The sequence below is a fragment of the Mastacembelus armatus genome, chromosome 12 (genome assembly GCF_900324485.2).
Source record: "Mastacembelus armatus chromosome 12, fMasArm1.2, whole genome shotgun sequence".
In the NCBI taxonomy this organism is placed as follows: domain Eukaryota; kingdom Metazoa; phylum Chordata; class Actinopteri; order Synbranchiformes; family Mastacembelidae; genus Mastacembelus; species Mastacembelus armatus.
Window position 1 is genome coordinate 589,162 of NC_046644.1, and position 72,089 is coordinate 661,250.

The 72,089-nt window shown below is 41.7% G+C and overlaps 2 protein-coding genes across 4 annotated transcripts; both read left to right on the plus strand.

Moving 5' to 3' along the window:
- The first annotated feature begins 3,628 nt into the window (after positions 1–3,628).
- LOC113124179 (golgin subfamily A member 6-like protein 22) lies at positions 3,629–13,310 on the plus strand. Of its 2 annotated transcripts, none has more exons than XM_026296677.1 (6): positions 3,629–3,857; positions 6,255–6,383; positions 7,140–7,572; positions 9,236–9,478; positions 9,647–9,846; positions 10,886–13,310. In XM_026296677.1, exons 2-6 carry the CDS (start codon positions 6,256–6,258, stop codon positions 12,330–12,332), a joined length of 2,451 nt encoding a protein of 816 aa, XP_026152462.1. In that variant the 5' UTR covers positions 3,629–3,857; position 6,255; the 3' UTR covers positions 12,333–13,310. The 2 variants fall into 2 exon arrangements, with proteins under 2 accessions (XP_026152462.1, XP_026152463.1); XM_026296678.1 differs by having other exon boundaries at positions 9,743–9,846.
- A 3,982-nt stretch (positions 13,311–17,292) lies between these two features.
- LOC113124704 (teratocarcinoma-derived growth factor 1-like) lies at positions 17,293–23,623 on the plus strand. Of its 2 annotated transcripts, none has more exons than XM_026297772.1 (6): positions 17,293–18,163; positions 18,283–18,338; positions 18,930–19,124; positions 19,997–20,111; positions 21,059–21,168; positions 22,674–23,623. In XM_026297772.1, the coding sequence occupies exons 1-6, from the start codon at positions 18,141–18,143 to the stop codon at positions 22,784–22,786; spliced, it is 612 nt and encodes a 203-aa protein (XP_026153557.1). In that variant the 5' UTR covers positions 17,293–18,140; the 3' UTR covers positions 22,787–23,623. The 2 variants fall into 2 exon arrangements, with proteins under 2 accessions (XP_026153557.1, XP_026153558.1); XM_026297773.1 differs by having other exon boundaries at positions 22,855–23,623.
- The last annotated feature ends 48,466 nt before the right edge of the window (positions 23,624–72,089 follow it).

Genomic DNA, 72,089 nt, shown 5'->3' on the forward strand with positions numbered 1-72,089 from the left:
GAAAAATGTGGCAAATAATGTTGGGCCGAACAAGTTTTTATTAGGTGACTCAGAAAGTGTGTTGTTATAGTTTTGCGGTATGAATACTGTGAAAGTTAGCTTGTCAGCTGATGTTAGCTCTCTGAGCTAGTCTGCCAACACACAGGCAAGGAGCTAACAATGCACTGATTTTATATAGGAAACTAGCAATAGCATACAATATGACAAAGCATTGTAATTATATACATTCTTCTTAGTTAACATATGAATTTGTCTTATGACTTTGAGATAGCTCAATTATATATAATTATATGAATATCAGATGTGGCTGTAGTGCCACATGGTGTCTAGGTTTAAAATGAAACAAACCACTCATATTGTGGTTTATCTCTGCTTTAAAGTAGTTACATTTTTTTTATTGTAACTTTGAATTTGGCTCTATGGTATATTTACATTAGTGTAAATTTATGGACTGTGCCGTGGAACAAAACCTTCACTCATCTTTGCAATAGAAAAAACATCTTTTTTTCCATAGATGGACACGTGAGAAAGGACAGCCAGGGTCTGGTGAGAATATAACGTCAAAATGCTGTTACTTGACTGCACTGTTCACTGCAACCTTGCATTCAACTAGAAAAATGTGAAAATAAGGATTAAGGAAGAAAGCAGAGAGAGACTGCAGAAAGAGAGAGAGACAGAGCAAGCCAGAATCAGGTGAGAAAAGTAGACTGTTCACCCTACAGTGATAATGCTAATGCAACTTCTGTTTCACTCATTCATTGCAGTGGCATCCACACTAATTATATTGTGTGTATGTGTGTCTAAACACTATGTACCTTATTCAGGTGAGCTTAACTAAGGTGAAAATGGGTGAATACTTTTTTACAACAGCGTATTCCATTCATTGTTTTTCTTATAAATGTGTTTGCTTAAATGCATGTTACTTATTTCAATTAATTAAAGGTATTATACTTGTAAATTAAAATATCATATATATATGAAAAATGTATTTATTTAGTGTGGGGGTTGAAAGCTTTTGCAAGTCACTGTATGCATGATCTCAGGATAGATTTCTGCACTTTGATTCAGTGTGCTTGGTGTAAAAATAGTAGTGAAACCTGCCTGAGATCTGCTGGTCACAGCCTGAGTGGACCTGCTGCAGTTCTCTGTCATCAGCAGCAGGTCGACTCAGGATCCTGTTACTGGTGAAGGAGTCTGACCTGCCAGAAAAATAATTCACAAACAGCAGTAGCAACATTTCTCCTGGTTTAGTATATATTTAGAAAGTTCAGTAAATCACATTTACCTGTGTATATACATCTGTTTGGTTCACTTCTCCAGTTGATCTATTGGTTAGGCTGTTCAGGGTTCACAAATGAGCAAGAGCATTCACATGGATGAGGCAGGGAACCCATTAATTGGGTTGTTTATTCTGCTGAGTCATGCTGCACTACCCTGAGCCATGTGGCTTTATTTATTATCCCTGTGTAAGGTGAAGGAATAGTTGTTTACTAGCATACTCTAGCTGGGTTTCATTTGCTGTAAATAATGATGAGCAACTTGAAACAAGACCCGAAATGAAGCATACCGTGGTGTATTATAAGGTGAAAAACCAGTAGTCTAAAGTCTTAAAAGAGTTACAGTTTATTGTTTTGTATATAACTTCTTTAAGTAATCATACCATTATACTCAAGTTGTCTCAGAAAACCCATCATCTATGACATCATTACAAAGAAATTAAATGGAGCAAGAAATACAAGCATCTAGATGATCAGCTAAGTTGTAAACAAACAGACAAATCACTTTATTTAAAACTGAAATTGAGGTGGATGGATTCACATACAGCCCTATCAGCAGGGTCATTTTTAGGCATAGATAGGTTGTTGCATAGGGTGCCACCATCTGGAGGGGGGCAAAGAGGATGAAGAAATATTTGTGATTAATTCCAGATGCCCAGTATACTTTTGAAATGCTTAGAAATAGTGCTTAGCTTCAGGTTTAGCAGTGCAATTCTTGTTGCAGTTTGTGATATGAAAGAAAAGCAGACCAACTGGATGACTTTGATAGCAGATAAGATTTTAGCATAGATTCAAAAGATAAAGCCGCAGCCAGAGTCCTGACAGGAACTAGCAAGAGAGATCATATTTCTCCTATATTGGCTTCTCTTCATTGGCTCCCTGTAAAATATAGAATAGAATTTAAAATCCTTCTTCTCACATACAAATCCCTTCATAATCAAGCTCCTTCATACCTTAAAGACCTCATAGTACCATATTATCCCAATAGACCACTTCGCTCTCAGAGTGCAGGCCTACTTGTGGTTCCCAGAGTTCTCAAAAGCAGAATGGGAGGCAGAGCCTTTAGCTATCAAGCTCCTCTCCTGTGGAACCAGCTCTCAGCCTGGGTTCAGGAGGCAGACACTCTCTGTACTTTTAAGGCTAGACTTAAAACCTTCCTCTTTGACAAAGCATATAGTTAGGGCTGGCTTCAGGCAACCCTGAACCATCCCTTAGTTAGTTATGCTGCTATAGGCCTAGACTGCCCGAGGACCATTGGTGCACTGAGCTCCCCCCCCCCCCCCCCCTTCTCTCCCACCTCATGTATATTCCACCATTGAATGTTACTAACCTTGTGCTCTCTCTCTCCCCTAGTTTGTGCTCTCTCCCTCCCTCTCTCTCTCTCTCTCTCTGTACCTTCTGCAGGTGTCCCTGGTCCTGGAGCTGTTTATCGCTGATGTGCAGTTACTGGCCCCACCAACTTGCAGTGTCTATTTGTTGTTTATTGTTGCTGTTCTTTTCTCTCTGCTCTATCCACTCACCCCAACCGGTCGAGGCAGATGGCCGCCCAAACTGAGCCCGGTTCTGCTGGAGGTTTTTTTTCTTCCGTTAAAGGGAGTTTTTTCCTCTCCACTGTCGCCAAGTGCTTGCTCATAAGGGAATTGTTGGGTTTTTAGTTTTAGTTTTTGTAAAGTGCCTTGAGATGATTTGTATTGTGATTTGGCGCTATACAAATAAAATTGAATTGAATTGAATTGAATTGAATTAAAGTGCTCATTCCATCCTTCTCTAATCCAGCTACACTAACATGTTCTTTTATGTGCATCATTTTGTGCAAAAGGTTCAGGCAGTCAATATGTTTAGATTCAGTTTCAATTTCATTTAGTTAATCATTCCACAGTACTAATGTAGTAATGAAGGGGATTTCACTGCATTTTTTTCCCTAGGAAGCAAAGATAAAAGCAGGTACATCTCAAAAGCCACCACATGGACACTTATTGTTCTTGTGTCAGCAGGCATTTTTTGCTGTTCTTTCAGTGAGCAGATTGCCAGTTATTGCCAGTTATTACATATCAATTTTTGGATAGACTGTAAGAGGACCTCTCTTCTCCAAAAATATAGTTTACAGTCTTTAAATATCGTTCCTGTAAAATTGGCTCCACATTCTTGTTCTTTCTCAACTGATAAGTCACGCTTACCCACTCCCCTGTAATTTGAATTTGAGTAATTTCCCTGCTACTCTCACTGTGTGTGGCACTGCCTCACCCAGACACTAACACTAAATTTAGAGCTGCAGCTCTGTATCTGTTAACATATAATGTAAAAATAGCAAGGAGGGTAACCTGCTCTCCACTGAGCCGATATACAGGACAGACTGGGCGTAAGCTGAAACACACTATGGACAGTCACACACAGAGAGAAAGAGACAGGCTGAGAGACAGACAGGTACTAGTGTAACTGTTAAGGTTAAAGATAGACAGGTCCGGTGAAAGACAGACAGATATTGGACTTTAATTGTAGTTCACTTTAACATATACTGTTATAGTACAGATACAGCAGGGGAAATAAACACAGACTGTGAGAAAGACAGAAAGACATCAGGTAAGGACTGATTTACTATTTTTTATTGCAATTTACTGTACATGAATTTGTAAACGGTGGTTTAAATATAATATTTTAAAACTGTTTTTTAATCATGTAGAAACTAGATTAGCAGTCCTTGTACCGAGGGCAAGGCTACTAGTCTAGAGCAACTACTACAATGTGCAAGACACATGGCTGAGCTGCTCAAAGCCCTTTTAACGGCCCCAGGCACAGTGGCATATAATGTGTGTCAAAACACTTTCACCTGTGGTGTCTTAACACAATTTTTGGTTGCCATGTGACAGTGCTTGAGCTCTCCAGAGAATGTAACAGTTCATGTAATGATATTTCAGTACACAAGAAAAACAAAAGAGAACAAAAATAATAGAACAAGAAGTTCTGTGATATAAAGTTTAGTCAAGCCTACCAAGCCAATGGGCTACAAATGAGCAACAAGTGAGCAAGTTAAACTGAGCTGAACAATGATGAATCTCTCAGCTGGACATATGATAAACATACTTACTTTAATATTGCTGCTTTTATGATAGGATTTCTTCAATTTTGGAAAATAAACTTGCTAGCTGACTTCCTACCCTCGGACATCCTAGTTTAGCACAAAGACTGGAAGGAGGGGGAACTGTCACAATTGAAAAAAAATCCACTGAAAGATGTAGAATTACCTTGCTGAATCATCTATATATTTTAAAACATTTTTTCCCAGGAGATGAGACTACATTTGTTTTAGCCCATTCCCAGGCTTTATTCAACCCTAATTTCCCACAGATGATTTTTCTGAATTTAGGGGGTAGATGGTGGGTGTACAAAGGGCAAGGTTCCCATTCAGACTCCTGTGGTCAGGTTGTGGTTTGTAGACCACCTCCAGAATCTATGGACAGACCCTGAGACTGCCAAGCTTTCTCAGGAGATACATCCGCTGAGAGCATTTTTTGACTCAGTGTTGCTCTGCAAGTTGAGTTGAGAGTCTAGTAAGATACTTACCAAGATACCAAGATACTTAAAGCGACTGACAATCTCTACACTCAAACCAGTGTGACAGGCTGTAGGTTTGTACCGTTGGAACAAATAACTAATTCCTTTGTTTTGGCTACATTTATTTGAAGCTGGCTTGTGTTACACCTGCTTTGGAGAGCCTTTGTGTGGTCTAAATAGACCCCCTCGACTGAAGGATTGTTTTGATGCAAGAGACCAACTAGAGCCATATCGTCAGCATATTTAAATAATTTGAAATATGTATAAATTAACTTAGTGAAGAGAATAAACAGAACAGGCGATAGAACACATCCCTGTGGTTAGGGAAATATTGTAGTTTTACTTTGATGTAGATAAAATGAAAGTGGATATTGCACTGCAAGTAATTTCTGTCAGATAAAGTTCATATCTACAGCTGTAAACACTTGAGGTCACTGTTATTTGATTCTCAGCAGTTTTCACTTGGGGCTTTCCTAATAACATAATGTGCAGGGAGGTGGTGAAGGAGGCCTGATCTCATTTCCTAATTTTAAACTCAATTTCATTTGTCCAAGTCAACTTCATTTATCAACACAGACACTGCTAAGTACCAGTGTCCACTGTCTATATTAGAGTCTGTGACCAAAATTAAAATCTGATTTCACACAGAGTCCCAGAGACTTTTCACCTGTCTAATATGGACACTGACTAAAACAACTATATAACGGTAATAGTAATAATTAACAATAACAATAATAGATGTCTTTTCCATATCCTCCATAAACTTTAGATCAGTTTCTATTAGTTTCACATTATCTCTCTGACAGTTACCTTACTTGGACTTAAAACCTACTGCCTATAGACACAGTCATATTTATCATGATAATGAGATACAGCATCTTATCAGGAACAAGTTTGTTGATGTATTGAAGGATGGTCTGACATTTCTTCATTAAAAATTTGGGTTTTCAGTCTTCTAACGAGACTTAGATTTCTATTATCACTAACATCTTTCAAATGATACCTGACACTTAGCAAAATTTGCGTCTCACATATACGCATGTACCAAACACTTATCCATATCTTAAAATAGTTGCAGTAGTAGCATCATACTCATATTTCTAGAATTAACCCTGAGATGGACCTGTGACTTATGTAAACATGCCCCTGCATGTCCCACTGTATACTGTATAAGTCGATAACGAGTGTTAGTAGAACAAGAATGAACCTGTGCATGGGCCTTGTCTCAAAGCTCTTCTGATATAGTGTAAGTCTTTAGCCCAGGGTTCACATAGAGGATCTGAGGAGACAGAGGCAGTAAATGTCTGGAGATTCTTCACCAACTCTTGAACACATCACATACAGACAGGAGAAATGTAATTTACACTGGAGAAATATTGTTAGTGAAATGTTTGTTGCTATTTGCTATTTGTTTGTGTACCTCAGGATGCTGTCAAACAAACAGGAGAGGACGTTCAGCAATGCACCGCTGAGAGACCAGTGGGAGAAGAGAGCTCAGAACATTGCAGCCCAGTGCAAACAGGAGGCTGAATGGAAAGAAAAGAGTGTCAAACTGTGAGAAAACATTATGTTTTAATTGTTTTTGGATTACAATTGTTATGCAAAACTTCAACATTATTATAAAAATACAGAAAATAATGCCAACCTGTGGCTGCAGGCATCCAGAGAGTGGAGCAGAAGTGGGTGTAAGGTTTTTATTTATTTATTTTTTTCTTCTTCTCACACATATCACAATTTAGCATGTGATGGCGAAAATAACAACAAATCAAGCTAATGACTTAATCCCCAACCACAGTTTACAGAGAAGTGGACAAATAACACAACCTTGCACAAATAACCCAAACCTGACCTCAAAAACAGCAAAACAGTTTCTGTAACAATTATGTTATTGTCAAATGTGTCTTCTGCTCCCTCATTTGATCTCAGAAAGTTTGAACTTTCTTCCTAATCTCAACTGGCACAGTATTGAAACAGTATATGGAGCCAGCTGAGTGAAAGCACTGCCTAGGGGGATGATTTCAGAACAACAAGCAATAACTAGCCAACAGTGGAGAATGCATGAAGATATAAGTATAGGTATATATATAAGTATATTTTAAGTATATGTGAAATTCCAGGGGCACAGGTGGATGAATACAGAAAGGCAGGAGACCAGGAGAAAAGCTAAAATAAACAGGGCTGAGGCAGAAATCATGACACATCAGGAAATGTGATGGTGCTGCATACTGCATACTTGCCAGTGTTACGTTTTACTATATTCATTCATTCTAACAATATATGGACTGATTTTATATGTTTTTGTATCTGCAGACTTTTCTCAAAGTGGACTTATCATTTGATTATTTCCCATGGAGACAAGTTGTCAGACTTGAAGAAGCTCACCAACAGCACAAATGAAGAAGAAACCAAGCCAAAAATTAAATTCAAAATTGTCCCTCCTCCTCCCAGAATCAAACATGAGCCTGCTCTTCCTCCGCCCTCTCCCAGGAGAAAAGCTTCTTCTGGACCTCGCAGGCCAAAGCGCAAAGTGAACGTGGATATGTTTAAGCTGCATTGGAGAGAGTCCTGGATGAGCCTGAAGCCTCCAAAGTATCTTTACCTGAAGACGAAAGAGATGAAAACCAGAATTCCAGGATTTACAACCATAAAGTTGACTAATAACAGAAGATACAAACGAACGTGGTCTGGATCACTGGCTGAATTGATGTGTCTTCATGAGAAATGGACTCATTCCTGGAAACAGGTACTGAGACTGACATAGCTTCTTATTAAATACTTAACCCACAACATTGGTCTGTTTTCAGAGGGATCCAGCATATTCACCCATATTCACCCAACTCTTCATAGCCTCTTCCCCCAATGAGGACATCTGGACACATAGAAACTCTAATGCTCACATCAGTTAATTTGGCACAATAACAGACTTGGTGGGGTCAAGAACAAGCATGATAGCTCATTTTGCTTTTAAGCACCAAAGAAACAGTAAGGCAATGGATATGATGGTTGATACAATTGCTGGATACAAGCTTCACTTAAACAGTACGTGGCATGATGGCATTCCACTGGTACTAACAAGCTAAAAGTGTTATTCCCACCTTATAAAATAAGATAAAGTTTTTTTCAGAGCAGTGCTGCATCTACAGAACATTACAGGGGTGGCAAAGTGATGCCAGGAGTTGTAGCACGGTGGCATGGAATGGAACAATCAGGGGATTTGCACATATTTAGATCAGCGATACAGCAGGCAAATATAGTTTCCTGAATGAAATGTTACGTTGCTACACTGGAATTTATATGGTCAGTGAATAAAAACAACATGAGGTCCAGCTGGGCTTGTCTCCCTTTGTCTCTGCATTTCTTCCTGCTTCTGTTCTGATCATTTTTGTTCTCATTTTCATCCCTCACAATCATTTCATCCTCATTTTCTCCCTCTATGGTTTTGTTGTTTTAAGTCTTTCTTGCATACTCTCTTCTTTTCCTTTTCACTTCATATCGTTCTGCTCTCTTCTGCATCCTCTCACTGGCAAAGCCGGAAAATCATCACTTCTGATGTTATGATAAAACTACAATAAACATTTAATCCAATGCAGGTCAAGTGCCAGTTCTCCAGCTGTTACAAGTACAGAAAGATGTAAACACACCCTGACGTCCATTAATGAGATACACCAGCCTGAAACACAATCAGTCTAATCCAAAAGTTTTGCAAGAACTCCTCCTTCTTGGAGTTGGAGTTCAGTTTATTTCGGAAAGGGGTTGATTCAACTGTATGATCTTTTTAGAGGATTAATGAGATACACCAGCCTGAAACACAATCAGTCTAATCCAAAAGTTTTGAAAGAACTCCTCCTTCTTGGAGTTGGAGTTCAGTTTATTTCGGAAAGGGGTTGATTCAACTGTATGATCTTTTTAGAGGATGAATTTTGTGCTTCTGTTGAACTGTACTGTATTATACCAAGAGCAGTTTTAAAGGGTTGCTATTCTGTACAAATCATCTCTCCTTTCCAAATCATCACCTTTTCATGAGTCAAGAAAAACAGCTTATTAGGCAACAACCTTATTAGTTTATCAATGGTGTATTTAGCTTGAGAAGTAGAAAACCACAAAGGAAAAGGAAAATTGCCAAATTTGGGGATGCATTTCAACAACCCAAACAACAATCAAGGCTTACAGACATCTAGAGTTCAACTGGGACATAGATATAGAGTTTGCAGAGTCATATTTCAGTATGAAAATCAGGAATGAAAACCCATAACCACAGGTTAAGGGTGATTAAGGTTAAGGTGATTAAGTCAGGAGTATCCATGTTGATATTTGAGCCAATGGATGAAATCCTGATAAACCAGACCTCATGAGAAGAAAGACAACAGTGGGATAAGTGACTGAATAACCCATCTTTTGTCTTCCAGGTAAAGAGTCCTGCTCAGCTGGAGCGCTCAGAGGAGAAACAGTTCCAGTGGGAGATTTTGTTTGAAAGCCACCTGCCTTGCAAACCTGAAATAGAAGAATATTTTCTTCCTGTTTGGGCCCGTACCTGGAAGTTTATGAACTTTGCCTTCAGACAGCAGAAACAGAACTGGGACTGTATTTGGCTTGATTACCAGCAAATCCTCAGCAACAAATTTGACAAAGTACAGCAACTAGAGGAGCAGGTGGGGGATCAACATACTTGTTACTGTTACTGTTCTCTATTTTATTTGCCTTATAAAAACAAATTCCAACAGGACAGGCCAAGACAAGCTACACATCAGATCAGAGGCCAAATGCTACACCCCTTGTTATTACAGTTAACAGTTATCTATGTTGTGATTGGTATACAGGAGGAGCCTTCAGACTGGGAAGATTCTTGGCAATTGTCTGAATCACAGAAGACCACCAACACCGCAGTGATGCTAACACTAAATAATGTGTTCCAGCCCGGTTGGACCAACTCCTGGCTGCTCACTGTTGCTCCTCTACAGGAAGATGAAGAATATCAGAAGAACTGGAGCTCCTGCTGGGGATTCAGGCAGCAGATCAGGTGGGTTGGTGTTGTACTTCCCATGCCTAACCATGCACAAAAAATATTCTCATCACATATTTGCGAAGGTATGAACCATGCACACAACACCATGGACACTTAATCAATCAGGCTGTTGATGTTCAATATTTGTTGCACAAATTCCATGAAAAGACCAAAACAAACATTATGCTACTCTGCCCCTCCTTCCCTACTCTTTTAACTCCAATCCCAGTGGAGTAAATCATGCATGTTCGGGGCACTCTCAGTGGCAATACACAACACAATCCACATTTGGTGTGAGTATTGGTGGCAACAGGATGGTGTATGTGGGGTTGAGACACAATAAATATTGTGTGTGAGTATTGATGGTAATAAGGAACAGGTCATACAGGACAACAGTGTAGCTCAGTAATTGTTTTTTGTAGTTTTTGGATGACAATGAAGCTCTATAGACCAGGGGAATAAGATCCATCAGAGCTTAGTAGCAATATTGTATAATGTTGACGTACATTGCCCCATATATCAGAATTACTGCAATTAAACCAAACATGTTGTCATGGTAACATTTTATAATTGTAAAAAATGTTTAACTGTTTTCTTAACTGTGATACACAATTCTGTGCATGAAAGGGAAGTGAGCACCAGATATTGATGCTGCTTTCATCATGCTTAATACTCCAAAGTAATGTCATGCATCAATAATTATTCAGTGGACACTTTGCTTCACTATCCCAAAATAAGTAGCTGTAAATCCCCTTACCTTAAAAACACAAACCAGTCAGTTGTCACAGGTTTGCTTTATTTTATTGCTAATTCTAATCCTTTCTCTGCATATAATAAAATTATGGGATTGAAGGAAAAAGAGGAAAATAAATATTTTCAGTTGACGAATTCAAGCTCCCCCTGCTTCTCATGATCTTTCTTGGTGAATGGACTTTCTGACTTACTTACCATAGCACTGATGAAGATGATGACGTACATCTGATAGTGTCAGAAATTAGCTTTCCTCCTCAAATTTAAACTGTTCATCAAAGTAAAAGCTAAACTATATCCACAGGTGGTGCAAGGCTTCACAGCAGTCCCAGTATCAGCACAGCAACATGTTAATGAGGAGGCGTAAAATCATGAACCTGCTCCTCACATCACGGCTGGAGAACAAGATCACAAATAGCACAGAGTGGTCAGAGGCGTGGAGGATGCCTAAACAATCAGGCCGACTGGAGGAGGATGAACCAGAGGACGAAGAAGAGATGGACATAGAGGAAACGATGGACACAGAGGGGGAGGAGGAGGACGAACGAGTGGACCATGAGGAGGATGTAAATGTAGATGATGAAGAGGAGAGGGATGAAGGAGTTGATGAGGAGGAGGAGGATGTGGGGAAAGAGGACGAGGAAGATATTGGTAAAAATGAGCAGTACGAACAAATACACAAGGAGTGTCCCAAAGAAATATATAAGAAAGAAGACAAAGAAATTTACAAGAAGAATGAGCAAGTTGAAGACAATAATGGGGAGAAGGATGAAGGAGTAGATGAGGAGGAGGAAGAAGATAAAAAAGTCAACAAGGAGAACAAAAAAGAAGTTGAAGAGGAAGATAAAATATCAAATGAAAAGGACAAGGAAAGCGAGGTAGATGAGGAAAAGGAAGAAGAAGACGCAGACAAGGAGGGGGAGGTCAGTGACTCAGATGAAGAGGAGGAGATTGATGAAGAAACAGACAAAGAACGAAAAGAGGAGCCCAAAGTAGACAAGCCAGTGAAAAATGAAGTAAATGAAAAGGATGAGGACAATGATAATGTTGAAGAGGAGGGGACTGAGATAGAAGAGGATGGGGGAGAAAAGGAAAAAGAGGATGATGTGGAGAAAGAACAGGACAGAGAAGAGGAAACTGAAGTGGAGGAAGAGGATGAAGAAGTCAATGAAAAGGCCAAAGTACACAAAAAGGATGATAAAACCAAAGAGGAGGAGGAAGAAGAGACAGATGAGAAGGAGGAGACTGATGAAGAAGATGAGGTAACAGCCATTTCAGAAGAAAATGGCAGCCATGAGGAAATGGATAAAAAAGAGGAGGACAATGTTGTAGAAAAAGAAAAGGAGAAAAAGAAGCTGAGGAAAGGAGTCAAACGCAAACCGGATGTCCCGCTTCATCTGCAGTTCCATAAACTGAACATGTCCTTCTCCTCTTGGAACCAGTCGTGGATGGTGGTGGTAGCTCACCGAGGAGGAGATGGAAATGAAGAGGAGGAAGATGAGGCAGAGGAAAAGGAGGAGTGGTGGCCTTGGAAAGAGTCATGGAGGATTTGCCGCTGGAGGAAGCTAGACGAGGACGAGGAGGTGTGTTTTTCCATGGAGCACCGGACTCAGAGACACCTGGGACTAATGCACGAAGAAGACGGTATGCCAAGGAGCAAATGGACTCTCAGCTGGAAGATGACTAATGCTGCAGCAGAGGAAGAAGACACTGAAGAAGAAGATGAAGAAGAGGAGGAGGAGGAAACTTGAATTTTTCTGATAGCTCAAAGATTTTTTTGTGAAGTATGCTAATGTTTTTAACAATGTTGAAGCCCAAGAAAGGTAGGACGGCCTTTTAAATCTCAATACTGTCCATATCAACAAGAATTACTGTGAAAAACTGAGTAATAAATTAAACAACAGTGCTAAAGAGTGAAGTTCAGCTCCTCTTTGCACAGGTGGCCAGTCACTGTGCAAAGTGGGTCTGAAATTTGTATCAGCGCTTCTGGAAAGTTGCAGCAATGGTCAGGCATCCAAAAATCAGTTTAGAAAGAGTATAATGTGCACATACGAACAATGTAAACCAAAGAAGGCTGTAGTGCACACTATGAGAATTTAGACAATTTGCTGTCCCAGAGAAATGTCTGAGATCTGAGCAGAGATTGTGGGAGGTGGACATATGAATCTTGACTCACTAGGCTAAAGAGGAAAATGCAGTAAAATGCTTAATGTCCATATGAAGTTTTATTTAATGTCAGCTTGTTTAAAGCACTCTGAGGTCTCAGCAGTAATGTGAGTACAGTACCTGAGGATAATCCATGAAAACAAAGCCAGAGCTGTATAAGACTGTGTTTAATATTCAACAACTTGGACTTCTTTTGTAAAGTATAAAGAAGAATTAGAGATATTTCTTAAAGTAAAAAAGCACAGTTTGGTATAGATGCAGACACCAAGGAATCTAGGCACCATGAATATGGAAATTTTCAAATAAGACCTTTGTCATCTTGGTCTTTGTCATCTGCTGTCCTTCCTTAGCATCATACTGTTGAAAATCAAATCTCATGGGTTGCACTTGAAGTTGCTAACACAGTACAAAATGAGCTAGCTATCTAGATATGTGAAAGGAAAGACTATTACAGTGGGTACGGAAAGTATTCAGACCCCTTTAAATTTTTCACTCTTTGTGTCATTGCAGCCGTTTGCCAAAATCAAAAAAGTTCATTTTATTTCTCATTAATGTACACTCAGCACCCCATCTTGACAGAAAAAAACAGAAATGTAGAAATTTTTGCAAATGTATTAAAAAAGAAAAACTGAAATATCACATGGTCATAAGTATTCAGACCCTTTGCAGTGACACTCATATTTAACTCGCATGCTGTCCATTTCTTCTGATCCTCCTTGAGATGGTTCTGCTCCTTCATTGGAGTCCAGCTGTGTTTAATTAAACGGATTGGACTTGATTAGGAAAGGCACACACCTGTCTATATAAGACCTTACAGCTCACAGTGCATGTCAGAGCAAATGAGAATCATGAGGTCGAAGGAACTGCCCAAGGAGCTCAGAGACAGAAGGCACAGATCTGGCCAAGGTTACAAAAGAATTTCTGCAGCACTCAAGGTTTCCTAAGAGTGCAGTGGCTTCCATAATCCTCAAATGGAAAAAGTTTGGGATGACCAGAACTCTTCCTAGACCTGGCCGTCCAGCCAAACTGAGCAATCGTGGGAGAAGAGCTGAGCTCCAGAGATGCAGTAGGGAGATGGGAGAAAGTTCCACAAAGTCAACTATCACTGCAGCCCTCCACCAGTCGGCACTTTATGGCAGAGTGGCCCGACGGAAGCCTCTCCTCTGTGCAAGACACATGAAAGCCCACATAGAGTTTGCCAAAAAACACATGAAGGACTCCCAGACTGAGAAATAAGATTCTCTGATCTGATGAGACCAAGATTGAACTTTTTGGCATTAATTCTAAGCGGTATGTGTGGAGAAAACCTGGCACTGCTCATCACCTGCCCAATACAATCCCTACAGTGAAACATGGTGGTGGGAGCATCATGTTGTGGGGGTGTTTTTCAGCTGCAGGGACAGGACAACTGGTTGCAATTGAAGGAAAGATGAATGCGGCCAAGTACAGAGATATCCTGGAAGAAAACCTCTTCCAGAGTGCTCAGGACCTCAGACTGCGTCGAAGGCTCACCTTTCAACAGGACAGTGAACCTAAGCACACAGCTAAAATAACAAAGGAGTGGCATCGGAACAACTCTGTGACCGTTCTTGTCTGGTCCAGCCAGAGTCCTGACCTAAACCCAATTGAGCATCTCTGGAGAGACCTGAAAATGGCTGTCCACCAATGTTCACCATCCAACCTGACAGAACTGGAGAGGATCTGCAAGGAAGAATAGCAGAGGATCCCCAAATCCAGGTGTGAAAAACTTGTTGCATCATTCCCAAGAAGTCTCATGGCTGTACTAGCTCAAAAGGGTGCTTCTACTCAATACTGAGCACAGGGTCTGAATACTTATGACCATGTGATATTTCAGTTTTTCTTTTTTAATAAATTTGCAAAAATTTCTATTTCTGTTTTTTTTCTGTCAAGATGGGGTGCTGAGTGTACATAAATGAGAAATAAAATGAACTTTTTTGATTTTGGCAAATGGCTGCAATGACACAAAGAGTGAAAAATTTAAAGGGGTCTGAATACTTTCTGTACCCACTGTATAACACAAAATGCAAAACCATTAACTACACAAAGCAGGTCAGTGATTATATATAGCAAATGCAAGATGACAGACACTAAGGCAAGAATGTGTCAAAATCTGTAGAAAGTGTAAAATGAGAAAATGTCATGTTTGTTGTTCTAGATGGAGATTGCAGACATCAGCCTTAATGGTTTGGTTAATGATGTGCAACTTTACTTTATTATTTTAAAGATGATCATGGATCTATATAAAACATAATAATATAATAATGTTAATTTATTAAATCAAATAAATGGTTGACGATGTCTTTACGGAACATACATCATGTAAAAACTTTGAATTTATCAGGAGTTGCATTTTGTGTTAGCATTCACAGAAAGGCGGTATCATAAATCACCCCTTACATTTTATTTTCTGTTCATCTGACTTAACATTAGCACTTTGCACTGCAGCGGTCCGTTTTGTTTTGCCTCACGTCAAATCAAACACATATAATCACATCTCTGCTTGTGTGCAGAAGAAAGACAGTGCAACACTCTCATCGTATTGAAGCTGTCTATTATTCATCTACGCTGAATTATATTTAGAAGTAATGGCAAAATAAAGTCCAGCCTGGAAACATTAAACTGAACCTTTAGCTTCCTTGCAGTCAGTTTTATGCTGAATGTGTTTTGTTAATTGGCCAACAGAGGGAGACGTGTCACTGACTCCCTGTTTCACATCTTCAGGGCACTAATCTTTTCAGCTTTGCTTTCTCATTTGAATTTCCCCCAAATACACATATGTCTATGTAGAACTTGCTTTGGTAAATGTGTGTAAAATACCAAATCAATAAAATCATACACATATATTTTCAATTTGTTTGTCCTACAAAAGAATTCTCAGATTCAAATGTCAGAAAATGGATCATCTTTAGATAAAGGCCAAGTGTAAAAAATGGAGAAATGTAAAAAATAAGGAATGTGGTCGAATGTTTATTCGACCACAGTTTCTGAACACATAAAATTAAGATGTTCAAATGTTTCTATAGTGGATTCAAGACATTGTAATTAATTCAATCTTGGAGTCTAATGCATTAATGGAAAGACATATTTCACTTCAGTTTTTAAAATATTGTGGAAAATTAGGAATGTTTGGTTTTTGGCTTCTTCTTCTTTCTTCTGAAACTGCATTTTGTAAAAATCTTGATATATATGCTTAAACCAGTTAAAGTGTATTTAAAAAAATTGTAAAGTGACCCCCTTGAGTCCTGTAGCAGTCTGTGAGCTTTCACTTGTAGATTTCCTGGTGTGTTCAGATCAGGTTTTGCCTCCTGCTGCTGACTCTCCTGCTGTGTATTACCATGAGACCAGACTGCATTGTCATGCTGCACAAATTACAAAATACCCATTTCCACCTCTTATTGTCCCACTGTGGTCAAAGCAGAGACAGATTACGAGATCTGGATGGGGGCAGGGAGGCATTTAGTCCAGATTCCAAGACACAAAAAAACACCAAGAAGAAGAAGAAATAGAAAAATAGAAGAAATAGTTTTGCACTTCCCTGTGTCACAAAACTCACCCTCCTCCCTCTCACCATGTACAATTACATAACACTCACAGCAGATGAACCAACATATTCTACAAACCTGTGCACATTTACTCACTTTTGTGTGACAATCTCAATAAAATGGAAAAAATAGAGAAAACTTTGAAAAATAAGGAAATAGAAGATGGATAAAATTCTTGCAGATATAAAAATATACTTGCAGATCAGTTTTCTCTACCATTTAGAACAGGGTCATGTTTAAATATACTCTGATGGAAGAGATGATGAAATGCTCTGGCAGTTTTAAAAGTCTGTTTATTATTTGGACTTTTCATTTCATTTTGAGTTATTCATTTCAATTCAATTTTATTTGTATAGTGCCAAATCACAATACAAATCATCTAAAGGCACTTTACAAAAACAAAAAACCCAACAAATCCCCTATGAGCAGCACTTGGGGACAGTGGAGAAGAAAAACTCCCTTTAACGGAAGAAAAAACCTCCAACAGAACCTGGCTCAGTTTGGGCAGCCATCTGTCTCAACTGGTTGGGGTGAGTGGATAGAGGAGAGAGAAAAGGACAACAACAATAAACAACAAATAGACACTGAAGGTTGGTGGGGCCAGTAACTGCACATCAGCGATATACAGCTCCAGGACCAGGGATACCTGCAGAAGGTACAGAGAGAGAACAGAGAGAGGGAGAGAGCACAAACTAGGGGAGAGAGGGAGCGCAAGGTTAGTGACATTCAATGGTGGAATACACATGTGAGGGGGGAGGAGAGGAAGAGAGGGGAAGGGAAGGGAGGGGAGGGGTAGGGGAGCTCACTGCACCGAAGGTCCTTGGGCAATCTAATCCTATAGCAGCATAACGAAGGGATGGTTCAGGGTTACCTGAAGCCAGCCCTAACTATACACTTTGTCAAAGAAGGTTTTAAGTCTAGCCTTAAAAGTACAGAGAGTGTCTGCCTCCTGAACCTGGACTGGGAGCTGGTTCCACAGGAGAGGAGCTTGATAGCTAAAGGCTCTGCCTCCCAGTCTGCTTTTGGAAACTCTGGGAACCACAAGTAGATCTGCACTCTTCAAACAGTCTTTTAGCAAATTTCATATCCTACAAAATCGGAAGGACTGTCAGATCTCACTGTTCAGGGCTGGGAGATGGGATGAATGTAGAAACCTGGACAAGTCGCTGCTGTTGTTTCCTCAGCAGCAGGTTCGTTAGCATGTGAAGGTGGGCTAGGTTGGGTGAGAGAGCTTCATCTACATGTGTATGAAGACAGACAGAGGGCTGGGGATGAGATGGAGAACATAAGAGAGAAGAATAGAAAATTATGAATGAATGAGTTCTTCTATTGTGTATTATGTCTTTGTATTCACTGTTTTAGAAATACCATTAATCCAGTGAAATCACAGAGACTTGAAAAGGGCAGCTTTCACAGTAAACGACATTATTTATTTTATTTATTTTTTTGCTTTGTTTTGCGGCCCGTGCCTGTTGATTGGACAGGCCGCGGAGCCCCTCCCCCCGACTGAGAGTCACCTGGAGAGCACAGGCCGCCGAGTCCCTCAGAGCTGCTGCTTAACCTGCCCGGAGCTCTTTTTTAAATCTCGTTAACGAAGAAGCTGGATTTTTCTAACCTTCAGGCCAGAGTGGATTTATGGACGAGTTGACTTTCCTCTGACATTTGGGAATACCAGGCAGAGAGTTTTGGAAATATTTGTTGGAGCATTGTTTGTCTGGGGATCGTTTTGGCGTTTATTTCTCTAGAGCATTTACATTTAAAAAATTGTTTATTTTCTTTTTCTTAATTTTTTTCCCACTGTGAAGTTTTTTTCCCCAGTCTCTCTGGGAAATGAGTTGGGCACAGCTGCTCAGGTGAGTGAAGACGGAAAGTAACCGAGAAAAAGGACGTTTTCGTTCACAACGTGTTGCACATAGTTTGAATTAACAGCTTGATCACTTACGACTTTTCTTGATTGTTTGCATGTTTGCAGGATTTTGCTCTGTGCTGTGGTTGGTCTCCACTTTGCTGCCCCTTTGCCTGCTTCAGGTCAGTTCATCACACTCCAAACAAACATTCATGCAACTAGAAACAGTGTGTCTGTAGCACATCCTCCAGTTTAAACATAATCCAAATCTTATCACAGTTATGTATGCTACACTGGGTTTACGTCTGATTTTTGCTTTAAGTGTGAGATGATTAACATGTACAGGAAATTGCAGAAATTCAGTTTACAGAACCATGCTAATATGTTTTAGCTCCTTGTCATGTAGCCTATAATACACATTTTTGCTGCAGGTGGTGTATATATATTTAAATATGCATTAAAGTATAAAATCTGAATAGAAAAGGTATCCACTCATCACTGTTGGACCAGGCAAAATAAGCAGAAATCTGCACAACTGTTGGGCCAGGAAAACAGAAAGGGGTGGAACACGCACGTGAGGCTGGGAGAGGGGCGAGGAGAAGAGCTGCTTTTTTTTCACTGACATCAGGTTTCTCCTGTCCATAATGTTAGTGGGTGGAGTTTTCATACTCCACCTCTTCTCCTCCACCCAGTTTCTTCCTCACAGTCCATTTTGGTGATGAGCATGTGTCATCACACGATGCAAATCTGATTTTGCTGCTTTTACTTTTCAGGGTGTGAGGGAGATGAGTGCAACAGAGGCCAGACCTCTTCTTCCTACTCCTCTTCTCCTCCTCCTTCAGTGGTGAAATCCCAGCAGCCTTCCCAGGACTTCCTGGGTCAGTTTACCCAGCTGACCTCCCCAAACAGTGGGGACCGTAAACACCGTGATGCCAGCGCTGTCCTGCCCTTCATCGGCCTTACTGGCAGTAAGTCCACATAGAATGCTTCAAATAAGACAAAACATTTTGCTACAAGTGCTTAAAAATGTTACAAAAAATGTTAAATTGGTAATTTTTTTACTTTCTTCAAGAGCTTACACTTCCTAAAATAAAAGATTTGTGACAGACAGATGTAAAAAATGTTTTGAGGCCGTTGTCAGTTTAGTTTTAGTGTTTTTCTGTTATAGTCCAATGTTTGTTCCTACTCTCAGCGTTTGTCTGCTGATGCGAAGCAGTGAATGACAAGAATGTGTTGCCAGATGGAGACTCTGGTTTATCTCACAGATACAGATTCAGGGAGGGAGAGGCTGCAACCTGAAGGGCCCTGCTGCAACTTGAAAACCTCTCAACAAGATAAAACCCCTGTAGATCATATAAAAAACATCCAACCTAAATGACATCGAGAGTAAAGCAATGAAAAATCAAAAGGCAACTGGAATACACAGAGAGAAACACACGGAAAATAACTTGGAACTGAGTGAATCAAACAACTCAAATAGAAGCAGAAAAACAAAATGTGATAGGAAATGTGAACCTGCAAGAGGATGTCACAGCTGAGAAGGGAGGTATCTGTATATATATCTGCTGCTGTTGGTTCAATGTAAAATCTAGGAAATGGAGTTCATTCAATAAAATCAGAGCTTGTTTCTGAATTGTGGAAGAAATGGAAAAGCCAATATGCTTTGAAATTTCAAGTTTAGACCCTGCAGCCACTGAGAAGCAGATTACGGGAAATTCTTTAAACTGTGAAATAGTGATTCATATTTCAGCTGTTTGTCTAAGTGCCATGGTCTGTTTGGAAGAAATTGATGCAGACTGTTGGAGGACTGTTGCAAATCTAATGTATGTTTTTCTCGTAGGTGCTGAGCAGAGTCGTAGCTGTTGTAAAAACGGAGGAACGTGCATCCTGGGTAGCTTCTGTGCTTGTCCTCCGTTCTTCACAGGAAGGAGCTGCGAGTATGACCAACGCATCAGGTAAAACGCAAGAAAGCAACACAATAACGCTGCATCGTTTAGTTCAACCATTAACTCCATGACTGTTCACAATAACTCAGAAATGAAAAGACATCAGGGGGCTTTTTATTCGAGTTGAGTTTTAGTGGGAATAAACAAAACGCTTTTCTTCTCAAAGCCAAACCACAGATGTTGCACACACACAGCTGGAATCAGTGCAGCTTACTGTCTATGGCAGTCAAAAGTATGCCAACTGGTTGTTACTTGTTTTCATGGAACAATGGGAACTGTCTGTAGCAATTTTCCAAATCATAAGAAATCCAGGCAAAAACAAACAAACAAACAAAAAAAAAAAAACAGGGCTAATCTAATTTACACCACTCAATGCATGATGGGAACCTGGAGCTGCATACATCTCAAAGGCTGCCTTTGGTCTTTAGCAACTTTTGCATGACTTGCAGTTCTATTGCTCCACACAGTAGCTGTAACATTCAGAACACAGTAAAATTTCCCTTTTCCACAAAACGCTAAACACAATATTATATTAATATTAAACCTTTAAAACAACCTTTTCCCATTCAGTTTTGTAGATTATATGAGATCCATATTTTTCAGCCTACTCATATTCTATATGTGCAATATGAAGCTTTACTGGTTCAGTTAACTTACACAATAAAAAACTGAGAAAAGCAAATAGCTTGAAAAATAAATAATCCTCAGCATAGTCTGCTGTGGTCTACGTAGAATTCCATAAAAGGTTGTGCTGTCCCTTTGTGGAGTGGATGAATTGGAGATTTGGACAGGTCTCAGTAGGAACACAGGGCTGTGTGAGTGGTGGAGTCTAAATATATTGCACAGGGTGAATAAAATTTCAAACCTCAAAATGAACAGTCTGTTCAGTAAATAACTTTTCATGATTTTCCTGGGTTTTCATGTTTGTAAATCACATCCTGTCCTTCTCTCTGTAGGAGCTGTGGTTTGATTCCACATGGTGAGTGGGTTCAGAAAGGATGCTCCTACTGTCGCTGTGGCTATGGCACGCTCCACTGCTTCTCCCACGTCTTCCATAAAGACTGTGGTAAGACACACCTGGCACATGACACGTACATTTTGCAATGATTTGAAACTTTATGCATCACGGTCAGTTAGATAATTGTTATCATCTGGTAATAGGGTTTGGCACAGGATCCTCTGGACATCAAAGTGTCAGTATTTTCCCAGGCTGCCCCTTCAGCAGTTCAGGTGTGGCTCTGAGCTCTGTGCTTTCACTGAGGGCGTGGTGGGGCAGTCGACACCCAGCAGTCAGATGTTTGTTCATAAACTGCGTCGTTCACACATTTTACCCAGACATTCACAGTAAACTCCCCACTGTGCATGAACACTTTCAACACAAAGCCTTGCCTATTCATTTGCACTTTTATTCAGGCATTTCTTTCACAATGCAAAACATTCCCACGACCATTAACTCCAAGACAAAGTCTCCCCAACAATGATGTAGAGTGCCTTTACATTAAACTATTTCAATGTAAATGTTTGCATTTTCTCCCTGTGCTTGTGTGGGTTTTCTCCAGGTACTCTGGTTTCCTTCCACAGTCCAAAAACATGTATGTCAGGTTGATTAGTGACTCTAAATTGCCCACTGGTGTGAGTGTGAGTGTGTGAGGTTGTTTGTCTCTATGTGGCCCTGTGATGGACTGGTGACCTGTCCAGGATGTACCCCTGCCTTTCACCCAAAGAGAGCTGGGATAGGCTCCAGCAGATCCATGTGACCCTGGTTAAGGAATAAGTGGGTATAGATAATGGATGGCTGGATGAAAGCACAAGAACAGATGCACAGTGTGTCCAAGAAAGCACATGAGCATCTGCCAGTATACAAAATGATGCATGTAAACCCAAAGTATTAGGCAAGGCAAGTTTATTTGTATAACATAATTCATATACAAAGTAATTCAAAGTGCTGTACAGAAATAAAAGACAAATTAAAAGTATATAGGCCAAAAAAAAACAAAACAGTAAAACAGAATAGAAATTAACTTAAAATGACATTAAAAGAGAATGAGTGTAGATAAAACACTTTCAGTTGTCACATGCTGCACTAAAAATATATGTTTTTAGCTTGGACTTAAACATTGTGAGAGATGAGGCTTGTCTAACATCATCAGGAAGACTATTGCATTTACTACTACTGCATAAAACTGAAACGCTGCTTCTCCCTCTTTATTCCTGACTCTGGGCACGAGCAGAAGGCCTGTTCCTGATGTTCTCAGAGTCCAAGATGGTTCATATGACACCAGCATGTCAGAGATGTACTGTGGCGCTGAGCCATGAAGAGACTTATACACAAGCAGTGCTGTTTTAAAGTCTATTCTCTGAGTGACAGGAAGCCAGTGCAGAGATCTGAGAACAGGAGTAATGTGGTTGTAAATACTACATTAAATATTACATACACAGTAAAATGGTGATTACAAAAGTGTATCAATACACAAAATATCACAAAGAAGACAAATTGAGGCAGATATTAGTAATACAGTTGAGTTGTTGAAGTCATTGCATATTTTTTCTTGATCTTGCTCTGCTTTCCAGATGACTCGGATGAGGTGCGTTGGTATCGTTCATCAGCAGACAGGATGGTTCAGATCAGCTGCTTCCAGTGTGTGATGCTGCTGCTTCCTCTGCTCCTCCTCCTGTGTGTTTAAATCACTGCTGGACTTTACCAGTCAGTGCATTTAAGAAGTATTTATATGATTTTGTCTGAATGCAATAGTACAAGAGGAGTACAGTGTTATTGGAACCAGAAGTCAGGAGTTGTCTCCACACATGAAGACTGGATTTTAAATTTGGGAGTTTATGGCGATCTTCTAAGATGCTTATGGGGACATTTGGAGTTCTTCTGCACTAAAAAGCTGCATCCTCTTCAGACTCCAACACTTCCAAAGGATGAGCCTCTGCAATGTGTGGTGACCGATTGTACTTAAACCAAGAGACTTTTTTTTTTCCTCAAGAGTTCCGTAAACAAAGACAATGATTCAGCCAGTGGATTTGGACAAATTCCACTTTTTTCCAATGGACCTCTTTTTGTCTCAGAAATATTTAGAAATTAGTGTGACTCTTAAAAAATACAGTTGACTCCACTGAAATGTTTTAACAATTTAGGATTCAACACTGAATGTCAGTAAATATTACAGTGTTGACTTTGACTGAAATGACTTGACTTTGAAATGAAAAACATGACTCGCAAAAAGCTGATTACAAGTGTTTCCCAGTTTGCACATTGATTCTCAGTCTCAGTGTTTCTCTAAAACCTTTAAAGCTGATCGGCAGTTTACCAGTGACCAAAATGGTGAAACTCTTTTCAAACTGTTTCTTGAAACTTTTTTTTTTTTTTTGAAACTGCAGTGGAAGGTTTTCTGTGTGTCTAAGATGTCTGAAGGAAGTTGTACATAAGATTTTTATGAAAATGTTTTTATGAATTTGTCATGGAGTGTCAATTGATTTATAATAGAAGACCTTTTTATTAAAGGTCTGTTGTCGCATGAGTTTTGTGTTTTTCTTTTGAAAAACAAAGGAATGATTCTGTCTCTGAAGAACACATTTTCTCTGGGAAGACAAATATGAAACAGAAAGTAAACTCTTGTATAAAATAAACCCAATTCAATTAGCAAAAAATACATCAAACACATTTATTAATTTTTCAAACAGGCTCTTCTTACCTTCAAACTCTATCTGTAGGTATTTCCAGTGGGAGCTGTTCTCCCCAGGTCTCTTATCTCCATAGTTTATTGATGAAGTCTGAGTTGATTATCAGCTGCTCTCTTATCTTAAACAAACACATAAGCTGTTGTTCTGCTGTCTGTTGGCTGTCACAGCTCACAGTTTTATAATTAACAGGAGGACAGAGATGATAATCAAGAGTAAATTAAGTTAAAATAGATGATCCTGAAGGGCTGATTACAACTTTGTCTTTTTAATAGAACTGAAACTCACAGACATCTGAAATGTGAAATAGGTTATATGTTTTTCTCTGTAATCAGAAAAATAACAAGTAGCTCTATTGTGCAGTGAAAAAGTGGGAAAGGAATCAAGAGGATGGAAATCCAAGTTTCTTAGTTTCATCCTGCAGAATTCAGAGTGTAATCTCTCCTTTGCTATCCAGCCAAGCCAAGAATAGGTTAACAAATAGTTTAATTTGTGTGTTCTGACTGGACAGACAACTTCTTTAAGACCCAGTGAAACAGCTCCTGCTGTTCTTTCCTCTCCCATGCAACACATGAAATTATTTAAACTGCTCAGCATGACCTCTGTTTGTTGCCTGAGGAAGCTAAAGGGATTGGAGGAGATTTAAGGGGCTGCAGACAGAATCTGAACAGAGGAAGAGCAGCAGGAAATTGGAACAGATTTACAGGGACTAACCATTAGCTAAGGGAGGAATGTTGAGGATTTTAATTTGTATTACCTCATGTTACTCTAATTTTTTGATATCCTCATTGCTACATGGTTCAATGCTCAACTAATGTCACCACTTATGGATTTAACCACAGAAAAACAGAAAAATGAAAACAAATGTGCCAATGACACAGTTCACAGTGTGTAAGACCCAGCTCCATCTGATAAAGCTCAGAAATGTGTAATACTTTTTAGTTTCAGTGTTGAGTAAAAGAACACTAGGAGAGAGTGAAGAGACAGACATAATGAGGAGGAAATGGTGTGTGCTTCTTATCTTTATAGGTTCCTCAAATAACAGCTCCACTTACTGATTGTAGCATTCAGAGAGGACACACACACACACACACAAGAAATGGGAAAATACTGGCCTATGCAGTATGGGTTAAATACATACATAGATCAACCTATAACAACAAAAACAAGTGTCTGTATGCACTCCCAACAACGTCTGCATAATCCTGATAAGTCTGTGGGTGGTGTCCTGGGGGATCAGCTCCCTCACCTGGACCAGGGCATCTGTGAGCTCCTGGACAGTCTCGGGTGCTCAGATGGATTTAGGGGAATGGGAGGGCCAGTCAATGGCATAATGCCTTTGTCACTTAGAAACTGCCTACACAGCGAGGGGCAGGGGGGACCCAGGGCCACTGCAGCAGTCACACTGAGGATTTCATCCCAGTTGGACCCTTGTGGCACCCTCATGTAATGTGTAATGTGTTTCTGACAGTTTGGTCAGAATCATGTACACCAGCAGCCTGCTGGATGTAATTTTGTAGGGCTCTCCTCCTGTTCCTCCTGCTGTTGCCTTTCTTTGGTCCTGTCCAGCTTTTCTGGTGTAATGGCTGGTCTCCTGGTATCTCCTCCATGCTCTTGACACTGGATTAACCTTTGCACTTCATTGGGACTTGATTGGGCTGCTTATGCTACCAATAGTGACAAGATCACTAGCAAAACCCAAAACTTGAGAAGAATTAGGAAGACTAATAAGCAGAGTTCTGCAGTTCCTGAATATGAGGAGGAACCTCCTGGACCTGTGGTACCACCTGTGATGTACCACCTTATCTCTAGTATCAGGCTACGTACCACAGGCCTTTAAGACTGCAGTAATCAAACCTTTACTCAAAAAGCCTAGTCTTGATACAGGAGTCTTGGCTAATTATAGACCAATATCCAACCTGCCATTTATTTCTAAAATCCTAGAAAAAGCTGTTGCTAAGCAGCTATCAGACCACTTACACAGGAATGAACTATTTGAAGATTTTCAATCAGGATTTAGAGCACATCATAGTACAGAAACAGCACTGTTGAAAGTTACCAACGATCTTCTCTTAGCCTCAGATAATGGACTTGTTTCAATACTTGTCCTCCTAGACCTTAGTGCAGCATTCGACACCATTGACCACAACATCTTATTACAGAGACTGGAGCATGTGATTGGTATCAGAGGAACAGCGTTAAAATGGTTCCAATCCTACTTATCGGACAGATTCCAGTTTGTTCATGTCCATGATGAACCTTCCACACGAACCTAAGTTAGTTATCCACAAGGCTCCGTGCTAGGACCGATTCTGTTCACCCTGTACATGCTTCCTTTAGGCAATGTCATTAGGAAGCACTCTATTAATTACCACTGCTATGCAGATGACACTCAGTTATATCTATCTATTAAACCTGTTAACACAAACCAGTTAACCAGACTTCAAGCCTGTCTAACTGACATAAAGGCCTGGATGACCAGTAACTTTTTTCTTTCACCTGCGCAACATTTCCAAAATTAGGAACATCCTGTCTCAAAATGATGCAGAAAAACTAGTCCATGCATTTGTTACCTCAAGGCTAGATTACTGTAACTCATTACTATCTGGATGTCCCAATATCTCCATAAAAAGCCTCCAATTAATCCAGAATGCCGCAGCCAGAGTCCTGACAGGAACTAGCAAGAGAGATCATATTTCTCCTATATTGGCTTCTCTTCATTGGCTCCCTGTAAAATATAGAATAGAATTTAAAATCCTTCTTCTCACATACAAATCCCTTCATAATCAAGCTCCTTCATACCTGAAAGACCTCATAGTACCATATTATCCCAATAGACCACTTCGGTCTCAGAGTGCAGGTCTACTTGTGGTTCCCAGAGTTTCCAAAAGCAGACTGGGAGGCAGAGCCTTTAGTTATCAAGCTCCTTTCTTATGGAACCAGCTCCCAGCCTGGGTTCAGGAGGCAGACACTCTCTATACTTTTAAGGCTAGACTTAAAACCTTCCTCTTTGACAAAGCATATAGTTAGGGCTGGCTTCAGGCAACCCTGAACCATCCCTTAGTTATGCTGCTATAGGCCTAGACTGCTCGAGGACCATCGGTGCACTGAGCTCCCCTACCCTACCCCCCCTCCCCCTCCCTTCCCCTCCCCTCTCTTCTCTCCTCCCACCTCATGTATATTCCACCATTGAATGTTACTAACCTTGTGCTCTCTCTCTCCCCTAGTTTGTGCTCTCTCCCTCTCTCTCTGTTCTCTCTGTACCTTCTGCAGGTGTCCCTGGTCCTGGAGCTGTATATCGCTGATGTGCAGTTACTGGTCCCACCAACCTGCAGTGTCTATTTGTTGTTTATTGTTGCTGTTCTTTTCTCTGTGCTCTATCCACTCACCCCAACCGGTCGAGGCAGATGGCCGCCCAAACTGAGCCTGGTTCTGCTGGAGGTTTTTTCTTCCGTTAAAGGGAGTTTTTCCTCTCCACTGTCACCAAGTGCTTGCTCATAAGGGAATTGTTGGGTTTTTACTTTTAGTTTTTGTAAAGTGCCTTGAGATGATTTGTATTGTGATTTGGCGCTATACAAATAAAACTGAATTGAATTGAATTGAATTGAATGTGTCCTCACACCATAGAGCCCAGCAGCCCTTAAAGCCCAATGCACTGATGATTATATTCTGCTTTATGGAAGTTTCTTCTGCGCTTTTGATGAGCAGAACTTTAATAACATTGTTACACCTCTACCTCCAGATAGACAAATTGTCATTTGTTTCTACTTTTTTCCAGAGGACCCCAAAAGGGTTGATGAAATCCATTATCATTTCATTGAACAGGTCACCAGTCCATCGCAGGCACAGACACACACCCCCACTCACATTCACACATACAGACAATTTATAACCTAACTCCAACCTGGATGTCTTTGGACTGTGGGAGGAAGCTGGAGTACCCAGAGAAAACTCTACACAGGAAGGCTCCAGGTGTTCAAACTCCCAACTGCCTTGCTGTGAGGAGACAGTGTAACACAATGTAATATTTTCACTTTCAAAACCCTAAGTATTATTTCCAATTATTTATGTTTACATAATTTGCATTAATAATAACAACAACAACAATAATAATAATAATAATAGCAACTGTATTTATATTTCAAAAGAAGACTTCACCAGATTTTGTCATAATGTGACTTTTGGGTCCAAAACTAATTGTGGAACAATAAAAAACATGTATAGTCATGGGTGCTGTAAAAGGGGTAAAGTTGGCACAATGCAAAGGATGCAGGACTAACGGGGGCCCATGGAACATACATAAAGTATTATAAAGAGGGCTTAGAATTATATTCTTTCATATGGCCCACAATCTATTGTGGTGCCCCAGTTTAGTTACAGTGTTCTTGTCACGAGGTTGGGTGTGTTTTAGGCAACACTAGGAACCCACGAGCAGATACCAAGCAGAATAGAGTTTATTGTAGAAATGAACTGAAGAGTGGGCGGGCGTCGCCGATGAATGCCTGCCGCGAGGAAGGAAGCTGGGCCGGGGAGCCGGAGCGGAGTGGCGTCGCCGGATGGATCACCGGTGAGACTGCCGGTCGGAGAAGTACCTCTCACTGGGCGCTAGGCGAGGCTGGTAACCTGGGGATGAGGTAAGTGGTTAGACTGAGTTTTGCCAGCGGTCGAAAACAACAAGTGGTGCGAGGCTACCGGGAAGGTAGACGGACGAACTGGCGATCTGACCGGAGGGAACCAGGTCTCTTATTGAAGGGGAGGTGATGGCTGATTGGAATGCCGTCCCGCTTCGCGCACCTGTGAATAATTAGCCCCGAGACGGGGAGAGCTGGAGAAAAGAAAGGAAAAGAGTAGGAGGGAAATAGAAACGGAGATAGTCCCGCCGCCTCATGACAGTTCAGCGATTTGGAGGACAACATATGACTGCTAGTATAATTTGGATTTCCCATAAAAACTTTATGGTTTTGGATTAAATAAATTTTTTAGATTGTTACACATTCTTGACATATTACAACAAACAATGGGATCATAATGGATTAGAAAAATATTTTGACTATTGTTTGTGAAGCAAGTTTAACATTACACAGAATCAGCAATCACAAGCAAAAAAACAAAACAAAAAAAAAAAACAGTGAAATGCTCCTTTAATAGCTTTTAGGTTTATCAACGCACATACACATAGACTTGCTACTGTCAGCTGTTTTGATCCCAGCAGTAAAGTTTGCTATGTTATGCTGATCAGCTGTTTGGATGGATTGGAATAAAAGTCATTGGTGTGTGTGTGTGTGTGACATGATATCAAAGTTTTGTAATGCCTTCCATCTGACTTGCCTCTCCAGGGATTTTTTCAGCAGCCACAAAAAGTGGCACATTAAAATGTAATTCAGGCAGACACACACACATGCACGCACACATGCCAACACACACACACACACACACACACACACACACACACACACACACACACACACACACACATTGGAAAGACAAACGAAGGTGTTGTAATAATGTGAGAATATGTTTTATGGGAAATATATGACTAGAAATGGAATACTATGAGGCAGCACAAAAACAGGTCACAAACAGACAAAAACACTAAAACACACACACTACATATGGTCAATTAAGTGGATAATAATATCAGAACAATAACACTGAATAAAAGTTATATTTCATCTAGTAAAAAATAGTAAACCTAGAATATAGCCTTGCCAGCACTAGGTTATGTCACACACTTTAGGAAGAGTGGACATACTGCACATACACTGAAAACTCAGTATTCAGATAGTCTACTTGTTGCTCAGTGGCAAATATTTGTATTTTGTAATCTAGACAATTTTTCTCCCAGGTGAGCATAGTGGCCAAATCTAACTAGCTGGCTAAATCTAGTTGGCTACCTGTTATATCACCAAACTGACCTAAAAATTAGTGTAAGGCTTGCACAATGGCCTGGGGTGGAGTGAAATTCCCTTGCTTGTGGATCAACATAAACTCACCAGTGACAATCAGTGCTCTTGTTAAAGTGTCGACCATTCTCTCATTTTAATACAGCACTAACCTCTCTGGCAAACACTTTATATTTCTATAGAATAAGCTCCTATAACTAAGTAAATTTTGTTACTCAAACAGCCACACAGACACCACTTATCAAACAAAACTCTACACAAATATTTGTGTGTCAGTTTTATGATTTATTGGTGATTGGTACAAATCTACACTGGTGCAGTGCTGACAAAGTTCTTTGAGCCAATTGTGTCTTATAGCAGTTATAGGAGCCAAAATGAATAAATCAGCATTTTTTCCTAGGAAGGACAGACCACAAAATCATCCAGTCAAAAATCCATAGCCCTTTCCAAATTCAACCAGAGAACCTGCCAACCAGAATGAAAACTAAGAAAACTAAGCAAAGTTGTGGTTGGCTGTAAAAAGAGGAAGACAAGCTCAACTTGGAGGACCTGTACATACCTGTTTGCACACAGGTCACACATCACCAAGAAAAGAAACAGACATTGCATGATACCATCACAGTTCAAATCAGAATTTTTACTAGTAGTAAGCCAGTGTGTTTTTGTTCTTATTTGTATTTCATGTCTTCATTTTCAGGTTTGAATGATCACACATAGAAGAGTGTACATCACAACATTGCTGACATTTCTATTAGAGTACATTTGTAGCTTAGGGAAAACACACACTGGAAGTGTAAAGACAAATAAGCTGTGGTTAAGATCCTGGTGCTTTTAAGTCAAGCCAAATGACATCTGTGTCTTTATGTATAGTGTTGTGTGTGTGTGTGTGTGTGTGTGTGTGTGTGTAATAATACTGCTGTGGACAGATGAAGAGAAACCGGAGATGTAAGGAAAAAGAAGATGTAAAAAATTCTTCTAGTCTCGATTTTTAAAAAAGAACTCTGTTAAGTTTACAGCAGCCTTACTTTAGAGCTGTATTGCAAAAACAAAATTAATCTAAAACACAGTAAAGCTCTGGTAGTTATGGGATGTTGAATCGAAGACTGAACAAATAAACAGGAGACGACGAAACAGGAGTTTCGTGAACTGAGGGAGTTAAGGATAATTAACTCCAATAATTCCAACACTCTGGTAATTCGGATATTAGAGTCACTCTTTATTTACTCGTGGCAACGGTTTTGAAGAAGACAGGGAATGACCAGTGACTTGAGGGGAGTCCAGGAGGGGTCTATGGAGAGGAGGATGGTTACTGTCCTGGCCGAGCTCCGGCAACACCGGGGTAGTTGTGACAGATGACGTGGAATCCAAAAAATCCTCATTAATTCTTTTCAAACAAAAGATCCTCTTCATTTATTTATCAACGAAAAATCCTTAAAGCCCACAGGTGAAACACAGGTGAAACCAAATTGCGCTATCAGTCAAGGATGAGTAAGTTAGAAAACTGGATCCTGTATGGTCCTTCAAAACAAAAGCATGAAGCTGCGGATCATTACAAGGAGAAACAGGTTGCTTTCTTGCTGAGAAAACAGTTTCAGCTCTCTTCAGTGATTTAGCATGTCAGAAATCTGAGGGGACTGTGAAAGACATCTATGTGGCAGAGGCTGTGACTTTTAGTTCTATGTAATGGTTAAATTGTATCCCAGAACACTGGATCCTAAATTTCCCATAATACAACTTGGTAGCATCTTTTGGTAGACAGCCTTCTTAAACATGACAACATTGACAATTTTCACAGTTCTGGTGGAAATGTCTGCTTTCAGACAGTGTCTCACACTGACCAGAGAAATGCAGAATGTACTGTACTTTCTTTTATTTGACAAATCTGACTACTTGCTGTCAAACAACAATGCACTTTTTCTATATACCAACACTCAGAGTGGAGCTTAGCATAATTTATTTGTCACAGCAGCAGTGACTCTATTTTGACTTAACTCTACTACTGCGACACTGTGATCTGACTGTAGCTTTATTAACCTAAATGCTATTATTAACCTTTATTTACTCATAGGAGGTAAACAAAATACAATGGAGGTTACCATTCTTCCACTGTGATCTTAACAAAATAACACCTTACAATGGCAAACAGAGAAGTATCAGAGGAGCACAGAAGACAGATGAGGGGAAGAGATGAAGAAGTGAAAGGAAATGTGCACAGGAGAAGTAAGGAAAGAAAATAAAAACAGAAGAGAGAAATAATAATAATATAAAGGGCAGAAAAGAGGAACAAAGAGGGAACGAGGACATGAGAAAGAGAACAGAGATGATATGAGGAAGATAAAGGAGAAAATGTAAGAAGAGTGAAGAGATGAAAAGAAGTGAGAGGAGAAGAAACAAAAACGAGTGGGGAAATGATAAGGCAGAATGAAGGAGAAAAGGGGAGGAGCTAGAAGAGAACATAAAAAGGGAAAGGGGAGAGGAGGTTAAAAGACAAAGATATGTAGAGGAGAAGGAATACTGAATAATCACTGATATGAGAAATTAGAAGTGCTGTAAGTAGGAAGAACAAAAGTAAGAAGTTGAGAAGAAAGAAAAATAAGATTGAAAGGAGCCAAGAAAAAAATCTGAAAAACAGCGGTGAGTAAACAAACTAGATTCAGTCCAGTAGGACGTACAGACAGATGTTCCAAAGATGCAAACCTTTGTGTGTCTGCAGAGTGTTTTCTGTTGTCAGATGATGAACGCTGCTCGGATCCATGACAAACACAAACTGAAGATGCTCTGGGAGCAGAGGATTGTTCAGCACAGCCAGCACATGGACAAGGAGGAGAGGCGCATGAGGAGCAGTGCCCTAGCACGGTCAGCAGCAAAATAATTAACTCTGACATTTAAAATATTCAAATCTGTAGTCCTGGTAGGTGCCTGTTGCATGTTTGTCATTTCCCATGTCATTGTGGAGTCTTCTCCATTGCAATCCCAGCTAAAATAGATTGAGATATTCATTTTTAGACATTTACACTTAGTTACACAATACATCTTTAGCAGATCATGCAGCTAAATGCATCTAAGATGACAGACTGAAATCGCAGTATAACCAGATGTTGAACTACTACTCCCAGATATGAGTACTTAAGCCTATTAGTCTATCAGCTGTGACGACGGACACTGACAGGCTAGGGCACTGGCAATGGGAGTACATGCCCCACTTACTTTAATAGTCCCTACCCTTCCTAAAGTCTCTGAATATTGTTGTCTCACTGTCCAGCTGCCATAGCCCAAATAAAAACAGATCTGAGATAACACTTACCTGAGTCTTTTATTTTTTGCCATTGACGCTTAACAGTTCAATTTAATTCACTTTATTTGTGTAGCACCAAATCACAATACAATCATCTCAAGGCACTTTACAAAAAACAAAACAAAAAAAGATAGTGGATAGAGGAGAGAGAAAAGAACAGCAACAATAAACAACAAATAGACACTGCAGGTTGGTGGGGCTAGTAACTGTACATCAGCAATATACAGGACCAGGGACACCTGCAGAAGGTACAGAGAGAAGGAGAGAACAGAGAGAGAGGGAGTGAGCACAAACTAGGGCAACAACAAGCAGCAGTATGTGCTCGGGAACCTTTTTTACCCTCAGTTTCTGACTGTCAGGCTCTACAACCAGTCTTATCATAATTTGCTATTTGTTAAATTGATTTCAGTGCACATAAATGCAAACACAAACTCATTTCACTAGTACTTCATAAGTATGGTGATGTTACTGAACTGTTATTGTTGTAGCCAAACTGCATGTTTTGGCATGTTTGTCAGTTACCAAAAGGTCCCTTTGAACTGAAGTGGGGCTGACCCTGAATCATATGTAGCTCTGGTAAACCAAGATACAATCAGTTTTGTAGCGTGGCCAAATATTTTGCACACCAAATATCCTTGGTGTTTGCTTTGACTGGTATACTTTCATTGTCAAAACTCCAATTAAATAATTGTAAGAGAAATGCAAGTTCACTTTAGTCTTCTGCAGTGGTTTTTCAGGGGACGTGAATTCTTGGAACAGACTGCTGTAATGCGGTTTCAAATTCCCTGTGGGTGGGGACACAAAATGTATTCCATTATACTCCAATTCTAACAAATGCAGGAAGTTTCTATGATTTAAACACTGGCCAGATACTTTATGTTACTTTGTCTCTTGACTGAAATTACTGTGGAGCATATAGCACAACATATAGATCCTTTCCCCTTCGGGGATGAATAAAATGTATCTTTTCTTATCTAGTCTTATCTTATCTTATCTTGTCTTATCTCATCTCGGCTTGTCTTATCTAGTCTTATCTTATCTTATCTTATCTTACCTTATCTTATCTTATCTTGTCTTGTCTTATCTTATCGTGTCTTATCTTGTCTTGTTACTTTTGGTTATGTCATGCTCAGGGGATTATTGACTTCACTGGCAGCGGTAAAGTTAGAAGAATCTATTTTTCCACTCTGTCAGAGGTTATCATAGCTGCATGATTAACATGCAGCTGGATGAACTGTACTGTATGTCTGAAAGGAAAAGAGCTTTAAAAATAAACTTCATTACCATCCCTAGTTTTCATCCCCCTCTGTTCATCATAAATTGATTAATTTAGAAAAGGACTTGCTTATAGCTCATCTGTCTGTCATCACATAGTAGCCTGAGAATGTTGATTAGAGGCAGCTCGGCTATATGTTTAAACCCTGGAGCTCAGTGTGAATATCTGAGGGCAGACACACAGAATGCTGCAGATTAACAGACACACGATGGAGTGTGCTGACTGACAAATGTGTGTTAACACAGACACAATATTAATCCTGTCACAGTTAACACAGCCTCTCATGCACACTCTTCTACTCTTTTTCCCTAACACAATTCTCTTACACCACAGATCACATTTCACTGGATGTCAGTATGATTAATTTAAGTCACGGAGTTATGGTGTCAGGGTAAATACTGGCCTCTGATGCTCTGACAAAACCTCCACTCATGTCTGTCTCCCAAACACTGAACACAGCTTACACAAAGCCAATTATAATGACTTTAGTCCCGTTCAAACTCATTTATACTACGCATTTTCTTCTGGTTATATGTAACAGACTGCCACAGTTAGGGGGACGAAAATCTTTCTTAAAAAGGTGGTTTAAACTGGGTTGTATGGTAATAGTTTATTTTACATACATGCCTAAAAAAGCTGCCGTACTTCTTGAGTAATGTGAATGCCTTTTGTTCTACAGATCCAGACAGCCTCTGATTTTCATTCCAATTTCAATCCATTATAAGACTCTTGAGACTTACATGATTTGTATAACCCATTGAACATAACCATTAACTGAAAGTTTCCTTTCATATCAATTGCGCTATATTATCAATGCCAGTGGTATTGCTGTAGGGATGTTAGTGCGTCACCCACTTTGACATATCACAAGTGACAGTGAAATATCACAACTATTAGGGGGATTGCTGTGAAATTTGTCAGACTTTCATGTTCATGTTCATATTTCATGCTGGTGTGACCAGTCCTTTAGGCTGTGTTCACATTGACATGAATGAGTGAAAAGTATAATTTGTTTCAGTCAGATCAAAGGGCTGGCAAAGCTGTGCTGCAATTGGGCTCTAGAAACTAATGGCCACTTTTGCTGCATCTGTCAAGGCACTGCATTGCCCTAATACATGCTTTGTAAAATAAACAATATATACTCGCATGTAGACTGTCTAAATGGAATATTTTTATTTTATTTTATTTTTATTTTTTTGCAGGTCCTCACAATATTTTGCACTATTTTACAATAACTTTTAAAACTTCCTATACAATACATTTGCCATATTTCCATGTGAGAAAGTTGACCTGCATATATCATGCCTGTAAACTCGTTGTAGTGTTGCTGTTCATAGAGGAGAGATCCTCTATCCACTCACCCCAACCGGTCGAGGCAGAAGGATGAAGGCTCAAACTGAGCCTGGTTCTGCTGGAGGTTTGTTCTTCTGTTAAAGGGAGTTTTTTCCACTTCACTGTCACCAAGTGCTTGCTCATAAAGGATTTGTTGGGTTTTTTAAAGTGCCTTGAGATGATTGAATTGTGATTTGGTGCTATACAAACAAAACTGAATTGAACTGAATTGAATTGAATTGAATTGAGAATGAGCAGGTCCATCCTTAGCAGCAAGTCTGCCTCATTGTAACTCCACACACTTAGCTAATGTAGCTCTCTACACTGTGTTACTATAGGCTGTAGCTAGCTGCTGCAGGAGCTGCTGGAGACAGGCTGTAACCATGGCTGTAGATATTATGATTCTGGCTGTGACATTAGTTTATGATGGGTGAAATAGCCAACCAGACCAGCTGCTGTGCTCAAGGCCAGTGAAAGGAGCAGTCAGCATCATATTTGATGTTTGCAATTTCTCCGCAGATCAGCAACTCAGGTAAGTAACAAACTCTTTAAGTGGGAACACAAAAAGTAACTTAATTATATCACCACAGAACTTAATAAGTATAATAGCATAACCACAGAACTAGAGTCACAAAATCAATGTGTAGAACAGCTTAACAGAGGAAAGGAGATAAAATATGAGAGTGAGTTGAGCAAGTGATGGCAAATTAAAAAGAAACCGTTGACAGTAATAAAGTTCAGTGTATTACAAGGCATGGGGAAAATGCTCATCTGGCATGTATAGAGGAAAACCTCTGCCCAGAATTCGCTGGTGGGGGAAGACACTTGGGTTCCTTTATGGCTTAATAAAGGTGCATGCCTGGCATAGATGTGGCTTGACAATCATGAATTTCGCATGAAGCAATGATGGCTAGAGAGTCAACAACACACGTGCACACCTACACCAATTTCTTTTTCTCCCCTTTTGTGCCTCCCCCTTCTCTTTCTCCAGGTTGAGGGAGCAGTGGGTGGTCAAGTTGAATCAGAGGAATCAGGACCAGCAGGGCTTTTTTGAGGAGAGACTCAGACGAGCTCAGAAAGCTCAGTAAGGAAGGTTACTAAAAGCTACTCCTCCTGTCTGCTTGGACGTGACGACTGGCTGTTGAATGGCTGTTTGAATATTAAAATGCATAACATTAAGTAAGCAATCTTTATCTTTAAATTAGAAAGATTTTCTATTAAATAAATCCAACACAAGTCTATTGTCGTGCAGGAAGTCAATAAAAAAAAAAATTCTAGCTGCAACATAATTGACTTGAAAAATGCTTCACCTTTCATGTTGCACTTCATGGTGCCACAACATTGTCATAATTATGATATACTGTTGTTATGCCACAGAATGTAACTTATGGTATTAAACAAATAAAATATGAATCTATATATTAAAGCCTTTTATGCTCAGTTTTAGTAGTTTGCATACAAAGATTGAATTAAAACAAATATAAAAACTCCTTAAACCATCATAGCCCTTTTTCCAAATTCACATATTTGTTTATTCTGAGAAGACTTTCTTCCTAAGGTAACCCTTGCACAAGTCTGTGCTCAAATCCATTCTTCTAGTCTGTTTCATGTACTGCATATCTATATGGAGCTGTTAATTATGGAATGTGTACAATGTGTTAAGATCTAGCAATTCAATTCAATTCAATTTTATCAAATTGACAAAGGGACAAATCACAATACAAATCATCTCAAGGCACTTTACAAAAACAAAAAAACCCAACAAATCCCTTATGAGCAAGCACTTCTCGACAGTGGATAGGAAAAACTCCCTTTAACGGAAGAAAAAACCTCCAGCAGAACTAGGTTCAGTTTGGGTGGCCATCTGCCTCGACCGATTGGGGTGAGTGGATAGAGGAGAGAAAAAAGAACAGCAACAATAAACAACAAAAACACTGCAGGTTGGTAGGGCCAGTAACTGCACATCAGCGATATACAGGTCCTGGACCAGGGACACCTGCAGAAGGTACAGAGAGAGAGAAAGAGCACAATTTAGTCACATTCAATGGTGGAATATACATGTGAGGAGGGAGGAAAGGAAGAGAGGGGAAGGGAAGGGAGGGGATGGGTAGGGGAGGTCAATGCACCGATGGTCCTCGGGTGGTCTAGGCCTATAGCAGCATAACTAAGGGATGGTTCACAGTTACCAGAAGCCAGCCCTAACTATACGCTTTTGTCAGAAAGGAAGGTTTTAAGTCTAGCCTTAAAAGTACAGAGAATGTCTGCATATCCTGAACCCAGACTGGGAGCTGGTTTCACAGGAGAGGAGCTTGATAGCTAAAGGTTCTGCCTCCCATTCTGCTTTTGGAAATTCTGGGAACCACAAGTAGACCTGAACTCTGAGAGCGAAGTGCTCTATTGGGATAATATGGTACTATGAGGTCTTTAAGGTATGAAGGAGCTTGATCATGAAGGGATTTATATGCGATTTTAAATTCTATTGTGTATTTTACAGGAAGCCAATGTAGAGAAGCTAATATAGGAGAAATATGATCTCTCTTGCTAGTTCCTGTCAGGACTCTGGCTGCAGCATTCTGGATTAATTGGAGGCTTTTTATGGAGATACTGGGACATCCAGATAGTAATGAGTTACAGTAATCTAGCCTTGAGGTAACAAATGCATGGACTAGTTTTTCTGCATCATTTTGAGAAAGGATGTTCCTAATTGTGGCAATGTTGCGCAAGTGATAGAATGCAGTTCTAGAGATTTGTTTTATGTGTGAGTTAAAGGACATGTCCTGGTCAAAAATAACTCCAAGGTTTTTCACAGTAGTGCTGGAGGCCAGGGCTATGCTATCTAAAGTAGCTATAATTTTAGAAAAGTTATTTCTGAGGTTTTTAGGCCCAAATACAATCACTTCTGTTTTCTCTGAATTTAAAAGTAGAAAGTTACTGGTCATCCAGGCCTTTATGTCAGTTAGATACACATGAAGTCTGGTTAACTGGTTTGTGTTAACAGGTTTCATAGATAGATACAACTGAGTGTCATCTGCGTGCTTCCTAATAACACTGCCTAAAGGAAGCATGTACAGGGTGAACAGAATCGGTCCTAGCACAGAGCCCTGTGGAACTCCATAACTTTTGTTCGTGTGGAAGCTCATCATGGACATGAACAAACTGGAATCTGTCCGATAAATAGGGTTGGAACCATTTTAATCCTGTTCCTCTGATACCAGTCACATGCTCCAGTCTCTGTAATAAGATGTTGTGGTCAATAGCGTCGAATGCAGCACTAAGGTCTAGGAGGACAAGTATAGAAACAAGTCCATTATCTGAGGCTAAGAGAAGATCGTTGGTGACTTTTAACAGTGCTGTTTCTGTACTATGATGTGCTCTAAATCCTGATTAAAAATCTTCAAATAGTTTATTCCCGTGTAACGTGTCTGATAGCTGCTTAGCAACAGCTTTTTCAAGAATTTTAGAAATAAATGGTAGATTGGATATTGGTGTATAATTAGCCAAGACTTCTGGATCAAGAGTAGGCTTTCTGAGTAGGGGTTCGATTACTGCAGTCTTAAAGGTCTGTGGTACATAGCCTGATATTAGAGATAAATTTAGATGATTCCAGAGCTATTGCAGTAGAAGATTCATTTATTGCAGGTACAGGAAGCATCTGCTGAATTTTATCTTTAATTTTATCTGAATTTTATCATTAGTGGTGAGATTGCACAATGCAACCATCAGAGACACCCACCGCCACCCAACCAACACAAACACACACACACACCTACACTCACACCTTTAAAAGTGTTTTGAATGCTGAAACATTTTCTTACACAGCAGCCATATTTCTAATCTTGTTTATAATGGTTTATTAACAAAATTTGTGTTTTACAACATATTGAAAAGTTGTTTGAAACTCATTTATGATTAATGCGGTAACAAATACTTGTGAATTCAATTTTACATAGAATGAGGACAGTGCAATATAGACAGGAGGAATGTTTGTAGCCACAAACATTCTCAACAGAAAAATATGGCAACTGAGTGCAATATTAGCACAGATTCCAGCTACAGAAATCTTCGTTGCTTTTAAGCATCATCATTTAAACTTGCAACTCTTATTTTGGCAGAATCTCTGTTTGCAGTAAACTTCCATCCAGAAGACTGACTTTATGCATGTGTGTATTTGGAGAAATGGTGTCTAAAAAAATCATCACACAGCAACTTTTCAAACCCCACATTCTCCCCATGTGCTCCATACACATACACATTTTTAAGCAGGTCAGAAGTGGATTTATCAGTGGGACGGTCTTCACTTGAAGCATCACTGTTGATTAATTTCTAAACATCTCATATCCATTACAAATCTGCCTCAAAAACAAGAACTTAATTTACACAGATGATTAATATTTATCTATTAACTCTCGATTTTAGTTATGGGTCAGTTTGACTGATTTAAAATGTGGATGCACTGATATGTTGGGATGCCTGTACTACAGTTGCAAACAACTATGATGATGTGGGCCAATTTGAACAGATAAAGTGCTGTTTCCCATGTTTCAGTATTCAGACAGTTTCAGCCTCCTAAAGAAGGGAGACAGGAAAATTTGCTTGTCTGATCTGCATGTGGGTGAACCTCAAACATGCAACATGATTATTCAGAGACAGAGAAAGCTTGTACTTAATATACCACACAACATATTTATGTGTTTTTTAGCTTTAGTTCGTGTTTTGAATCTTCGTCCCAACAGGGGTAGCCTCTTTAACTTTTGTCTCTCCATAACACCTGCATAAGTTTACATAGATGCTGACATATTTCTTTTCAGTAGTTAAATTTCAGCTTGACAGTTCAGACAACTTCAGTCATATTATCTTATCTTGCAAGAAAGATGCAACTTCTCAAACTAGGTGGACAATCAGGTCTCTCTAAGCTGCATAAGTACTTAAGGAATAATTACATTTGAAGTTCAAATGAAAGAATCAGCTGAGCAGAATGTAGATAACATGAGAAAACATCAACTAATTGATCTTAGTTATAATGTTGTACATGTTATTTGATATGTTTCCAAAGTGGCAGTAGAGTTTCAGTAATTATGATTCTCTGGTACAACACCGTACAGTGCATATACTTCTTGTAATTGCCAAAGTATGTAATAAGATAAGCAATAATGAACTGTAAATATCAGTAGCCTCCACAGTGTTTGCTGTAGTTATTATGGAGTTATTATGACTTATAATGTAGATTCTGCTCTAAGATGCTGCGGTTTGTCTTTGTTACCAGCAGAGAGCAGCAGCACACAGGAAGACATCCAACCAGCAAATGGAACAGCATGAGAAATGGATTTTTTCTTAGTGACATTACAGAGCCAAAGGTAATTTAAAATGGGGCTACTTAGTTTAAGTGACGCATGAAAGCTATCATATCAACATGATGTCTATGGTTTATGTCCAGTGGTCCACATACCTCTGGTCACATGATGGAAATCTCCGTGAAAAACAGACAAACAGAGGTGATTTATTGGCACTAACTACTACAGTAAAGGCAAATGAAAATGAGTTTAAACAGGCACTTGAAAGCTCTCTGAATCTGGAGGACAGTCTCAGGCAGGCAGTGGATGCTAGCTTCGCAGACTTAAAAGAGTGCTTCAGAGAGTGCTTTGGAGAAGTTGGAGAGGGCCATAACAGATTGTTTCCTGAGAAGAGAAGCCAAATGGCAGAGTCAATTGAGGAAGATGAAATGCACTAGTACTCCAGTCCATCTCAGGATGCAAGCTTTTACTCCAGCTACTCCCAGATCATCTGTTTTAATTCCGTTGATTTCTAGTGGTGACCAAAATGCTAATATGCAGTTAAATAAATCTGTCACAGTCAACTATGGTCTCACCACAGAACACCCTCCATCTCTAATGCTTAAACCATCGTCAGTACAAGGAGCCTCAGCTTTTGGAGGACAGCCCTCCATTCATTTGGCGTTTCCAACCTTTGTAGACACCTGTAAAACGGCAGAAGTGCTCACCTTTATAGATCAATGCGAAAGCTATTTGGAAATCCGACCTCTTTCCAGTGCTGAGCTGGTCGGGACTTTGAGTACTGTGCTGCAAGGGCCTGCTCTGAGATGGTGGAAGGCAGAGAAGAGGAAGATTTCTGAGTGGCAGTCCTTCAAGAAGACCTTCATGGCTGCTTTTTTACCTGAAGATTACCACAGAGGTTGAGGACAAACTGAGGTCTATGGTACAACAGCCAAGACAGTGCTTCAGAGACTTTGCATATGATTGTGGAGCCCTCTGCATCAAATGGAAACCTAATATGGCTGAAGAGGAAATGGTAAGCCGTATCCTCAACAACAACCCAAAGGTGGCTGGCTGCCTCAGAGGAACAGTACGAACGGTAGAACAGCTGATTAAAGTTGGTTCTATGGTGGAGAAAGACTATATGGGAACAAAGGAGTACTGGCAGAAGGTTGGCCACAATAAGATGGTCGTCCGATAAGAAAACACATGAGCGACTCCCCAGGGGTATCCATAGCTCACACCAACTCGATGACATCGCTACTATTGATTCCAGTGACAGTGAGGAACCGAGAAGCTGTAGCTGTATGGCTGTCGTGCATACAGGGTGTACTTACACCATTATGCAGGAAAGCCTGTGGATGAAGATGGGAGGAGAAGCACCAATAAGATCTTCTGACCCCTCTCAGAAGTTCATAATGACGGATGGTAAAATTCACCAAGCTGCCTACCAGAAGAAAATCACCTACAGATGGCATGAAAAAATATGCAATCTGAATACCTTTATACTGGCTTGGACTTTCTGAAAGTAGGGGCCACCCTGGAGGTTGGACAAAACCGATATGGATTAGATTCCGAGGGTCTTTTAAAGTTTTATCCTTTGCCCTCTTATGACCTGACTTCTGTCATACCAGGCAGAGCAATGGAGGAAGACAAACATCATCCAGCCACAGTAAGCTTGTACTATGCCCTTCTGTCGACCATAGAAATCCCACTTTCCTTCCTTACACCTCAAGATCATATGTAGTGGGACACGGGCAACAGAATTGAATTGATAAAGTTCATGGTTGCATGGCCACATGCCACTTCCAGTGTGCCGGGTAAAACAGAATTGGAGAAACACAAGATCAAACTAATGGATGAAATACCCATAAAGTCAACAGCATACCGGGTTTCTCCCTTCAAGAAGATCATCGAGGAACATGTGGACAAGATGCTCAAGGAAAACTTCATAGACCCTTCTTTTTCCCCATGGTCTTCGCCCGTCGTCCTTGTTCCTAAACCAGATGGGACATCCAGGTACTATGTAGATTACAGAAGGCTGAACAGCAAAACAATCCCTGATGCTTACCCCATGCCTCTCATTCATGACATCTTGGAGTCCATGGAAGGAGCAACGTGGTTCACCACTTTGGCTCTATAGTTGTTAAGGCCAATAGGCCGGGGTTGAGAGGACCCAAGACTCAGACACAACAGGTAAGGTGAAAGAGTTTATTACAGGACTTGAATTAATGTGTCATAACGATGCCTTGAACCAGGAAACTGGAGAACCTCAGGGTTGCTTCGACAGATCTCAAAAGGAGCCTCTACAGAAGAACACATAAGGTAAGTGACTGTTGAGACAAAACCTTCAACCTTGGAATTAGTGTTCACCTGTGGCTGGTTGTCTCTGCAGGTTACCCTCAAACAGGAGATTGGCCAGGAGACCAGATGACGGGTCACGGGTGAGTTTGGGTAGCAATGAGGTGGACTCCGGAACAGCAACAATAACTGAGTGGCAAAACGGCAAAAACCAGGTTGATGGAGACAATGGCTGAGGAGACACAGACTTAGGGAGACAATTGATTAATTGGGCTCATAGCTCAAACTGAGGGAAACACAGGCTCGGAAGATCTCCAGGCAGTGGCACGTTAGAATGAGGCTCCTCCTCAGTGAGAGACTTGAGAAACAGAGGCCACGACGGTGAGTATCCAGATCCTTCCTATGGAGGCCCAGCATCCATCCATTCTGGCATCCAAAAAGGTGAGTATTTACATCCTTGAGAGTGAGTGCACCAAATCCTCCAACACAGTGAAGTGAACATCCAAACCAGTGAATAGTATATACACAATCCTCTTCTAGGATCTCAACAGAAAAACTCCCAGAGCAGCCAGGGAAGCAAGGACTTGAAACTCACAATTCAGTAGTTCTGGTCCCTGGCAAACAGGCCGTCGAAAAATGGAGGCACTATGCAATATTCTGGAGAAAACAGGAGTGGCCAAACAAGGAAAGAGCAGGTTTGCCTCAACAACATTCTGGCAAAGGCTGATGGGTGAAACCTGCTTATAAAGAAAACCAGGAGCTGGTAATGAGGCACAGCTGAAGTCACTTAGCAAATGAGCCAAAGAGAGAAACTGAGAACAAGAGCAGCAACTGACAAGAACCAGGAGGTGGCTATCAACCAGGAAGTAGTGTCAGACCCTGACAATAGTCAGGATCCTGGCAAGTAGAGATGGACACTGAAAGTAAGGAGAAGACTGCCTTTCTTCCAAATGTCTATATCAGTTTTGCTTTATGCCATAAGGTTTATGAAATGCAGCTGCAGCATTCCAGCGGTTGATGGAGAATTCAATTCAATTCAATTCAATTCAATTTTATTTGTATAGCGCCAAATCACAATACAAATCATCTCAAGGCACTTTACAAAAACTAAAACTAAGAACCCAACAATTCCCTTATGAGCAAGCACTTGGCGACAGTGGAGAGGAAAAAACTCCCTTTAACGGAAGAAAAAAAAACCTCCAGCAGAACCGGGCTCAGTTTGGGCGGCCATCTGCCTCGACCGGTTGGGGTGAGTGGATAGAGCAGAGAGAAAAGAACAGCAACAATAAACAACAAATAGACACTGCAAGTTGGTGGGGCCAGTAACTGCACATCAGCGATAAACAGCTCCAGGACCAGGGACACCTGCAGAAGGTACAGAGAGAACAGGGAGAGAGGGAGAGAGCACAAACTAGGGGAGAGAGAGAGCACAAGGTTAGTAACATTCAATGGTGGAATATACATGAGGTGGGGGGGGGGGTTACGGTAGGGGAGCTCAGTGCACCGATGGTCCTCGGGCAGTCTAGGCCTATAGCAGCATAACTAACTAAGGGATGGTTCAGGGTTGCCTGAAGCCAGCCCTAACTATATGCTTTGTCAAAGAGGAAGGTTTTAAGTCTAGCCTTAAAAGTACAGAGAGTGTCTGCCTCCTGAACCCAGGCTGAGAGCTGGTTCCACAGGAGAGGAGCTTGATAGCTAAAGGCTCTGCCTCCCATTCTGCTTTTGAGAACTCTGGGAACCACAAGTAGGCCTGCACTCTGAGAGCGAAGTGGTCTATTGGGATAATATGGTACTATGAGGTCTTTAAGGTATGAAGGAGCTTGATTATGAAGGGATTTGTATGTGAGAAGAAGGATTTTAAATTCTATTCTATATTTTACAGGGAGCCAATGAAGAGAAGCCAATATAGGAGAAATATGATCTCTCTTGCTAGTTCCTGTCAGGACTCTGGCTGCGGCATTCTGGATTAATTGGAGGCTTTTTATTAAGATATTAGGACATCCAGATAGTAATGAGAAGGTGTTGGCAGATCTGCAAGGTCAATTCTGTTTTGTCTACATTGATGACATTATCATCTTCTCTTGTTCTCTGCAGGATCATGTAACTCACCTCAATTTAATCCTGCAAAGACTCACCCAGGCCAATCTTACTCTCAATATGAAAAAGTGTCATGTCTTCAAAGAACAGAGTAGCTTTGAAGCTTTGAAGGGGTTAAACGCGCACTACAGAATCCTCCTGTACTCATAAGCCCAATCTTATCCTACCCTTCCAAATTCACACAGATTCCAGCTATGTAGACCTGGGAGCCAAACTCTGCCAACAAACTCTTGAGGGTGAAGAGTCATCACCTATGCATCTCGAACACTGAGAGGAGCAGAGCTGAACTACTCTACTTCAGAAAAGGAGTGTCTGGCGGTGGTCTGGGCAGTAGAGAAATGGAAGCACTTTCTGGAGGGAGCTCACTTTGATGTGCATACAGAGCATGCTGCCTTAACTTGGGTGTTTAACAGCTCTAAACCCAGTTCCCGACTTACCCGATGGTCCCTACGGTTACAACATTTTAATTTCCAAGTCCAAGGGCTGCCTCAATGTGGGGCCAGATGCCCTCTCAAGAGCTCTTCTGACAGGAGAAGAAGAGGAAGCACCGTTCCCTCTTAGTAAGAGACAAAACTCCTTCTTGTTGGTCATAGTCAACTACTACGCACGTTGGGTCGAACTCTTTCCCCTGCGTGACAGTAAAACGGCAAAAGTAGTTAAGATATTGAAGGATGAAATATTCACAAGATAGGGCGTGCCAAAGTTCCTTGTTTCTGATCGGGGAACACAATTTACATCTTCAGTGCTAACAGAGTTGTGCAAGACCTGTGGCTGTATACAAAAACTAACCACCAGCTACCATCCCCACACCAACCTAACAGACAGAATTAACAAGACTATTAAAACAATGATTGCCTCATATGTGGGAAAACACCATCAATGTTGGGATCAGTGGATACCTGAGTTTTGCTTTGCCATCAACTCTGCCTATCAAGAGACCACTGGAAAAACTCCTGCGGAACTTATGCTGGGCAGACAACTTCAGGTTCCTCTGGAGTGACTTATAGACACACCTCCCACTCCTGAGCAAACATCATATACTCTTGTGGAAAGACAAAAAAAAATGGTAGAGGAAGTCAAACAGAGAGGAAAGACAGAAGGCAAACCAAGCGAGGTACAATAATAAGGAAAGATGCGCAGTTTCAACCGGGTGATCTCTTCTGGATGAGGACTCATCCTCTCTCGTCTGCCTCAGCTAATTACTCTGCCAAGCTAGCGCCCAAGTGGGAGGGACCAGCTGAAATAATAAAGAAAATGGGATCAATAAATTACACAATATGCTGGGGCAACCCACCCAAGACAGACAATATTAATGTGGCAAATCTTAGGCATATGGTCATCTTCCTCAGATGCCAAAGGCTGGGGGGGGGGAGAATATGTAGCATAGCCACATAATTCAATTCAATTCAATTTTATTTGTATAGCGCCACATCACAAAACAAAATGGAAGAAAAAACTGCCAGCAGAACCGGGCTTAGTTTGGGCGGCCATCTGCCTCGGCCGGTTGGGGTGAGTGGATAGAGGAGAGAGAAAAGAACAGCAACTATAAACAACAAACAGACACTGCAGGTTGGTGGGGCCAGTAACTGCACATCAGCGATATACAGCTCCAGGACCAGGGACACCTGCAGAAGGTACAGAGAGAGAGAGAGAGAGAGGGAGAGAGCACAAACTAGGGGGGAGAGAGAGCACAAGGTTAGTGACATTCAGTGGTGGAATACACATGTGAAGGGGGAGGAGAGGAAGAGAGGGGAAGGGAGGGGAGGGGTAGGGGAGGGGAGCTCAGTGCACCGATGGTCCTCGGGCAGTCTAGGCCTATAGCAGCATTACTAAGGGATGGTTCAGGGTTACCTGAAGCCAGCCCTAACTATACGCTTTGTCAAAGAGGAAGGTTTTAAGTCTAGCCTTAAAAGTACAGAGAGAGTCTGCCTCCTGAACCCAGACTGGGAGCTGGTTCCACAGGAGAGGAGCTAGATAGCTAAAGGTTCTGCCTCCCATGCTGCTTTTGGAAACTCTGGGAACCACAAGTAGACCTGCACTCTGAGAGCGAAGTGGTCTATTGGGATAATATGGTACTATGAGGTCTTTAATGATGATATGCGAGAAGAAGGATTTTAAATTCTATTCTGTATTTTACAGGGAGCCAATGAAGAGAAGCTAATACAGGAGAAATATGATCTCTCTTGCTTGTTCGTGTCAGGACTCTGGCTGCAGCATTCTGGATTAACTGGAGGCTTTTTATGGAGATACTGGGACATCGAGATAGTAATGAGTTACAGTAATCTAGCCTTGAGGTAACAAATGCATATGGACTAGTTTTTCTGCATCATTTTGAGACAGGATGAAAGAAGGCAGTTCTAGAGATTTGTTTTATGTGTGAGTTAAAGGACATGTCCTGGTCAAAAATTGTTACGTCCCGGAACAAGCTTCCGGGAGAGGAACTCTTATTCTGAAATACTAGTAGGATGTAGTAACATAACATTCTAGAGCATTGACGCAATTAAGTTAACATCTCTCACCTGTGTGTTTGCCTCTAGCCGTTAAATAGCAGTTCCTGGGCGGACATAGGCTGCCAGGTTGTCTGTTGACAAATCATACAGAACCCTACGCTCGCTCATTCATCCAGCCATCAATCTCTGGAGAAGGCGTCGGACCTCGCTGTGTTGTGGTACGGTTCTACCTGCTAAAGACACGGGTGGGACTCCCACGGTAGAACAGAGGGGACGGAACCCTTCTCACCGGACCGCCGCTGGTGTGAGTGATCTACCTCTTCGCCCTTCATTCCCGGACCACGGGATCCACGGGCCCTTCAACTCAGCGGAAGTTTCCCTCTTTGGGGGCGCTTGCATGGACACTTCCTCACCAGTAATTCGACTAGGTTGGATTACGAATCTGTAAATAAACACTTGTTTGATCGTTGAACTGACTCTGGGGGTTTTTCCTGTGTGGGATAGACTGTTGGTCCACGCACACACACAAGGACACTAGGAGCATGACAGAACAACCTGGCCCAGGTTTGGATCACGGCTCTCCCACCCAGGATCCCTGGAGATCTGGGGTGGAATCCGCCATTGTAAATCATGAAGACAAACTGGGAAGGATTTCCCAGTCCATAGCCCAAATGACTGATCAACTGTCTAGGCTACTCCAGCGTCTTCCACCCCCGGACCCGGCAAACATCTCAGTCTCTGAGTCCCCAGCACCACCACGCTCAAGTGAAGGGGGGGAATTAAGACTGGCTACTCCCGTTCGTTACTGCGGGGAGATCGGAGGAAGCCGCACGTTTCTGACACAGTGCGAACTGAACTTCTCGATGCGGCCGTCGGATTTTCCGACCGAGCAAGCCAAGGTCGCCTATGTTTTGTCATTGTTGGGCGGTGAAGCAGCTAAGTGGGGCACGGCCGCTTGGAGACGCCGTGCTTCGTACTGCGACTCGTTCGCTAGTTTCAGCGAGCACTTGGTCCAGATATTTGACCCGGTACTCCCAGAAGTTGAGGCAACCACCCGCCTAGCCAAATTAAAGCAGGGGAGTGGGTCGTTAAGGAAGTATATCATCCAATTCCAGCTACTGGCAGAAGAAAGCCCTTGGGGAGCTTCTGCCTTATACGACCATTTTTACCTGGGTCTAAATGAGCATTTAAAGGATGATCTGGCTCATCAACCCCGCCCTAAGGATCTAACCTCCCTCATGAACACTGTTTCTCGGCTAGATCAGCGTCATCAGGAGCGAGCCTTAGAGACCCGGCTGACTCGACGAGGGTTCGACGGATGGAGACCCCCGGTTCTAAAGGAGGAGGTCGAAGTGGAAGCCGACAACCCGGAGCCGATGCAGTGGGACCGCGGCAGACTCAAGACCAGCCCTCGGGAGCGGCGAAGAGGATTTCCGCGGGAGGTCCATGTCCATCCGAGGGAGCGGGAGCGAGGTTCAGTAAAAGATCGGGCTCGGCAGGATGTGAGGGACTCCTGTTGAGCCAGAACCAAAACCAGGACTCACACAGCCGCTCCCTCACTACTATCACCGTTGGAGTTCCACCGCGACAATTAAGGTGGGACACTCTAATTGACTCTGGTGCCGACACTAATTTCATTTCTCAGTCTTTACTCACTCAGCTGGGGTTGGAGACTGTGCCGTTAACCCGCCCTGTGAAGGTGCGGTCTTTTAACGACATGATACTCCATCACGTAACGGATATAACTAAACCAGTGTTCATGGCAATAGATAACCACCAAGAGACGGTATCTTTCCATGTGATCAACACTCCGGAACCCATAATTGTACTAGGAATCACTTGGCTCCAAAGTCATAATCCATACATTGACTGGGGGTCGGGAAAGATTTTAAGTTGGAGTCCCAAGTGCCATGTAGATTGCCTACAACATGCACTGTCTGCTGTGTCCCCGTCTCCACAGGAGCCTTATGAACCGGATTTATCGTGTGTTTCGGCTTCTTATCACGACCTACAGGAGGTTTTCAACAGGGATAAAGCGACCTCGTTGCCACCGCACAGACCATACGACTGTGCCATCGATCTCCTACCAGGAACGTCTCCACCGCGGGGCCGGCTTTTTCCTCTGACCCAACCGGAGAAGGAGGTAATGGAAGAATATATTCAGCGCTCGTTAAATTCAGGTCTAATTAGGTCATCCAAGTCCCCTGCAGGCGCTGCCTTCTTTTTCGTGGATAAGAAGGATGGGGGTTTACGACCATGCATCGACTATCGAGGACTGAATGCCATCACTGTAAAGAATAGGTATCCCCTCCCCTTGTTGGCATCAGCTTTCGAACTATTGCAAGACGCAACGATCTTTACCAAACTAGACCTACGTAACGCCTATCATTTGGTGCGTATTAAGGAGGGGGACGAGTGGAAGACAGCTTTTAATACTCCGTCAGGCCACTATGAATATCTGGTGATGCCTTTTGGACTCACCAACGCCCCTGCAGTTTTTCAAAACTTGGTGAACGATGTACTTGGAGACATGATTAATCGATTTGTCTTTGTGTACTTAGACGATATACTCGTGTATTCCAATTCGGATACGGAGCATGTTCACCATGTGCGGGCGGTTCTGCAGCGGTTGCTGCAGAATCGTCTATATGTCAAATTAGAGAAATGTGAGTTTCACACCAGATTGACTACGTTCCTTGGATTCGTGATCCAACCAGGGAGAATCACGATGGATCCAGACAAGGTGCGTGTGGTCAAAGACTGGGAAACACCCTCATCCAAGAAACAACTACAGAGTTTCTTGGGATTCTCTAATTTCTATAGACGGTTCATTAAGAACTATAGTGGTATAGCAGCCCCGCTACATCGCCTCACCTCCTCCAAAGTGCGTTTCTCTTGGTCTCCTGAGGCCCAAGAAACGTTCACTCTTCTCAAGCATCTGTTCACCTCTGCGCCTATCCTGAAGTTTCCTAACATCGCGTTGCCATTCTTAGTAGAGGTCGATGCATCTGAGACCGGGGTGGGTGCGGTTCTCTCGCAGAGGGACCCAGAGGACTCCTTGGTTCATCCCTGCGCCTTCCTCTCAAAGAAGTTAAGCCCAGCTGAACGGAACTATGATGTGGGGAACAAGGAGCTGTTGGCAGTGAAGTTGGCCCTTGAGGAATGGCGCCACTGGTTAGAGGGGGCTAAACACCCTTTTACCGTGCTGACTGACCATAAAAATCTGGAATATTTAAGGACTGCCAAGCGATTGAATTCTCGTCAAGCCCGTTGGGCAATATTCTTTGAGAGGTTCAACTTTAAATTATCGTTCCGCCCAGGTACACAGAATGGCAAGGCGGACGCTCTGTCCCGGCTACACGCGCCTGCCGAGACGGGGGGGGAGCCGAAGTTTATCTTGCCTGCTGCCACCCGCTTAGGGACGGCGCGGGTGACGCTGGAGCAAGACATCCTACGTTCGACAGGTAACGCCAGACCTAACGCCTGTCCAGCTGACCGTCTCTTTGTTCCGGTCCGGTTTCGGTCCAAGGTACTCGGCTTATGTCATGATTCGCACCTTCACGTCCATCCGGGGGTAGCCCGAACCCTGGCAGTTATGAAGCAGAGGTTTTGGTGGCCCTCCGTACGTAGGGACACCATCAGATATGTAAACGCCTGCACCACCTGCGCCCGGGCGAAGTCGTTCCATCAGGCTCCAGCGGGTCTCCTTCGCCCCTTGCCGACACCCAAACGCCCCTGGTCCCACATAGCCATGGACTTCGTATCCGGCCTACCCAAGTCACGAGGTATGTCCACGATTCTGACGGTGTGCGACCGTTTCTCTAAGATGGTCCATTTTGTACCCCTTCCTCAGCTCCCGTCTGCGCCTGAGATGGCCCGTGTCCTGGCGGACCATGTGTTTAGGCTACACGGATTGCCCCAGGACATCGTTTCGGACAGGGGTCCCCAGTTCGTGGCACGGTTCTGGAAGGAGTTTTGCAAATTGCTGGACATTACGGTGAGCCTCTCTTCTGGTTTCCACCCACAGTCGAACGGCCAGACGGAGAGACTGAACCAGGAACTGGAAAGCGGTCTTCGGATATTGTGTTCGCGACACCCGGAATCGTGGGTAGATAACCTGACGTGGGTGGAGTATGCTCATAACAGCCTCCCTTCAGCAGCTACGGGTCTGTCTCCTTTCCAAGTGGTATGCGGTTTTCAACCGCCGGTGTTCGAGAACCAGGACCTGGAAACCACGGTGCCATCCGCGGCTGCGGCGGTGCGCCGCTGCCACCTTGCCTGGCGCGCGGCTAGGCGTCAACTACTACAGTCTGTCTCTTCCTACTCTGTGCAGGCAAACAAGCGGCGGAGAGCAGCACCGAAGTATAGGGTGGGTCAACGGGTTTGGCTGTCCACACAGGACGTCCCGCTGAAATCCACTTCGCTCAAACTCGAACCCCGGTTTATTGGCCCGTTTCCCATCATTAAAGTCATCAACCCGGCGGCGGTAAGACTCCAGTTGCCCCCACACTTGAAGATCCACCCGACTTTTCATGTGTCCCGAGTGAAACCGGTGATCTCCAGTCCGTTGTCTCCACCGACCCCTGGGCCCCCGCCGACCCGTCTGCTTGACGGTGAACGGGTCTTCACGGTGAGACGACTGCTGAAGTCCCGTAAGAGGGGGAGGGGGTTGCAGTATTTGGTTGACTGGGAGGGTTATGGACCCGAGGAACGGTCCTGGGTCGCCAGGAAAGACATCTTTGATAAGGGCATCATACGCGAGTTCCATCGGTCTCACCCAGATCAACCGGGGGGATCGTCAGGAGCCGACCATTGAGGGGGGGGTACTGTTACGTCCCGGAACAAGCTTCCGGGAGAGGAACTCTTATTCTGAAATACTAGTAGGATGTAGTAACATAACATTCTAGAGCATTGACGCAATTAAGTTAACATCTCTCACCTGTGTGTTTGCCTCTAGCCGTTAAATAGCAGTTCCTGGGCGGACATAGGCTGCCAGGTTGTCTGTTGACAAATCATACAGAACCCTACGCTCGCTCATTCATCCAGCCATCAATCTCTGGAGAAGGCGTCGGACCTCGCTGTGTTGTGGTACGGTTCTACCTGCTAAAGACACGGGTGGGACTCCCACGGTAGAACAGAGGGGACGGAACCCTTCTCACCGGACCGCCGCTGGTGTGAGTGATCTACCTCTTCGCCCTTCATTCCCGGACCACGGGATCCACGGGCCCTTCAACTCAGCGGAAGTTTCCCTCTTTGGGGGCGCTTGCATGGACACTTCCTCACCAGTAATTCGACTAGGTTGGATTACGAATCTGTAAATAAACACTTGTTTGATCGTTGAACTGACTCTGGGGGTTTTTCCTGTGTGGGATAGACTGTTGGTCCACGCACACACACAAGGACACTAGGAGCATGACAAAAAATAACTCCAATAAATAAATAGAGACTAATCACACATGTACACTATTGCACTGACTCGTTGTATATGGATATATAAATAAATTAACAGTTGTTATTTAACATTGTTTATTTATTTACTTAAATTTAACAGTTGTTACAAGCTGTAGCAGAGGCATTGTGTGTGTTGGTCAGCAGGGGTTGCTCCAAGACATGTGTCTACCTGAGCAGCCCATTCAGGTACAGAGAGCAGCTGGTTATTCACGTTAACTGCTGTAATCTGTATCAGCGCTGAGTTTAACAGGCATACTGATGACTCTGCTTGTTCTGTGATTTTCAGATCTGGAGCTCCCACTTGCTCATTATAGAGCCTGTTCACACACTAGAGCTCATTTAGTTAAAATGCTCAGCAGTGACCCTAAATCCCTCAAATGTCCCCTCCAGCACACTGCTGGTATTTAGAAACTCAAGACTGGGCTACAAAGCAGTGAGACAGTCTGAAGGATCTTTGTACAACATTGATATAAGAATGAAAGCAGGCATAGCAAGAAAAGGAAGATGTTAAGCCACAAAGACAAAAAAAGACACAACATACAAGACACAACTAAAAAGGTTTTGTCTGTCTCTGTAGTTTCAAACTTCACTATAGTGTCTGTAGCTCTAAGCCCCATCAATTCCCAATGAAGCCGTAGTGGTTAAAAAGCCCCACAAATATCATTTAATCTTTAAAAGGGCCCAGCAATTTCCCCAAACACCTGGGCTTTAGTTTATGCTAAACAAACTGAAAATCTAGAGCATTTATATGGGACTGTGGTACTCTAGTTGGCTGCAGGATCATGTGAGATTATGTAAAAATAAACATATCACCTACATGCTGTCCACCCATGACATGTACTCTAGCAAGTCAGTCGGTAGACTCTGGTTTCCTATGAAGTAACACCCCCACTCAGACTGTCGACTGCTGCCAATCAAACATGCCTCTTTGGCCAGCTGTGACAAAAAAATAGCACTTCTAAATTCCGCCCTTCCCCACTGTCATATATCAAGCTCCAGTGTGAACACTGTTGAAGTTTTCAACAACCACCTATGCACATATTTCATTGCACAATAACTATAATTTGTGAAATGGTCAAACTGTGCAATTCTCTCAAAGCCTGCTCAGTTATTTAATTTCAATTTAATTGAATTTTATTTGTACAATGCTAAATTGTGAAAAGGAAAAAATAATCTCAAGAAAAACCAGCTAAGTGGCCACATTCATTGCTCAAAACTATAACTGGCTTCCTATTGGCTGGTGGATTTTGACCGGGTTATTACAGAAAAGTCCAAAAATGAGAGTGGAGATCTGAGTTGAGTTGTTTTGCAAGCAAGCTGCAGTGGCCTGTGTGCGAGGGGGAAAGCTTACGTAGCACAGGAAATTGCATGCTGCTGACACTATGCTAAGGTACTTATGTGTAAATACAGGGTTAATTGCTATTTTTCATGGAGTAGATAAGAAGATATGATAAGACAATCTTTTAAAGAGCTCCTAGGCTGGAAAACTGTTAGGACTTTTCAGAGGCTTAGGAGAAAATGCCAGAAAGATGATAAGTAATGTGCCTGAAACCCTGAACGACAGTGAGTTGATCAAACATTACAGATTAGATCATTTGTGGTTGATCTTGTTACAGGATGCATTCAGATCCGTTACTGGATACTTTTACTACTTACTACTTATTACTTTTACTACAAGACTACGTGAATTTCGCTCCAGGGATTAATAAAGTTTATCTTATCTCCTACCCAGCACAAACATACCACAATGCCAAAAATGAAAGTCATCACAACTCAGAGACATTTAGTAACTGGGAAAATGCAACAGTGCAGTAATGACTTGCGTCTTCCATCAGCAGAGTGATCATGCAAACAATTAGTGCAGCACTCTCAGAGCCTCATATCATGTAAGTTCTTTTCCACTGCACATTAATACCTTGCAAGCTCACAAAAAAGCAGATATGGACTTTCCCAGTGGTGTGGGAGTAGTTGATGGGTAGTTGTACACACAAGCAAGTTGTGTTGTAGATGTGTGAAGTATACGAAAAAGATCCTGCAAGAGAGAAAATTTCAAACCGAGGTATCATTAAACCAGAATCCATAATTTTCAGTTGTGATGCAATAAGTTATATTACCAGAAAGACACATCAGTTTGACAGCAAAAAAGCAAGCAGACAACAACAAGCTGTTCGTCAGGCTGAAAAGATAACGACAGCAGAGCCTGATAGATACCTTGTTCCTGGCACAAATGGAAGCTCATAGATTCAGCTTTCGACAGCACAGTTATCCCATGAATCAGACTTAGGCAGGTAACATGTGGTTTCAGTTCTAAGCCACTGTGTTAAACACTAAATATTTTGTGAGTAAAGGGGCTGTTTATTAAACATGTGCCATATTCACAGATTCACATCAGGACAATAAGAATATAAAGCATAAACCGCTGCAGATATACTTACAAAATCTGACCATGGAAATGACATTCTTTAATATTCTGCAGTTGAGGTCTGTAAAAAACACAGAGAGGACTCTGCTGTCTGTCTGGCAGCTAATTAGCATTTTTCTTTCATCAAGCAGGAAATTTATCTGACGTTCTGTCCAGCTATCACATCATCACTGACATGCTTTCCTTGGTGGATTTCATTGTCTACTTTTAATGAACACTGAACACTGAAACAGAACACAGCAGCTGTTCACTTTCTGTTCACAAAGCGAATAGTCACGAATAAACACTGACATTACACTTTAGAGGTTTATTTCATGTATACTAACAGTACAAACAAAGTTCAGAGTTCAGCAGTGAGAAAAGAACAGCAACAATAAACAACAAATAGACACTGCAGGTTGGTGGGGCCAGTAACTGCACATCAGCGATAAACAGCTCCAGGACCAGGGACACCTGCAGAAGGTACAGAGAGAACAGAGAGAGAGGGAGAGAGCACAAACTAGGGGAGAGAGAGAGCACAAGGTTAGTAACATTCAATGGTGGAATATACATGAGGTGGGAGAGAAGGGGGGGGGTTAGGGTAGGGGAGCTCAGTGCACCGATGGTCCTCGGGCAGTCTAGGCCTATAGCAGCATAACTAACTAAGGAATGGTTCAGGGTTGCCTGAAGCCAGCCCTAACTATATGCTTTGTCAAAGAGGAAGGTTTTAAGTCTAGCCTTAAAAGTACAGAGAGTGTCTGCCTCCTGAACCCAGGCTGAGAGCTGGTTCCACAGGAGAGGAGCTTGATAGCTATCAAGGCTCTGCCTCCCATTCTGCTTTTGAGAACTCTGGGAACCACAAGTAGGCCTGCACTCTGAGAGCGAAGTGGTCTATTCGGATAATATGGTACTATGAGGTCTTTAAGGTATGAAGGAGCTTGATTATGAAGGGATTTGTATGTGAGAAGAAGGATTTTAAATTCTATTCTATATTTTGAATTTTTATTTTGGTAATGAATTTCCTGTCTCACCTGATTTAGTTTCAGGTAGATTTCTGTTTATTAGTTTAATAGTACTCACCTGTGTTCAATTAGTCTTTTTGTTGTCATGTATATGTATCTCCTCCTGTCCTTTGTTCTTTGTTCGAGGATTAAAGTGAGCTAATGAGTCACGAAAGATCGCCTGTGTTGTATTTTGATGCCGAGTGGCAGAGTTGCCTTGATGGCTGTGTTCTAGTTGCTGAGAGTGTACTTAGATGTACCCGAGCCTGGTGTGTCCAGGAATAAAAGTGTATTGTCTGCATGTAGGTCCTTCCACCTGCACTTCATCTAAGAGAAGCATATACTGCAAATGAAAACACATTATCACAACCATTACAAAGTCATTGTTACTTTTTAAGCAGAGGTGGGAAGTAACAAATTAGAAAAACTCCTTTACTGAACTTAAGAATTTTGGGGTATCATTGCTTTACTTCAGTATTTATTTTTCAGACAACTTTACTTTCTATTCCTTACATTTTAAAAACACGCTTATGTTAATTTTGTAGGGGGAATTATTTAGTATTTTCCTATTTTGATTCATTTTACGTTCTCAATGTAGAGGCCAATTTTAACCTAAATCAGGCATTTGCACAGGTAGGGCTCAATCTGTGCAGAGCCCATGCCTTTTTGTCCTTACACTCTGAAGTGACCTTTTTTGGAGTTTGTTAGAATAAGGGCATTGTAAATCGCTGACTGTGTTATGAGAATTGTCATTTTGCAGACAGATTTATGTAAAGGGGGCAACCAGACATTCCTCAGTTAAGGATGTTCCCTGTTTTTCAGTGTAAATCACCAAGACATGTGAATATATGGATGTGAACTCTGTATGAACTTTGAAGATAGCGTATGTTTCAACGCTCCCCTATTGTGTAAAGTGAGAGAGTGCCTGGAAATGATGTAACCACATCACTCTTTAAATTAAAGTGTGCTGGGTTAGACTCGTTGCTGCAGCCGGGGATAGCACCGAGTGTGCATCTCCTAAAAGTCACGAGCTCAACCTGGAACAAAGAAAAGAAAGTCTCTGTGTAAATGTTTGATTAGAACCAACATTTATTGGTGTTTCCGCCCGGTTTCCAATACAGCATCAACGGTGAAGAGGAGGACGAGGACGCTGGAAAACTGTGCACAGTCGGTCCCATAGGGGGTTGGGAAAAATCCACCCTCGTGAATTCGACGGGAGGTCGGTGTCTGCTCGCCTGAAAAGATCCTCTTCACTTCTGCTGCTTGACGGAAGCCGGACAAGAGACGTATCTGCAGAAATAGGTGAGCTGCGTTGACTTCTATGTCAGGGACATAGCAGTGTCAGGGACACTAGAAAGCAGCTGTAGAGTTCGTCAGGGACGAAACCTATGTCAGGGACATAGCAGTGTCAGGGACACTAGAAAGCAGCTGTAAAGTTCGTCAGGGACGAAACCTATGTCAGGGACATAGTAGTGTCAGGGACACTTGAAAAGTAAAAGCGCTATTCGTCAGGGACGAAAAGAAAAGTATCAGGGATACTGAAACACGTGTGAGTGAATGAGAACGTGTGACTGATGGTAGTTGACGGACAAATTGTCGGCTGAATAGAGCAGCGTCACTACCTATTTGAACTGTGTATTTTGTTGGGCACAAGTAAAAATTGAAAAGTTGAGTGTGGTGGACGGCTGTATCCGCAGGTAATTAGTACCTGTAGAAGCTTGATACAGTGGACGATCCTCACGCTGTTGTGACTGATCGTTTGCTTGTGCCAAAGTTGCAACTACGGGAAAGGGAAACAGTAAACCCCAATTAATAGGGGATCCTAAATTTATGAACACTTATTCTCCTGGATCAGCGAGATATTTAGGAGAATGGAAGAAAAAGTATGAGTTTCCTGGAAAATTGGAAACCTGCGCATGCGATAAATTGGTAACTCAGTTAAAAGCAGAAATGGCCATAGTAGAACCTAGGAAAATTGATAAATTTAAACTGCAGCTCATTGAGGCAGTAAAGTGGCAAGAGCAAGCTGAAAAGAGAAGGCAGAAGAGAAGAGATAAAAAGTCCCTCATAGCAGCCCTCCAAGAGGACCCAGCTGATTTTGTAGGGCGCCCACAAGCGTTAATTCAACAAGAAGAAGCAGCGGCTGCTGCGGCTGCTGCAGCTGCTGCGGCTGCCGCACCTGTGATGGGGGCAGCGAGGACAGCCGCGACCCCGCCTCCTACGGCTGGACCTGCCCTAACCAGTCCTAGCCACACTAGATCAGGGAATCTGTATGGTCCTTTAGTTGATGAGGTCCAAGGACTGGCAGAGGCTATGTCAAAATTAAGCCCGTTTAGGGACCTCCAGGGCGATGGGTCAAGGATGGGGCCCCGTCCTGATCTGCCGCCCTGGCCACCATTGACCAACCCAGCCAGCATCTTTCCAGCCATAGAGGTGCCTAACCCCCATTTTGGAGTAGGGAATGATAACAGGCCCCTTCTCCTGGACCGTGGTCTTGTAAGGAGCTGGAGGATGCAGTAAAAGGGCTAGGGGACCCCCTTGCTAATGTTCGTCAATGGATTGTAAATCTGCAGCAACTTAGACAAACTTACAATTTGGACTGGCAGGAAATTGACTCAGTGTGCAGGAAAGCTTTAGGACACAGATATGGAGGAGTGAGGGGAGGATATACAGGGCGGACTCCAGGGGGGGGGAGGTTTTGGCCCCCGGAGACCCAGCTTTAGATGACTCAAATAATGAATTACGCACAGCATGCCCAAGACTTACAGAAACATAAATCAGAACAACAATCAAAAGCTGCAGTGTTTGCACTACTGGATGTCATGAGTGACAGGGGAGGAGGAGGAGGTCCTTCACAGTACAGCAGGAGAGGATTCAGAGGAAGAGGCAGAGGTAGAGGGAGCTCAGGAAGAGGTTCTGGAAATAGGAAATGGAAGGATGATGTATGCTATAATTGTGGTAGACCAGGACACTTTGCCCGTGATTGTGATGAGCAGAACCAGAGCTCAGGGAGAGATGAAGGCAGACGATCAGAAGAGTATAGGAGACCGGGACCCTTTAACCCCCAAGCATGACTAGGCCCCACTGTAGATGAAATGCTGGACCTTGAAGAAATAGTAGAAACTTATTATAATGCAGAAGGGAATAAGGTAATGCCCATTAGAATGCTAAAAATTAATGGAGTGAAAATAGAGTTCTTGTGTGACACAGGAGCAGACAGAACAGTTTTGAGGGATAAAATTCCTGGAGTGACCAAAGGTGATAAGAATATTTTTGTAAAATCAGCAAATGGACAGGTCACCCCTTGCAGTTTCTCCCAAAGTTTTGTGATTGAGGATGAGGCATCTGGCTTTCAGGAAAAGGTAATGGCAGTTTTGTGTCCTAACTGTCCTGTGAATTTATTGGGCAGAGATTTGTTGAGCAAATTAAAAATATCTCTAGTACCTATTACCAACGGGATGGCAGCCATAGGCCCGGGGGAGGAGATCCCCTCTTATGTAGTGTTGAAACAAGGGGCGCCACATTACTGGTGGTCCCTAGATCTGCCTATGCCTGACCCTGGGCGCACAGGAGAGCAGCTCCTGCGCCTGCTGCCTGATCCTCAACCACCACACTCAGAAAGTCTCTCCCCAGAGCAGATGCATGTCACTCTCTATTATAAACACACCCCAGGTCCAGATTTTGATTATGTACGGAAGTTTGAGAAGTTAGGGCCACAGAGAATAACGCTTAAGACCCTTTATACTGATAGGAAAGGAAAGGGAGTCTGCTCTGTTAGTCTTCCTCCAGAAGCTAAGCGCCTCTTGATGGGATGGTCACCTAATCCTCATTTGTCAGTGTCTAAGACGAATGACATGCATTGGGAGGAGTTAAAGCAGTTTTTGAATAAAGCTGAGAGTATTTGTGATTGGCATGAAGAAGAAGGAGGCTGGTTTAGTAATAGTGTGGGAAGCTGTTTTTACAAAAACTTAAATTGGGTTGTAACGGCCACTCCCCGTGCTCACATGGGGGAGGATGACCGAGAATGAGTGTTACTTCTGGAGGAGTTAGATCCGTGTTTGGCTGAGGTGCCTGACAGTTTCTGGTCTCGAAGCAAAACTGATGTAGGCTTAATGACCACAGCTCCAGAAGTTATTATTAAACCTAAATCTGACTATAGACCTAGGATAAAGCAGTATCCCCTTAAACCAGACGCGCTTCAGGGAATCAGGCCTGTAGTACAAGAGATGCTTGATGCAGGGATCCTGGTGAGAGCACCAGAGGCTCAGTGTAACACCCCTATATTCCCAGTGAAAAAGGCTGATGGGAGGAGTTGGAGGATGATTCAAGACTTAAGGGAAGTAAATAAAGCAGTTGAAAGTAGGGCCCCGTGTGTCCCAGATCCTCACACTCTGCTGAACCATATAAAACCTGAAATGAAGTGGTTCACGGTTGTGGATCTCAGTAATGCTTTTTTCTCTATTCCAGTACATCCAGACTCACAGGGATGGTTTGGGTTCACCTTTGAGGGAAAGAAACTCACTTACACCAGGTTGCCACAGGGTTATGTTGATAGCCCCACTATATTTGCATCAGAATTGGAAAATTGCTTATCTACATTCCATGTGCCCTCACATAGCCAAATTTTGACCTATGTAGATGATATTTTAATTACATCAGACACTCAGCAGCACAACAAAGACACGGCGATAGCACTGTTCAAACATTTGGAAAAAACAGGCAACAAAGCATCTCCAAAAAAGCTACAGTGGGCTACCTCTGAAGTTGTATTCCTGGGTCATAAATTAACACCAGAAGGCAGAGCCCTGACTGAATCCAGGAAAGCAGCTGTTCAACAAGCCTGTAAGCCTATCACTAAGTAACAGATGATACAATTCTTAGGGCTGTGTAACTACTGTCGACAGTGGATTCCAGATTATGCTCAGGTAACACAACCACTGTTGGACCTGATTTATGAAACACCGATGGCCATGAAGCAGGAAATAAAGTGGACTCCAGAAGGTGAGAAGGCTTTCTGTGAGTTAAAAGCACAGTTAGTGACCACACCTGTCTTGAGTCTTCCAGATTATAGTAAACCCTTTGTTCAAACTGTAGATTGTAAAGGGAAATTCATGACCTCGGTGCTAACTCAGTTGTCAGGAGGAAAGCAGAAGCCAGTAGCCTATTATTCTAAGAGGCTGGATCCTGTGGCTTGTGCTTTGCCTGCCTGTGTCAGAGCTGTGTGTGCCGCTGCAATGGCAGTACACGCCTCAGCAGAAGTAGTACTTTTCCATCCACTTACACTGCTAGTCCCACACTCAGTTGACTTACTTCTGACAGAAACTAAAATGTCATTTTTGTCACCAGCCAGACATCTGTCAGTCATGGCGCTCCTAATGTCCCAGCCACATTTGACTATAAAAAGATGCTCTACACTTAATCCATCTACATTATTACCCACAGCTGAAGAAGGCACACCACACTGTTGTATTACAAACACTGAGGAGACATGTAAACCCCGTAGTGATTTGAAAGATGTAGCCTTACCTGAAGGGGAAGTGTGGTTTGTAGATGGTTCTTGTTTTAAAAATGACAAAGGAGAAAATATGTGTGGGTTCGCAGTAGTGTCACTACAGGATGTCTGTGCAGCAGGGCAACTTCCTTCACATTTCTCAGCACAGGCTGCAGAAATAATAGCCTTAACGCAAGCATGCAGGCTAGCAGAGAGTGTTACAATTTACACAGACAGCCAGTATGCTTTTTCAACTCTTCATTTCTTTGCTGCACAATGGGCTCGCAGAGGAATGAAGACAGCTGGAGGACAGTCAGTTAGACATGCCCCACTCTTAAAAGAGTTATTACAAGCTGTCATGTTACCAAAACGACTTGCTGTCTGTAAATGTGCCGCACATACGAGGAATATAAATCCAATATCCAAAGGAAACAATAGAGCAGATGCTATAGCAAAAGCAGCGGCGCAGGGACAGTTTGGAAAATGTAACCTATACCTCATGGAAGAAGTGAAACAGCCTATAGATCATGAAGTACTTTCAGACATGCAGAAAAGAGCTCCACCGGCTGAACAGCAACTTTGGCTCAAAGAAGGAGCCATAATAGAGCGAGACCTTTTTTAAAATTAAAGACAAACTTTGCCTATTTTCTATCATACGGCAGCTATTTTGACGCATGGGCCTTGCCATGTGTCAATAGGAGGGATGGTATATGCAGTGGAAAAGTATTTTCACGCGCCAGGTTTTAATAACTACTCAAAAAATTTTTTGTAAATCCTGTTTGACTTGCTGTAAACACAACCCACAGGGAAATCTTAGACCAAAGAGAGGGAGATTCCCCAACCCGGATTATCCATTCCAAGTTATTCACATGGATTTTATAGAGTTGTCACAATGTCAGACATACAAGTATTGTCTTGTTCTGATAGATGCATACTCTAAGTGGGTTGAGATTGTGCCTAGCAAAAGTGCTGATGCACTGACAGTGGCCAAAGCGCTGTGTAAAAGTATAATTCCAGATCATGGAATCCCACAGCGAGTCTACAGTGATAATGGTCCACATTTTGTAAATGAAGTAGTTACGCAGATGTCTAAACACCTGGGTTTTGAGTTGAAGAACCACTGTTCATACCATCCCCAAAGTGCAGGCCTGGTGGAAAGAACTAATGGCACTATAAAGATGAGACTGAGATGTAAAATGGCCAACGGGAGAAATTTATTGTAACATTACACAATAAACTAACAAGGACTGATTTGGAAAATAAACAAATGAGTATCAAATAAAAGGGCTGTAACATTCTTAACCAGTTTAGAACACAAATCGTTCCCAAAAAGGGATGTTGGAGAAACATGAAGGGCCAATCACAGACAAGCAACTGGTGCAGTTGATTTACATTTTCACACAAGGCAGCAGGTGAGAGAAAGAGAGGGAGAAAAGGAAACAAAACACAAGGCCAGGGGCCTCCGTCCCTCCTTAAGAAAAAAACCCCAAACAATACACATAATACGGGCTTATAATAGTCAAGTACACTTTTTTTTTGTACGTATGTGAAAGGTATGAGAGAATGCAATACAATTTACAATAGTGCTATACTCTGGACAAGGCATCAGCAACAATGTTTTCATTTCCCTTCTTATGCTGCATCTCCAAGGGATAGTCTTGGACTATAAGTGCTTATCTCATGAGCCTCTGGTTGTTGTTATACATGCATTGGAGAAATAATAAAGGGTTCTGATCAGTGTAAACAATGATAGGGTGTGAACTAGACCGTAGATAAACTTCAAACTGTTGAAGTGCGAGAAGCAATGACAAAGTCTCCTTTTCAATGGTTGATTAGTTCAACTGGTGAGTGTTGAACTTACGTGAGAAGTAACAGATGGGATGGTCAATTCCATCAGAATCTTCCTGTAATTCAATTCAATTTATTTGTATAGTGCCAAATCCCAATACAAATAATCTCAAGGAACTTTACAAAAAACTAAAAACCGGAGACACCTGCAGATGGACAGCACCTGCACCCATTGCACTTGCATCTACTTCTAGTTTAAATGCTTTGCAAAAATCAGGAGAAATCAACACTGGTGCATGACACAACATGTACTTTACAGCTTCAAAGGTGGTTTGACAATCAGTAGAGTAGTCCAAATGTAACTAACCTTGGGACTTAGGAGTGAGTTTAACGGCTGAACAACAGTTGAGAAATTTCGGTAGAAGTTATGATAGTAACCCGTCATGCCTATAAATCGCCTTAATGAGCGTCTGGTTTGAGGTATAGGGAAATCAATGCTAGCTTTTATCTTAGCATCTAAGGGATGTACTTCTCCTTGTCCTACTATCCTGCCTAAGTAGGTGACCATATCTTTGGCAAACTCGCATTTGGCTAGGTTTAGGGTTAGGTTTGCTTCAGTCAGTCTTTCAAAGATGTTACGTAAGATTTTTATACGCTCCGTCCAAGTCTCAGTGCATACAACGAGATGATCAAGATATACGTTGCAGTTAGGCAATGTTTGGAGTACTTGATTCATTAACCTTTGAAAAGTACCAGGTGCATTACACATACCAAATGCCATCACCGTGTACTGCAAAAAACAATCTGGCGTTACAAAGGCTGAAATGTCTGAGGCGTGTTCAGTTAAAGGAACTTGCCAGTACCCTTTTAGTAAGTCTAATTTACTTACAAATTTTGCACTACCAATGTTATCAACATAATCATCTATTTGAGGCAAAGGTAAGAATCAGGTTGAAGAATCAGAATCAGTACTGAGTTAAGTCAGTGATAAAACGAGGTATTCCATCGGGTTAAGGCATGGAGAGCTAATATAATATAACCTCCTCCTATGCATAAAACTATTGCATGATCACATTTGAGCTTTTAGAAAACAAAAAAATTGGCCTGGTGTGGTAGACCCCAGCCTCTATTGATCTTGTGTTCAAGGCCTGTTCTTGTGCTGCTATGATTAGTGCCTTTGTGACATCTTTTACTACAGTAGCTCTTGAATCATCTGTAGGACCTCAGTTATGTTTAGACTGCTTCTCTCCTATAGATCTCTCTGAATTTACATCAGTAGTTGCTTCATCGAAATCATCAACGTGTCTCTTGGACCCCATCCCGACTAGACTGCTTAAAGACACCCTGCCATTAATGAACTCATCTTTATTGGACTTGGTAAATTTATCTCTAGTATCAGGCTACGTACCACAGGCCTTTAAGACTGCAGTAATCAAACCTTTACTCAAAAAGCCTAGTCTTGATCCAGGAGTCTTGGCTAATTATAGACCAATATCCAACCTGCCATTTATTTCTAAAATCCTAGAAAAAGCTGTTGCTAAGCAGCTATCAGACCACTTACACAGGAATGAACTATTTGAAGATTTCCAATCAGGATTTAGAGCACATCATAGTACAGAAACAGCACTGTTGAAAGTTACCAACAGTCTTCTCTTAGCCTCAGATAATGGACTTGTTTCGATACTTGTCCTCCTAGACCTTAGTGCAGCATTCGACACCATTGACCACAACATCTTATTACAGAGACTGGAGCATGTGATTGGTATCAGAGGAACAGCGTTAAAGTGGTTCCAATCCTATTTATCGGACAGATTCCAGTTTGTTCATGTCCATGATGAACCTTCCACACGAACAAAAGTTAGTTATGGAGTTCCACAAGGTTCTGTGCTAGGACCGATTCTGTTCACCCTGTACATGCTTCCTTTAGGATATATCATTAGGAAGCACTCTATTAATTACCACTGCTATGCGGATGACACTCAGTTATATCTATCTATTAAACCTGTTAACACAAACCAGTTAACCAGACTTCAAGCCTGTCTAACTGACATAAAGGCCTGGATGACCAGTAACTTTTTACTTTTAAACTCGGAGAAAACAGAAGTCATTATATTTGGGCCTAAAAATCTCAGAAATAACTTTTCTAAAATTATAGCTACTCTAGATGGCATAGCCCTGGCCTCCAGCACTACTGTAAAAAACCTTATTATTAGAGTTATTTTTGACCAGGACATGTCCTTTAACTCACACATAAAACAAATTTCTAGAACTGCATTCTTTCACCTGCGCAACATTTCCAAAATTAGGAACATCCTGTCTCAAAATGATGCAGAAAAACTAGTCCATGCATTTGTTTCCTCAAGGCTAGATTACTGTAACTCATTACTATCTGGATGTCCTAATATCTTAATAAAAAGCCTCCAATTAATCCAGAATGCCGCAGCCAGAGTCCTGACAGGAACTAGCAAGAGAGATCATATTTCTCCTATATTGGCTTCTCTTCATTGGCTCCCTGTAAAATATAGAATAGAATTTAAAATCCTTCTTCTCACATACAAATCCCTTCATAATCAAGCTCCTTCATACCTTAAAGACCTCATAGTACCATATTATCCCAATAGACCACTTCGCTCTCAGAGTGCAGGCCTACTTGTGGTTCCCAGAGTTCTCAAAAGCAGAATGGGAGGCAGAGCCTTTAGCTATCAAGCTCCTCTCCTGTGGAACCAGCTCTCAGCCTGGGTTCAGGAGGCAGACACTCTCTGTACTTTTAAGGCTAGACTTAAAACCTTCCTCTTTGACAAAGCATATAGTTAGGGCTGGCTTCAGGCAACCCTGAACCATCCCTTAGTTAGTTATGCTGCTATAGGCCTAGACTGCCCGAGGACCATCGGTGCACTGAGCTCCCCTAACCTAACCCCCCCCCTTCTCTCCCACCTCATGTATATTCCACCATTGAATGTTACTAACCTTGTGCTCTCTCTCTCCCCTAGTTTGTGCTCTCTCCCTCTCTCCCTGTTCTCTCTGTACCTTCTGCAGGTGTCCCTGGTCCTGGAGCTGTTTATCGCTGATGTGCAGTTACTGGCCCCACCAACTTGCAGTGTCTATTTGTTGTTTATTGTTGCTGTTCTTTTCTCTCTGCTCTATCCACTCACCCCAACCGGTCGAGGCAGATGGCCGCCCAAACTGAGCCCGGTTCTGCTGGAGGTTTTTTTTTTTTCCGTTAAAGGGAGTTTTTTCCTCTCCACTGACGCCAAGTGCTTGCTCATAAGGGAATTGTTGGGTTCTTAGTTTTAGTTTTTGTAAAGTGCCTTGAGATGATTTGTATTGTGATTTGGCGCTATACAAATAAAATTGAATTGAATTGAATTGAATTTGTGCTGTCTTTCAGTCCAGCCTTTTCCAACCACTGGTAGGACTTTTATATATATATATATACAGTATATCAGCTTCTTCTTCCATCTGTCTGTGGTACAGTGGGTACGGAAAGTATTTAGACCCCTTTAAATTTTTCACTCTTTGTGTCATTGCAGCCATCTGCCAAAATCAAAAAAGTTAATTTTATTTCTCATTAATGTACACTCAGCACCCCATCTTGACAGAAAAAAACAAATGTAGAAATTTTTGCAAATTTATTAAAAAAGAAAAACTGAAATATCACATGGTTATAAGTATTCAGACCCTTTGCAGTGACACTCACATGCTGTCCATTTCTTCTGATCCTCCTTGAGATGGTTCTGCTCCTTCATTGGAGTCCAGCTGTGTTTAATTAAACTGATTGGACTTGATTAGGAAAGGCACACACCTGTCTATATAAGACCTTACAGCTCACAGTGCATGTCAGAGAAAATGAGAATCATGAGGTCGAAGGAACTGCCCAAGGAGCTCAGAGACAGAACTGTGGCAAGGCACAGATCTGGCCAAGGTTACAAAAGAATTTCTGCAGCACTCAAGGTTCCTAAGAGCACAGTGGCCTCCATAATCCTCAAATGGAAAAAGTTTGGGATGACCAGAACTCTTCCTAGACCTGGCCGTCCAGCCAAACTGAGCAATCGTGGGAGAAGAGCCTTGGTGAGAGAGGTAAAGAAGAACCCAAAGATCACTGTGGCTGAGCTCCAGAGATGCAGTAGGGAGATGGGAGAAAGTTCCACAAAGTCAACTATCACTGCAGCCCTCCACCAGTCGGGGCATTATGGCAGAGTGGCCCGACGGAAGCCTCTATTCAGTGCAAGACACATGAAAGCCCGCATAAAGTTTGCCAAAAAACACACGAAGGACTCCCAGACCATGAGAAATAAGATTCTCTGGTCTGATGAGACCAAGATTGAACTTTTTGGCGTTAATTCTAAGCGGTATATGTGGAGAAAACCAGGCACTGCTCATCACCTGTCCAATACAATCCCTACAGTGAAACATGGTGGTGGGAGCATCATGTTGTGGGGGTGTTTTTCAGCTGCAGGGACAGGATGACTGGTTGCAATTGAAGAAAAGATGATTGCGGCCAAGTACAGAGATATCCTGGAAGGAAACGTCTTCCAGAGTGCTCAGGACCTCCGACTGGGCCGAAGGTTCACCTTTGAACAGGACAATGACCCTAAGCACACAGCAAAAATAACAAAGGAGTGGCTTCGGAACAACTCTGTGACCGTTCTTGACTGGCCCAGCCAGAGCCCTGACCTAAACCCAATTGAGCATCTCTGGAGAGACCTGAAAATGGCTGTCCACCAACGTTCACCATCCAACCTGACAGAACTGGAGAGGATCTGCAAGGAAGAATGGCAGAGGATCCCCAAATCCAGGTGTGAAAAACTTGTTGCATCATTCCCAAGAAGACTCATGGCTGTACTAGCTCAAAAGGGTGCTTCTACTCAATACTGAGCACAGGGTCTGAATATTTATGACCATGTGATATTTCAGTTTTTCTTTTTTAATAAATTTGCAAAAATTTCTACATTTCTGTTTTTTTCTGTCAAGATGGGGTGCTGAGTGTACATTAATGAGAAATAAAATGAACTTTTTTGATTTTGGCAGATGGCTGCAATGACACAAAGAGTGAAAAATTTAAAGGGGTCTGAATCCTTTCCGTACCCACTGTACATGCTGTGCAGGGATTCCATTGGGGTTCCACTAGAAAAGATGTGGAAGGTGAAGGCAACAGTGGTCCCCGTGTTAATGGGTACCCTCGGAGCTGTGACCCCCACAGTGGGAGAGTGACTCCAACAGATCCCAGGAACAACATCAGAACTCTCAGTCCAGAAGAGCGCAGTGCTAGGAACAGCTAACAGCTGCGAAGAACCCTCAAACTCCTAGGCCTCTGGTAGAGGACCCGAGATTGAGGAGGACACACCCACACCACCCATAAGGGTGAGAAGGGAATTTTTTATTTTTTATTTTTTAATATATATACATATACATATACATATATGCGGTCCACTAATCTGCACCAGTATTACTCTAAAAGCTCAGGACTGGCTCTCTCTACAGTGGCCTGTAACTTTTAACTTTATTAATTTTAAAATCAATTTTTTCTCAACATTTCCCAGGTCATTCTGGATTAGAGCATCTGCTTTGTGTTCTGTTTGCTTCCCAGCTGCAGTATGAGCATGCTGTTTGCTAATCTCTCTAAAATGAGCAGGGAGTGAATCTGACAGCTTTCTGTTCACTAACTGACAGCCAATTAACCTAGTTTCATGTGGAAATGAAACAGACGCTATTCTTGGATTATGAAACGAAGTGACGTGTTTCTGTGTTGTACTGCTTAGAAAAGCTCTCTGCTGTTTTAATTGCACTGCAACAAGAGGCAGATTTCTAATTAGAGTATCTGGGGGAAGAGAGAATTTCTGCTGTAAGGGTTTTTAACATGAATAAAATCAAATTTTTAAGAAAGCAGAATGGTTAATGTGGTTATTTGTTGCAATTGTATGCTGTCAAAATCATGATTTATTATTTATTTAGACAGAAGAAATAAGTAGTCAATTTTACACTGAATGTCACCAGTCTCTGAAATTGAGATGAGGACAGAGTTGTTGTTTTGCAATAAGTCACAAATAGGTTAAGACTGGAAAATCCCAATATCTGTTCCAAACAAGTCTCTAATCATGTCCCAAGACAATAAATCCAGCATCAAGTCCGAAGGCAAGATTAAGTCGCAACTTAACATGGGAAAGTCCACAGTGAAGTTTGGAGTGAAGACTAAGAAATTCTTAGTCAACTCCAAAGTCAAGACAGGCAAGTCCTGCATCACACCACAAGTCAAGGCCAACAACTCTAGAGTCCAGTCTCAAGTCCAAATGCAGACCAGGGTGGGTCAAGTTCCAGGTCAGCTATTTTCAGTCACTATAAACAGCACAAAGCAACGACTACAACAGAAAGGACTACAGCAGCACTTTCCCATGGATCTCTGAAATTATTTGGCCCAAACATGGTGCTGTCTGAGCTTAGCCAGTTAACTAGTATCACGTCAAATACTGTATTTCACTTGATTGGAATGGTACATTAAGATGTGACTGGAACAAACTAATGATATCCTCAGATCGTGTGTGGAGATTAAAAGAAGGGGAAGAGATTTCTTTATTTCATCTTTGTTTATTTTAAGGTAATGCAATGAAGACACTGTGATTTGCATGCTGGTGTGACGTAAAGAATGTCAACCAATAAAAAGTCATTTCACAGCTCAATACACTGATCTAAGACAATGTTGTGTGGTTGTTTGTGTGTGTCCCATCACATAACCAATAGAACAGGTAAAAATGTGACAGGAAAATGTCTCAGACTGTAAACAAATCTAAGTAGTTCATATGTTTTATAATATACTGTAGGAATTTGTGATGTGTCCATAGATTCAATATATTTTCAGTGCCATATACAAAGTATAATTACTTCCTGTGGTAACACATCTACTTATAGCTTGACTACATTTCACAGAAACAGTGGGGAATATTTCAGTGCCAGTGAAAATGAAGTTACAGCAAGAATAAAGCTCTGCTACTGTCTATCAAATAAAAACAAAACCAGCAGCAAATAAAACAATGAAATAATCTAAATGCTTGAGTTTTTTAAACTTAATTCTGTCTGTCAAATAAATAAATAGCACAAGAAGACAAAAAAGATAGAAGAAGAAAAGAAAGAAAAAGAAAAAGTGAATACAGCCGAGAACTGATCATGAGGAGGAAGCTGATATAATTTGCCTGTCAGAATTCATTAGGGCTAAACTGGTGACACACACATACACACACTTTTAATTTTAATTCCAGAATCTCATTTCAGATCTGATTAATTACTCTCTCACGCTTGACGGAAGAAATCAGCGGCAAAACTGAAGGGATTAACACACAGAGACACACATACACACACACACACACACACACACACACACACCTACACACAGATGGTAAATGAATTATTCATCCAGCTTGCCTGGTTTTGTTTTAAATTGAAAATGCAACACAATTAAATCAGCAAAACAATAGCAAATAAACTGTGTGTTGCACTAAGTTAAGCAGATAGATGCCCACAGTCAAATGAATATTGACTGACGCTGATGACATGGACCAAACAAAAACAGATTCATGGAACTGTTGCTCTGCATTTGCAGTTTAATGTCCCCTCCTGCACTCAAAAATGTGTTTGCATATTGCTACTTGACTCAGTTCACTGTTTGAGATTCACTGTAAAGATGTGCTGAGTGTGACATTGCAAGGCTTTTTGCACTTTCATCTGCTGAAGGAAGAAATCTTCTCTGTGCTCACCCTACATCCTAGTTAAAGTGGTGTAGATAAGTGGGATGTGAAACCTTGAAGCATCCAGGTCACACACCGTGAGAATAGATGATGATGAAAGACACATCATGTATCTACATATTTACTGTTTCTGATCTTTTTAATGAAAAGAAAGAATTGATGTATTTAGAAGTATGTTTTATATAAATAATTCAACTTTCTGTAAAAACTAAAGTATAATAAGATACTATAATAAGATCAGGGTTGCCATAACATTATTGGAAAATGAAATTTTTTTTTTACTGTCATGTAAAAAAGTATTACCATTATTATTATTATATTGTAGGTTATACACACTACACACCTCAAAAAGGCACTTTATCCACAGCTTCTCACTGCATTTTACTTTAATATAACAATGGAAATAATTGCATGTTACAGTAGTGTTAGGTAAATCCTTTTAACAAATAGACTCAGAGGACGAACTTCGGTAAGATTATATAGAAGTTTTACTTGCAAGGAGTAACAATCA

Excerpts from the sequence above, each read along its gene's own strand:
- LOC113124179 (XM_026296677.1), top strand. The coding sequence starts at position 6,256 with ATGCTGTCAAACAAACAGGAGAGGACGTTCAGCAATGCACCGCTGAGA. Across the intron at positions 7,573-9,235 it reads GGACTCATTCCTGGAAACAG|GTAAAGAGTCCTGCTCAGCT; the intron begins GTACTGAGACTG and ends TTTGTCTTCCAG. Across the intron at positions 9,847-10,885 it reads GGATTCAGGCAGCAGATCAG|GTGGTGCAAGGCTTCACAGC; the intron begins GTGGGTTGGTGT and ends CTATATCCACAG.
- LOC113124704 (XM_026297772.1), top strand. The coding sequence starts at position 18,141 with ATGAGTTGGGCACAGCTGCTCAG. Across the intron at positions 19,125-19,996 it reads CTTCATCGGCCTTACTGGCA|GTGCTGAGCAGAGTCGTAGC; the intron begins GTAAGTCCACAT and ends TTTTTCTCGTAG. Across the intron at positions 20,112-21,058 it reads GAGTATGACCAACGCATCAG|GAGCTGTGGTTTGATTCCAC; the intron begins GTAAAACGCAAG and ends TTCTCTCTGTAG.